The 67,678-nt window shown below is 47.9% G+C and overlaps 4 protein-coding genes and 1 long non-coding RNA gene across 10 annotated transcripts in view; 3 read left to right on the forward strand and 2 right to left on the reverse strand.

The window, feature by feature from the left end:
- Nucleotides 1-34: 34 nt before the first annotated feature.
- LOC310647938 (F-box only protein 44-like) lies at nt 35-4,522 on the reverse strand. The gene is made up of 5 exons (XM_083375554.1): nt 3,648-4,522; nt 2,198-2,375; nt 1,600-1,695; nt 562-694; nt 35-410 (listed from the first exon to the last, which is right to left on the reverse strand). Exons 1-5 carry the CDS (start codon nt 3,886-3,888, stop codon nt 114-116), a joined length of 945 nt encoding a protein of 314 aa, XP_083231680.1. The 5' UTR covers nt 3,889-4,522; the 3' UTR covers nt 35-113.
- UBIAD1 (UbiA prenyltransferase domain containing 1) lies at nt 2,334-19,303 on the forward strand. 6 transcript variants are annotated; one of them, XM_083375547.1, is made up of 5 exons: nt 2,334-2,402; nt 13,449-13,538; nt 14,608-14,660; nt 16,542-17,081; nt 18,553-19,303. In XM_083375547.1, the coding sequence occupies exons 4-5, from the start codon at nt 16,583-16,585 to the stop codon at nt 19,038-19,040; spliced, it is 987 nt and encodes a 328-aa protein (XP_083231673.1). In that variant the 5' UTR covers nt 2,334-2,402; nt 13,449-13,538; nt 14,608-14,660; nt 16,542-16,582; the 3' UTR covers nt 19,041-19,303. The 6 variants fall into 6 exon arrangements, with proteins under 6 accessions (XP_083231673.1, XP_083231672.1, XP_083231671.1 ...); XM_083375546.1 differs by lacking the exon at nt 2,334-2,402 and adding an exon at nt 10,584-11,082; XM_083375545.1 differs by lacking the exon at nt 2,334-2,402 and adding an exon at nt 11,389-12,346 and having other exon boundaries at nt 14,452-14,660.
- LOC310647935 (F-box only protein 44-like) lies at nt 6,194-11,287 on the reverse strand. Its single transcript, XM_083375551.1, has 7 exons — nt 11,032-11,287; nt 10,499-10,721; nt 9,853-10,124; nt 9,353-9,533; nt 9,168-9,266; nt 7,637-7,769; nt 6,194-7,187 (listed from the first exon to the last, which is right to left on the reverse strand). The coding sequence occupies exons 2-7, from the start codon at nt 10,564-10,566 to the stop codon at nt 7,068-7,070; spliced, it is 873 nt and encodes a 290-aa protein (XP_083231677.1). The 5' UTR covers nt 10,567-10,721; nt 11,032-11,287; the 3' UTR covers nt 6,194-7,067.
- Nucleotides 19,304-28,873: 9,570 nt separating the features above from the next.
- LOC310647941 lies at nt 28,874-55,190 on the forward strand. The gene is made up of 5 exons (XR_014493990.1): nt 28,874-28,914; nt 33,940-34,014; nt 45,885-45,960; nt 49,898-50,002; nt 55,177-55,190. It is a non-coding gene; the product is annotated as an uncharacterized lncRNA (long non-coding RNA).
- Nucleotides 55,191-67,038: 11,848 nt separating this feature from the next.
- The window catches only part of DISP3 (dispatched RND transporter family member 3), a 27,709-nt gene continuing 27,069 nt past the window's right edge, over nt 67,039-67,678 (forward strand). The window contains exon 1 of the mRNA XM_083375553.1: nt 67,039-67,066. The gene's annotated coding sequence lies outside the window, so the exon portion shown is untranslated. The remainder of the gene's footprint in view (nt 67,067-67,678) is intronic.

Here is a 67,678-nt window from a genome sequence, read left to right on the forward strand (position 1 = left end):
GGGGAAGAAAAAGGTCGCAAGGACACACCTCTGCTTTTTTGTCTGCCCTCTTGTGTGCAACCTAAGAAGAGCAGAGAACATTTGAACCTGGCTCAGCAGCAGGCACCCGAGCTTCACTTGGGTATAGACCAATGGACGTAATTTCCCCGGCAGGGACACACGCTGAAGTGACAGTGTCTAATGTCTCGGCCGTGTCTGCGGTGCATGGCCTTGTCTAGGGAAAACGGCCCGACGGTGACGCTCGTTTTGGTAATCCTCATCCTTTTGGATTGGCCCCTCTCTTTGGCCATCCTCAGGCACTTCATGAGCTTGGCGCCACAACTCGACTGCTGCCAGTTGAAGTGCTGGCCTTGGTGCTGAAAGAAAATGTGACGGATTCCAGGAGGGACGTTGTGAAAAGTGTGCGAGACCTGCCAGAGAGAGAGAGAGAGAGAGAGAGAGAGAGAGAGAGAGAGAGAGAGAGAGAGAGAGAGAGATTGCCAACATGAGTTGGCTTTGAGACCAACCTCAGCTCTGGGTGGAGAAAGAGGGCAGCCATCCCTGGAGGTCCCCTTGTCTTACCTGACGCCATTCACCGTCGTACTCCGAGTCGTATCTGTATTTGTTCTTGGAGTAATACTCTCGAATGACCTTGAAATCCTCGGACAACAGCTTCACACAAAACTCGTAGTGGCTGTTGTAGCTGCTGTAAAACCTGTCGGGAAGGCAGAGAGAAAAGCTTTGAACCCAGCACCTCCTTGCCCCAGGGTGGCCAGGGAAGGCTTGGCCAAGAGCTTTCGTAAGGAGAAGCAGCTCGGAGTCGGAACAATACAACGGACAGGAGCTCCAGCCCCAATTCTGACTAGCACTCCCGGTCTCCAACCTCTGCCGTTTGACTTGGTTCTGGAATAGCAATAGCCCTGAGATTTATATGCCGCTTTGCAGCGCTTCAAAGGCCTCTCTAAGCGGTTTAACAGAGTCGGCCTGTTGCCCCCAAACAATCTGGGTGTCCTCCTTTTACTGACCTCGGAAGGATGGAAGGCTGAGTTGACCATGAGCCGGTCAGGATCGAACTCCAGACTATGGGGTGAGAATCAAACTGCTGGCAGTCGGCAGAATTAGCCTGCAATACTGCATTCTAACCACTGGGCCACCAGGGCTCTTAGACTGCCTCAAAGAGACGAATTCCTACAGGAGGAACTATGAACCCTGTCAAAGTGGTTTTCCACCTCCTGACAGCCAGCAAAGGGGCTTTCGTCGTCTAGCGCAGCCTCAGCTGAACGTCCAAAGTCTTCCCGTCTTCTTCTTCCCATGGCTCTCTTGTGATGGAAGGGCATTAGGCTGCATCTAGCTGGGAATCCCATCTTTGGACAGATCCCAGCGACCTGATTCCCAGGGTACACAAGCCATCAACCGAGCCCGACCCACTACAGCGGTCAGATTCATAGCGGTTGTGGCTGGCTTCAATATACGGATCTTTAAAAGCTGCCAGATCCCTTAGCGGTTCAAGGAAGCCTGCCCCTTAAGCCCATCTTTTTTTTTACATCTTTCAAGACTTAGCGTCGAGTCGCACGTGTTCCCTGCTTCCTTTGCACCAGGAGTCGATGTTCTGGCCCTTACCAGTCCTTCACCACAATGGTGGGTCTCCCGTTATCCATCAGCTGATCCCAGTAACCTTCATCCTTCAGAGTGATGAGCTGAGACTTTCTGCAGAGCCTGCCACAGAAATTAACAGCAATTAAAGAAATGTACTCCTGAGCTTCCGGAAGCTGGGGAGTGTCGTCAGTCAATAGGTTGGGTCTTAACGAGACATCGGATATTGGAGCAAAGGGAAGCGGGGGTCTAATCGAGCGAGACCGGTCTTTTTTTTAAGTTCCTAGGCCCTGAACAGGAGTAAAAGACAGGAATTTTTTTTTTCCAGCCGTGGCGTTTAATGAACCAGAAAAAAAAATCCAAAGAAAGTAGACAAGCCATTTGGGAATTCACCCTGCCTGATTTAAATCTTAATGCGAGCATTGTTCTGTTGAGTAATCCTAAAATCAAAAGTCTGGTTAGATGGAGTAAACTCCTACAAAGCGACACTCCCCTTTGCATCCCTTGGAGAGAAGGGTGTCTAGCTCGCCTGCCAAGTGTCACAACACCACAAATTCCCACAGGAAGAACTCAGAGGCCTTCCCCGTCAATTACAGGTCAGGATGGACGTAACTGTAGACCTCACCCGTTGTAGACAGCAAAACATTTTTCGACTTCTTGGTAGGGTATGTATTCGTCTTTTATATAAATATTCCTCTGAAGGAAGTCCCAGGCCTGGATCTTTGCCAAATCTTTCTCGAAGACATCTTTAACTTTCCACTGGCCACTCGAAGGGGTGGTCGTATCCCAGGAGTCCAGTCCTTCTGTGAAAAAGCCACAGGAAGCCCAAGGTGAATCATTGCGGGGGGGGCCCCACCTCCATTTGCACATTGATTTCTCTTTTAAGTCTTTGACGACGACGCTCTGTGGAATGAGCTGCAGGTTGTTTGAATTTCAGCTCAAGGCGTTGAGCTTGAGCTTACAAAGCACACCATCTGTGTTCGCCCCTTCCGCTAAATCGGACCCGAATGGGGGAAGCGTGAGGGTGTGAACAGTCGAAAGGGTAAAGCAAGGGGTCTGGGATTACAGGACAGAATGAATATTGTCTTTATTTACATCATTCATATCAGTCCCCAGAGAGGTAGAAGGATCCGGTCAAAATGCCAGAGGGCTATCCCTAATGGTTAAAAATAATCTTCTCTAATTATTATTAGCACTGCCGCTGCTTTTGTTCAAAACTGATTTTTCCCCCCCAACCCTGCGTTGACCCTAGAGCCTTCGTACCCACTCTACCGGCAAGCTGTAGAAAGAGATAGATAGAAAGAAAGAAAAAAGAAGAAGGAAAGAGAGTCTCTATGGAGTTTCTCAGTCAACCAGATGATGGTTGTGCCCCAAAAGTGCTTTTTTCAAGAGGCACCTGGACTTTCTTGTTTTTCTTTGGAAGACGTTTCGCTTCTTCAGCTCGGACTGGATAGTCAGGAATGGAAGGATTTATACTCCTTGCAGAGAGCTGGTCCTTTGCATTCTTTTAGAGAGTCGTTGAGGCCACTTGGGAGTCTTGTCTGTGTCCTCGGGGTCACCTGAGCGGTGCAAATGGGTGCGGAGCCTTCTTGGAACCGCTGAAAGGACTGGGTTGTAGACTGGAGAGAGACGATCTCGTATCCCTCCCCCTCTGTTGAGAGAGGGCTGTCCCATTGGTTCCAAGAAGGCTCCACGCCCATTTGCACTACACCGGACACAGATAAGGCTCCAAGTGGCTTCAACGACTCTCCGAAGCAATGCAAACGACCAGCCGTCCGCAAAGGAATATCAACCCTTCCATTTCCCCACCATCCGGTCAGAGCCGACAAAGCTGCTTGGGCGAGAAGCGAAACGTCTTCAAAGAAGAACAAGGATAGTCCAGTTGCCTCTCGGGGGTGGGGTGGGGTGGGGAAAAGCACCGTTGGGAGAAGTGAAAGAGAGTTCCTTGGGCTTTTGGCCTTTGGCCTTCCGCTCGACCAGCTTTTGTCTCGGCCCTCGGTCTTGGGAAGCCATCTCAGACCCCAGCCTGACCTTCGCGTACCCCCACCCCACCCCCCAGCTGAAGTGGGACTCACCGTCGCCACAAGGGTTCTTGATCAAGTTCTTCTCCATGTGGCAGAAAATGTAGAACGTCTTTGGCATCCTCAGGGTGTCGTCGTCCTGCCGATACTTGCGCTTCCAGAGGACAGGGCTGTCCACCACGTTTCTCCACTGGGAGCAAACCGGCCGGCAGTTCTTGATCAGCTCGTTTATCGGGATCAGGGAGAAAATGGCCAGCAGGATGTCGTTGGGCAGCTCTGGAGCCCCCGCTGCCATGTTTTGGCCAAGGGGGACTAGGAGAGGGATGGACACAGGAGGGGAGGACACGCCGAGCGGGCCACGGGCCACACCTAGATGTGGTAAACAATCCCAAGCAGGCAGATGTTCTCGCAGCTCCTCTTGAGGTGTCCCTCCATCCTCTCCCCCCCACACACACTTTCCTTCAGCCTTCCAAAGCCCGCTCTGGGGCGAAAGGGAGGGGGGGTGTCTTTTGCTTGGGCTCTTTGCTCGAGAAGATCCAAGTTCTGGGTTGAGAAGGCCCTCCCTTCTCGCTTGCCTGGCTCTCAGCTGAGCTTTTACCTGGCTTGGCAGGAAGAGGCAGGTCCCACTCGGCAACAATTGAGTTGCAACTGAAGTGAAACTTTGCAAAGATGTGGCTAGGGGAGCAGAAGGCTTCTCTCCCTCGCTTTGCTGTTCAGGAGGCTGGATGGGTGGGATGGAGTTTGGGGGGGTAGGGGTGGGGGGAAGAGAGCGGCGGCGTGGGCGTGGGCATGTCTGCAAGGAATGCTGCTCGCTCGGTGACGCATGCCCGTCTTCCCATCCTGCGCCCCCCCCCAAAGCTTCCCGGATGCTGTGGAAATTTACCAGGCCTCTCGCTGCCGATGGGGGCACCGTTCCAGACTTTTTAACGGTTTTAACGGAGGTCTCAGCTTGTGAGCGGAGTCAACTGTTACGACTGGAAAGCCGACGTTAGTGAGATGGGTGGAGGATGGATGGATGACGCTTCCTTCTGCCCCTGCCTCTTGACCCCCTCTTATAGCCCTGGCAGGGAGGAGGCTGAAGAATAGTTCAACACTAAACAAACACACACACACACACACAAGCTTTGTCCTAACCAGGGAAAAAAACCACAGCTTTGCTCTGTGGAGCGTGCACGGAGGGGGGTGGGATTCAGCAGTTGGACCAGGGCTCTTCAAACTTGGCCCCTTTGATGACTTGTGGACTACAACTCCCAGCATTCCTCAGCCAGGCACGCTCTTCCAAAACTCAACCCTTCCCACCCCACCCTGTTCCTGACCCTTCCCTCCACAAAGGTAGAAAGATGCAAAAAGAGAGAGAGGGGAGAGAGAGAGAGAGAGAGAGAGAGAAAGCAAGCAAGCATGGGAGATAGTGGTACCCTGAAGCCAGTTCCTCAATGTCTTGGGAGGAGGAAGAGGAGAAATCCCCGACTCATTTGCATAGAATGACGCAAGTTGCTTGACCTTTGTGAGGCAGCAGTGGGAGCTGTTTGTTTGGTTCCTGGAGGTTGACGCACACTGGAGAGGAAGCCGTGATGGACTTTGGCTTTATTGTGTGTTTGCAAACCCGACAGGGACCGCCTGGGTTTTGCAACGAAGTTAGGAAAGGGTTCTCTGCACAGCGGCCATGTGGAAACCAGCCTCTAAGCAGCCGCTCCCAAGGTTTTAAGGTTTTTAAGACGCTTTCGCCAACTTGCCCTGGGCGTTAAAACTTGGGTTGGCACAACCGGCGCTCTTTCAAACGTAGGCAGAGCGCTACCTTCCCTCGAAAATAAAAGGCTGGGCTTGCTTGCCAGGAATTCAAATTTAGATCCTATCCGTTGCCCAGCTTTCAGCCCTTTCAGAGAGGACGCACCAGCAGTACGGGCAGTCCTCAACTTACGACCACGGAGTCCAACATTGCTGCTGCTAAGTGAGTTTCGCCCCGTTTTGCCACCTTTCTTGCCATGCGTCTGAATCACCGCAGCTAATAAGTTAATCTGGATTCCCCCGTTGATTTTGCTCGTCAGAAGGTTTGCCAAAGGGGAAACAGGTGACTTGGGGACACAGCAACGGTCGCAAGTAGGAATCAGTTGCCAAGCATTCAGAATTTTGATCAGGCAATCACAGGGATGCTACGAAGGTCGCAAGTCGGAAAAAACGGTCCTAAGCTCACTTTTTCAGTGCTTGTTGTGACTTTTGACGGTGACTAAATGAAGTGTTAGTGCTGTACCAGTACTACAGTCTACCTCTGAAGATTACACAGTAGGCTAAAGTTTATGAGGTCTAGCACAGAAGTCCGTAGAGAAAGGCATCTAAAATTACTTCCTTTTGCGGCCAACGGTTGAGTCAACTTGTAACCGTTTCCTCTTTTGATAAAGTTTCAAAGTGCAACTTGGGTGTCGGGGAGCCAACGCACAGAAATAAACAGTGGCTCTTACAGAGTTCCTGATTTATCCAAACATTGTCATTTTTTTTTGTCACCTAGACATCCATTCTAAGGAGGTTTTTTTAAATTTAATTTTATACCCACTGTCGCAGAATTCAAAGAAGGCATTCAAAAGCAGACCAGACCGGGTTTGTTTTTTTTTAAAACAAAAAAAATCCCAAGTGACTTTTAATTGTACAAAATAATTCAAAAGCATCAGATGACAGTAAAAGACAGGAGACATTTCCAAAGTGTTTCCAAGTGCGGAATACAGAGAATTGGCAGACATTCATGGCGAGTGGGATTCCAAAGAAAAGATGGCTTTATTCCAACGTTTTTTTAAACATCACATTTAACTACCTCCTTTACTCCACAAAAAATAAAATCAGCCTTCCTTAGGCTGTTCAGACAACTGCCTAAAATAACAGCTTTAGGCCTTTGACAATTTGGCCTGGAACTTCAGAGGGCTTACCTTGAATAGATTTCAAACCAAAACCGCCTCTGAATTTGTCCAAAAGAAGAGAGCATGGGAAGAAAGCAAATTATAAATAGTGAATATTGATCATTAGCAAGTCGCAATCGAGGTGTTTCACACACACTCACACACAGACAAAAAAATCAAACTTCCCTTGTTGCCTGCGTGTATTCTAGCTTCGTATTAGTTCTCGCTTGTCCCGTCGTTGCTCGCGTCACAGAACGAGTGCATGCAAAAGAGCATCTTGTAAAGTTCTCCCTTCAATTTTACGGGAAACCCACGTGGGAATTGCTTCCGTAATCTGTTCCGCTTGCTCTTTTTCCCCCTTTCCCCCGTGATCTGAAAATATCGCCACTGTCCCGTAGAATAATCAGCGGCGTTCACGGTTGTGCGTGCAAGGGGTAAACCTGCAGCGTCAGAGAATACTTAAAAAGCAGAGAACATTCCCTCCCTTTGAAACGGATGCCGAAGCGTAAACGTGCCAAATCAAGAGCCTTGGGCTAGCTAGCCTTTGCGCACACACACACACACACACACACACACACACCGCATCCCATTATACTAAATCAATTGCAATGCTGCTGTTGGTGACTTTCACCTCGGACCGCCAGCCCACTCTGTGTTCAAAATCGACATAGCGCACTCCTCGCGGATAGTTTTCAAAGATGTACGAAACCTACGGAGGAGAGAAAAAAAGGATGAGCCGTTAGGTATGGAGAAGAGGGGAACAGGAGGAGGGATGGGGGAGAAAGTTGCTGTAAAATGCAAATCTACGTTTTGTTTCCAGGGATTAATTTCATAGCTAAAACAGGGGTCTTCCAACGTGGCCCTTGGATGGCTTGTGGACTTCGACTCCCAGAATTCTGGGAGTCGAAGTGCACAAGTCATCCAAGGGCCACGTTTGAAGACCCCTGAGCTAGAACATAAAGAGTTGGAAGGCACACCTTGGAGGTCATCTAGCCCAACCCCCCTGCTCAAGCAGGAGAGTCTATACCAGGGGTCAGGCTGAGGAATTCTGGGAGTCGAAGTCCACAAGTCATCCAAGGGCCACGTTTGAAGACACACACACACACACCCCGGCCTATACCATTTCAGGCAAAGGGATGTCCGTATTTTCATTTTTACCTCACACCATTCTTCCACAATGGGCACTAGTTCTCGGACTTCAAACATCTTGCAGTAATCCCGGAGGACTTGGTCATCAGAAGAGAGCAGCTTCACCGTCAACTGATAGTGGGAATTGTCAACATTAAAATACCTTTTTTTTTTAAACAGAGGAGAAAAAAAACAGGACAGAAGACAAGCATCAGCCGAGCTGCACTCAAAGGCCATTTTGTGCCTGACATAATGTAGAGGGTATTGAATGAGGCAAAAAAACAAAAAAACCCAACTCTTTCGACAGCCTAATGTTGGAAGGGTGAAAAAAAAAAATCTCCCGCCAACCTCAACTTACATCCTCTAGTCTAAAACAGGACTCTCCAATCTTGGCTACTTTTAAGACTTGTGGACTTCAACTCCCAGAATTCTCCAGTCAGCCATTTCCCACAGGTCTTTAAAGCGGCCCATGTTGGAGAGGCCGGTTCTAGAACGAGAACACGGAAATTCTCATTTAACTAGCTATTCTCTGCTCTCTGAGCTTTGGGCAAGAAGAAGCCAGCCTAGCCCCCAAGCCTATTTGGCACGCAGTAAGGACTAGAAATAGGGACGCGGTGGCTCAGTGGGTTAGGACGCTGAACTTGTCGATCGGAAGGTCGGCAGTTTGGCGGGTCGAATCCCGAGTGCCGCGTAGCAGAGTGAGCTCCTGTTACTCGTCCCAGCTTCTGCCCACCTAGCAGTTCGAAAGCACGTAAAAATGCAAGTAGAAAAATAGGGACCACTACGGTGGGAAGGTAACAGCGTTCCATGCGCCTTTGGCGTCTAGTCATGCCGGCCACATGACCACGGAGACGTCCTCGGACAAGCGCTGGCTCTTCGGCTTTGAAACGGAGATGAGCACCGGCCCCTAGAGTCGGAAACGACTAGCACGCATGTGCGGGGGAACCTTTACCTTTAAGGACTAGAAACTTTAATTTCTTCTTCTCCTCCTCCAGCGAAATGAAACATTTGGGGAAGCAGAGTTGTCAAGAGAATATCTGGAACCCATTCATCATCTTGCGCCCACTATTGTTGTTGTTATTATATTATTAAACATGAAACTCAGTCAACTGAACACTCAAATTGACTGGCACTAATGGTTGACACGGGTTGCTGCCAGAATCCTAAGTGGTATTATTATTATTATTATTATTATTATTATTATTAATTATTATTATTATTATTATTATTATTATTATTATTATTATTAATTATTCATAAAACTGGAAACTCAGTCAACTGAACACTCAAATTGACTGGCACTAATGGTTGACACGGGTTGCTGCCAGCATCCTAAGTGGTGGTATTATTATTATTAGTATTAGTATTAGTATTAGTATTCATAAAACATGAAACTCAGTCAACTGAACACTCAAATTGACTGGCCTTCTTCTTCTTCTTCTTCTTCTTCTTCTTCTTCTTATTATTATTATTATTATTATTATTATTATTATTATTATTATTATTATTATTATTATTATTATTACTATTATTACTATTATTATTATTGCAATCAACTCACCAATCCCTCACTGTGATTTTGGGCTTCATTTCATCCATCACCCAGTTTGGGATTCCTTTGTCCTTCAAAGTGACACGTTGCCTCTTCTTGACAAAAAACCTGCAGAGAGGCAGAAATGCAGAAAGGCCATCCTTGCCTGCGGAGGGCCCTGCAGCCCCTGACTCTTGCGACCCACTTTAAAATACCTCAGGCCATGATCCTGGTGCCACATCGGTACGAAGCAAGTCCTGACCGTGTCTGGGAGAGGAGATTTCCTTTTCCTTTGAAATATCTTGTGAAAATGCCTCTTCAACCCTCTGGGGACATCCTCAGGCATCCAGTCTGCCATCCAGTCGGCGGGACACAGTTCCCAATATCTCAGCCCCGCTGCAGGGAGGGAGAAAAAGAAAGAAAGAAAGAAAGAAAAAAGGAAACTCAACAAGAGATCACCAAGTGTTGAAACTGGCCCACCCGGTTCTGGCCTGTGTCTCTCCTTTTCCCTCTGATGGATGGCTTTGTAGACGGCATCCTCGAAGCGCTCCCCGCCTGCTGAAAGCTAGCTTCTCAGGGGAAGCCTTCCACCCTCACCCATCTTTCTCGAAACAAAAGCAGTGCGGGCTCCCTGTTCCCAAAGGGCGTGTGTGTCCGTTTTAACGCTGCAGGAATCGTCGTCCGGCTCCCAAGAGCCCCTTCATCGGGGACCAACCTCTTCCGCAAACGTTCCTCAGGAGATTCCTCTTGCTCAAGCTGAAGTAAAAAGCCCGCCAGTCCAGACGGCCGCCCTCCAGCTGCTCCAGGTGCAAGTTGAGTCGCTCGCATTTCTGCTTCCAGACCACGGGAAGATCCACCAGGTCACGCCACCGTTTGCAGACCAGCCGGCAGTGGTGGATCAGGTCCCTCTTGGGAACCCAGGACAACACTTCCAGCAAGACGTCGTCCGGCAGGTCCAGCAGGGCCAATTCCTTCCCTTCTGGAGAACTGAGGGTTCAACCAGACATCATGAGGACTAGCGCCCCCTCGCCTCCCAAGGACAACCGAACCAACGTCGTTAACAGGGAGAGCGGGCCAAAAGGGCCTCTCTGGCTCCTAAAGCTCCTAAAGGTACAGGAAAGCGGGCCACTCTGAACACGCTCAGAGACACCGCGGGGATTTCGGGGAAGAGGGGCATTTGGCCCGGCTGCCTCCCACCCACCCCTCCTGCAGGCATTGAAGGAGCCCTGATTGCTTGTGTTGGAAAAGTTTGTGGGGGGTGGGGGAGGCAAGAGCAAACAGACCCCAGGGCTACTCCGCTTGGCCTCCTTTCCTTTCCTGCTGGGCTGCTCCCTCCCTCCCTCCCTAACTTCGGGGTTCACCTGGGCCGGGAAGGCGGTGAGCGATGTCGGCGGCAGTAGCAGCAGGCGGGGGTGACCAGGGGGGACATGGGTCGGTCCTGGCCGCGGCGGTTGGTCGGTAAACGGGTGGCTCCGCCGTAATGTCAGGCAGCCCAGCTGATCTCAGGGTGGGCGTGGCCACTGGGAGGCGTGGCCAGCGAAGGGGCGGGGCATCGCCTTGGGGGCAGGAGGGCGGGTCCGATTGCTGCGCAGAGAAGAATGGGGAGGGGGAAGGAGGGCTTGCAGGCCCCTCCCTTCTCCCCAAACCCTGGAGGGGTCCAGCTCCCATCATCCCCAGCCGGCCCAGTCTTTCCGCAGAGGAAGCAAGCGGGACTGGGCGGAGGGTGCGCGTTTGGGGCGGTGGGGAGGATAGCTTCCCACCCCACCCACCGATCTTCTTTTTTTTTTTTTTGCAAAAGCTGCTAAGCGCCGGGAGGGGCTTGGTTGGCCGAGCCCTCTGAGCATGTGCAGAGTGTGCCCGGAAACTGCCCCCCTCCCCACAAACTCGGATTTACCTCTTTCGGGGGCCGGCAAGGGACGTTTTTCTGGGTTCCCGCTCAGGCAATGTAAGTTTTTTTTGGGGGGGGGACTTTTGGCAAGGGCGGAGAGTGGAGGCGATATAGTTTTAAAAGTTCGGCTGGCTGGGGAATTCTGGGAGTTGAAGTCCACGGGTCTTAAAAAGTTGCCCAGGTTGGGGACCCCTTAGACTACACCAGGGGTAGGCAACCTCGGCTCTTTTATGTCTCATGGACTTCAACTCCCAGAATTCCTGAGTCAGCTATGCTGACTCAGGAATTCTGGGAGTTGAAGTCCATGAGTCATAAAAGAGCCGAGGTTGCCTGCCCCTGGACTAGACCAAGTGCTGTTTTTAATCGCTTTTTGTTTCGCTTTCCCTTCTCGCCCGCCTTCCTGGCAAACCGGCCAATCCGCTTCCTCGGCCCAGCAGATAAGCACGGCGTTAAGCCAATAGCAACGGCAAGCGCATGATCCTCGGCCCCGCCTTTGCGAGTCTCTCTCTCTCTCCTCGCCGTTCCGCCCACAAAAAGGCGGGGCTGGGGATTAAACAATAGAGCCAAGTAAGAGGGAGCCCCGCCCACCTGCCTCTTTAAAGGCAAACGTTAGATCGCGCATGTGCGATCTATGGTTGAGGAAAAGTTCCTTTCCCCCCCCCCACCTCCACGTTGAGAAGCCAACGTCTCGCGCGTGCGCGCCTGAAGGCCAAACGGAGGCTCCCTCTTTTACCGTAATATCCAGTATAGGTGCGCGCTTTCCCCCCCCCCCTCAACGTCAGTGTAAACCCGGCTAAATCTTCAAACTCGGCCCTTTTATGACTTCTGGGAGTTGAAGTCCACAAGTCCATAAAAGGGGCCAAGTTTGAAGAAACACCGTCCCCCGGTGTAAAAGAAATAAAGATTATCGGCCGTTTGTACTTTGACAATAAAGGTTTATTTAGTCCCGGTAGTCGAATTCACCTCGACCGACGCTTAGGCCTCACTACCGTATTTCATAGAATAGAGGCCGGCCGTGCTTTATGTCTCCCCCTCCTCCTCCTCCTCCTCCTCCTGTAAATGCATTTTATTTTTCCTCATTCGGCACGAGGTCGAAATAACAGGGGGTTTTTTGGGGTGGGGTCCCCCTTTTTTTTCATTCCCGGGGGGCTGGGGGAGAAAGAAGCGCGTCGCCCCTGAGGAGAGGCGGAACGACGGGCCGCGGGCTCCGGGTTCCCGCCAGGAGCCTTTGGCAGGCCCAACGGCCCTCCCTCCCCGGCCAGGGCCCGGAGGCGGCGGTAGGGAGACGCTTCCCGGGGAAACAGCCGCGCCGTCCCGCCTGGTGAGTCCCGGCGCGCCCGGCCTCGGAGCCCCAGGCCCATCGTCCCCAGCCGGAGGAGGAGGAGGGGGGTGCTGTCGGCACCCCCGCCCCCCCAAAAATCAGAAAACAGAATAAAATAGGAAACAGAATAGAATAGAGAATAAAATAGGGAGTAGAATAAAGTAGGGAATAGAATAGAAAATAAAATAAAATAGGAAATAGAATAGAGAATAAAATAGGAAATAGAATAGAATAGAGAATCAAATAGGGAATAGAATAGAATAGAATAGAATAGGGAATAGAATAGGGAATAGAATAGGGAATAGAATAGAAAATAAAATAGGAAATAGAATAGAGAATAAAATAGGAAATAGAATAGAATAGAGAATCAAATAGGGAATAGAATAGAGAATAGAATAGGGAATAGAATAAAGTAGGGAATAGAATAGAAAATAAAATAAAATAGGAAATAGAATAGAGAATGAAATAGGAAATAGAATAGAAAATAGAATCAAATAGGGAATAGAATAGAGAATAAAATAGGAAATAGAATCAAATAGGGAATACAATAGAATAGAAAATAGAATCAAATAGGGAATAGAATCAAATAGGGAATAGAATAGGAAATAGAATAAAATAGGGTTTAGAATACAATAGAAAATAGAATAAAATAGGAAATAGAATCAAATAGGGAATAGAATAGGAAATAGAATAAAATAGGGAATAGAATAGAAAATAGAATAAAATAGGGAATAGAATAGAATAGAAAATAGAATAAAAATAGGAAATAGAATAAAATAGGGAATAGAATAGAATAGGGAATAGAATAAAATAAGAAATAGAATAAGATAGGAAATAGAATAGAATAGAATAACAGAGTTGGAAGGGACCTTGGAGGTCTTCTAGTCCAACCCCCTGCTCAGGCAGGAAACCCTACAGCATTTCAGACCAACGGTTGTCCAGTCTCTTCTTAAAAAACTTCCAGTGTTGGAGCATCCACCACGTGTGGTGGCAAGTCGTTCGACTGGATAATTGTTCTCACTGTCAGGAAGTTTCTCCTTAATTCCAGGTTGCTTGCTTCCTTTTATTAATTCCCATCCATTCTTTCTCGTCCTGCCTTCAGGTGCTTTGGAGAATAGGAATAGGAAACTTTCATTTGGCCAAGTGTGATTAGACCCACAAGGAATTTGTCTCCGGTGCAGAACCTCTCAAGGTAAATGCAAAGCAAACAGAGTAATAAACGAAGAGAAGGGCGGTATACAAATTTAATAAATAAATAAATAAATAAATTATGATTAATTATAATAGGACTAATAGGGACGCGGTGGCTCAGTGGGTTAGGACGCTGAGCTTGTCGATCAGATGGTCAGCAGTTTGGCGGGTCGAATCCCGAGCGCCGCGTAACAGAGTGGAGCCCCTGTGACTCGTCCCAGCTTCTGCCAACCTAGCAGTTCGAAAGCACATAAAAAATGCAAGTAGAAAAATAGGGACCGCTCCGGTGGGAAGGGAACAGCGTTCCGTGCGCCTTTGGCGTCTAGTCATGCCGGCCACATGACCACGGAGACGTCCTGGGACAAGCGCTGGCTCTTCGGCTTTGAAACGGAGATGAGCACCGGCCCCTAGAGTCGGAAACGACTAGCACGCGTATGCGGGGGAACCTTTACCTTATAATAGGACTAAACGTTAATTACAAATAATATTGTGCCAATAAGAGTGGGGAGTAGAGAAGATGCAAAGGATAATAATACGTGTGATCTTCGACTTTTTTAAAAAAAGTGTCAGCTGAGCTGTTGTTATGTCGGGAGGTGGCCCTTCCACGCAGAAACACACGCTTTGGTATGGAGGGTTTTGTTCATTTTTTTTAACGGCTGGGTTGTTGATTTTACACCACTTTTTGAGAAATGCCGCCTTTGCAGGGGGTTTAATTGATATTTAAATATTACCAAGCCATTGAACCAGCAGCACGCCAGCAGAGGTGAGGAAAAAGCAACCTGCCTTCTCGTTGGCATGGTGTCTTAGCTGCAACTCAGCCGGCCTCAGATGACATGGGGAATTAGTTCATCCAGTTGGATCCTTCAGGTCTGGCGACTAATCTATCCGGTTCTCCTTCACCGCGTTTCTCCCAGATTTGCAGTTAAGAACTCTCCTGATTACGTGATCCAGCTGTGCGATTAGACAGCGTCTGGCTTCCGATACAGAGCCGGTTGATCTGCATAATCCAGGGCCGCTAATTTCAACTTGCCGAGCCCTTTTTTTTTTTTTTTTTTTGAACGCCTCTGCAGCTCCCTGGGTGAAAAACGTCCGATTTGCGCAGAACAGATTTCAACCCTTCCAGGTAAGGCTCTAGTTTGGGATTTGGGAGCGCTGCTTCTGGTCCAGAAGACTGCAGTGGCCTTTGAAGGTTTTGATCTTCCAACTCCCATCTTCCTAGCCGCCAGCGTGGCTAGTAGTAGTCGAAGAGTGTTGGAAGTTGCCCCCGGCCTTTTAAGAGAGGATCTCTGTGCTAAATGATATGGTAGAAGGCTGTACCTTATACGAGTTTTTGGTGTGTGTGTGTTGTTTTTTTAAAAAAAGGGAAATTTGTACTTTTTTAATATATCTTTGATTTTTTGGCTCAGAAAATCCTTTGTGCTGAAACAAGTTGGTCAAGTTCAAAGTCGGTTGAGTTTCCACGGGGTGGAGGAAGATTGATAGCCTTCTTGTTCCTGCTGAATTACCTCGTTCCTCTCCATTAGCTGCGCTGAGTGGCTGCTGGGAATCGTAGTCCCACCGCTTTTGGAAAGCCCTTACTATTTTGAAAAAAGACATTATCTCGCTTTTCTCTGAAATTCCCCGCTGGGAAAGGAGGGCTGGGACCCCTCTCTGTTTTCCTTCCTTCCTTCCTTCCTTCCTTCCTTCCTTCCTTCCTTCTTTTCTTTTCTTTTCTTTTCTTTTCTTTTTCTCCATCCACTTGGAATTCTTGAAGCATGCGGGAGCCGTGCAAACATCCTTGCATCACCCATATTTGAGAGCAGCGTTCAGGGTGAATGAGACCACTGCAAGCCTTGAGTTGACTTTCTTGGCCTTGAACAAAGTAAAGGCTTTATGAGCGTGAGTGAGACTTCAGGGGGAGGCCATTTTTTTGGGGGGGCACCTCTTAAAAGGGGGTGAAATCAGACTTCTGAATGAGCCAGGCAGCTATTTCACTCCCCTAAGGGTCAATGAAGGAACACAAGTCTACACAAGGGCAGTTTTTTTCTCCCTGTGCCATCACTCTGCTAAACAACTAATTCCCACAAGACTTGTCAAGGTACCTACCGGTAGTAGGGCTGGAGTACTGTTATCCTTCTCATTTTTCCTATTACCTAACTCCTTGTCTTCTTGCGACTATAACTTTGCGGGCTTGTGTCTGATGATTTATATTGTTTTATTTAGTACCTTATCATGATTTATGTCGTTGGCTTATTTAGCATCCAATAACTATCAGTGAGCGGTGTTGTATCTTACGATTTATGAGGAATGTTTTTTTTTATGATTATAATTGCGATTTATCATTTGTTGCCTGTATATGTACACGGGAGGCAAATTCCTTGGGCGTCCAGTCATACTTGGCCAATAAAGAATTCAAAATTCTCTCTCTCTCTCTCTCTCTCTCTCTCTCTCTCTCTCTCTCTCTCTCTCTCTCTCTCTCTCTTTCTCTCTTTCTCTCTTTCTCTCTTTCTCTTTCTCTCTTTCTCTTCCTTTGCCAAACGTACTTAACAAACTCATTTAACTAAATCACTTGCAATTAGCAACCAATGGCTTACTATCAGTTGCATGGTGGATTCACAGTTTCACACACATTACAGCAATTAGTTAAATTAGGTATTTATTAAGCTATCTCTGTTTCTCAGTCATTGACTGAAGAGGGGCAGACGTAGACACTGACCTGAACATAGAACACATTTTTTATAATTTAATTGTCTTGATTTTGTCCACTTGCTTCCTTGGCTTGGCTTTCCCCCCCCCCACCCCCCCATAGCTCTTTCAGTTCAGTTCCTGGAGACTTTGAAAAGCATGTCTTCACCCGGGAAAGTCTCATTCCTCTTTCCCTCCTTGCCGGATTTGCCCACCTTTTCCTGACCCAAATGTACAGGAGTCCATATAGTGTCTCCTTTCTTCCCTGAAGCCGTTAATAATAATAATAATAATAATAATAATTGGCAATTGCACACAATTTCTTTCCTTCCTTCCTCAGCTCAGCTCTCGGCACCTGTCCTCAGAGGAGCGTGTCCAGCCATGGAAATGGAAGAGGAGATGGAGAAGATCAACATAGGGGCGGAAAGCCTACAGAACAGCGAGGCCAACGAAGAAGGAGGCCCATCCCGCAGCTGGCCTCATAAATGTGCCTCCTATGTCCTGGCTCTCCGACCCTGGAGCTTCAGCGCCTCCCTCACCCCTGTGGCTCTGGGGAGCGCTCTGGCTTACCGTTCCCAGGGCACCCTCGACCTGGGGCTCCTAGTGGGCAGCGCCGTCACCGTCTTGGCAGTCCACGGAGCCGGCAACCTCGTGAACACCTACTATGACTTTTCCAAGGGCATCGATCACAAGAAGAGCGACGACCGGACTCTGGTGGATCAGATCTTGGAGCCTCAGGATGTGGTGCGGTTTGGGGTCTTCCTATACACTTTGGGTTGCATCTCGGCCGCGTTCCTCTATTGCTTCTCCACTCTCAAGTTGGAACACCTGGCCCTGATTTACTTCGGAGGACTCTCCAGCTCTTTTCTATACACGGGAGGTAAGCCGTGCTTCTCCGGGTGGTCTCCCTTCCAGACTGTGGGACACAGGAGGGGGTGGTGGAAATCTGCGTCCCATCAGGACTCCAGTCGTGGGCAGCTGCAATCCTTGACTTACGGCCCCAGTTGACTCCCCAACCTTTTGGTGGCTAAGGGAAGCGTTGGTTCAAATGGGCTTTGCTCCGTTTTGCAACCGTTCTCGCCACCGTTGATAAGCGAATCGCTTCAGTTGTCAAGTTAGCCAGGCGGTTGTGAAGTGAGTCTGGTCGCACAAGGGGATCCCCATGACCCATAGGGCACTGCAACCCTCATAAATACATGCCAGTTGCCCAGCGTCTGAATTTTGATCCCGCGACAGGGGGGCGGGGGGGGCATGCTGCAATGGTTGCGAGTGTGGAAAAAACGGTCGTAAGTCCCTTTTTCCCGTGCCGTTGTAACTTTGAACGGTCCCCAAACGAACTGCCGCAAGTCAAAGGCAACCTGTATTAGGAGATGCTCCCTAATAGCGAGAGGGCTGTTGGTCAGGGGAACCTTCTGCCTCATGAGAAGCAAAGATCGGTGAAGGAGAATATTTGTAGCTAGAGGATTGAACTGTTGACCCGAACTAGGTAAAGTTACCAGTGCTAGTAAGGAGTGCTGTTTGCTGTCAGTTTATATTCTGCTGTCTTGCCTGTCTGGGTGGGTGGGGAATCCCTAAGACTACACCCATCCACCCACCCACCCACGCAGGCAAGACAGCAGAATATAAACTGACAGCAAACAGCACTCCTTACTAGCACTGGTAACGTTACCTAGTTCGGGTCATGAAATGTCTGCAAGAAAACCACCCAGCTCAGAGAGCACCAAGGACCCCACAATTTTCTTCCTCCTCCTCCTCCTCCTCCTCCTCCTCCTCCTCCTCCTCCTCCTCCTCCTCCTCCTCCTCTGTAGCACTGATGACGTTACCCAGTTGGGTCATGAAACGTCTGCAAGAAAACCACCCAGCTCAGAGAGCACCAAGGACCCCACAATTTTCTTCCTCCTCCTCCTCCTCCTCCTCCTCCACCACCTCCTCCTCTGTAGCACTGATGACGTTACCCAGTTGGGTCATGAAACGTCTGCAAGAAAACCACCCAGCTCAGAGAGAACCAAGGACCCCACAATTTTCTTCCTCCTCCTCCTCCTCCTCCTCTGTAGCATTGATGACGTTATCCAGTTGGGTCATGAAACGTCTGCAAGAAAACCACCCAGCTCAGAGAGTACCAAGGGCCCCACTGTCCTCCTCCTCCTCCTCCTCCTCCTCCTCCTCCTCCTCCTCCTCCTCCTCCTCCTCCTCCTCTGTAGCACTGATGACGTTACCCAGCTGAGTCATGATACGTCTGCAAGAAAACCACCCAGCTCAGAGAGCACCAAGCCCACCCCCCCACCCCCCAGAAGCAGAGGTCCCTTCTCTGCCGCAGGCCTTTAACTTCCCCTCCTTGTCGTTGCTTACAGGCATCGGATTTAAGTACGTCGCCCTCGGCGACCTGGTCATCCTGATCACCTTTGGGCCCCTGGCCGTGATGTTCGCCTATGCCCTCCAGGTGGGCTACCTGTCCATCTCGCCCTTGCTCTACGCCGTGCCCTTGGCCCTCAGCACCGAGGCCATCCTACACAGCAACAACACCCGGGATGTGGAGTCCGACCGGCAGGCCGGCATAGTCACCCTGGCCATTCTCATCGGCCCCACCCTGTCTTACGTCCTCTACACCAGCTTGCTGTTCCTGCCGTACCTCATCTTCTGCGTCCTGGCCACGCGCTACACCGTCAGCATGGCTCTGCCCCTCCTCACCCTCCCCATGGCCTTTTCCTTGGAAAGGCAGTTCCGGAGCCAAAGCTTTCTCAAGATCCCGCAAAGGACAGCCAAGCTCAACCTCCTGTTGGGACTTTTTTACGTCTTCGGCATCCTTCTGGCTCCCCCTGGCTCCCTCCCCAAGCTCTAGAGAGACGTGAGGGGAGCGTAAGGTTCCCTGGAAATAATTCTTTCCCCCACCCCCCCAAAAAAGGCTTCCCAAAACACACACACAGGCAAACGTATATACATACAGGCACAGGTATCTCTACGTATGCATCTACACACGCCTGAGTTTATAATCTTCACCAAACTGCACAAGGGTTTGTTGTTCCCCCCCCCCCCCTGATCTGCGAACGTCAGATTTCTTTTTCCCCCGGGGAGAAATTGTCTTTATAAAGTTCTGGGTTTTTTTGAATTTGGCTTTCAACTGGTTGCCCTTGTTTCCTTCCTTTGTCTGCATTTCCTAAATCCAAAGGTTTTCGCCTCCCAGGGTAGAACTCCGCAAGGCCACGTGATAGAAATCCCTTTTAAAATAAGATTTATTTATTTTTATTTTGGGGGTGGGGGTTGGGGGGAACGCCACACCGGCCAGACTAAAAAAAAACAAAAAAAACGCTAAAGCAAGTTAATCATCCCATCTAATGCATTTCTCCCACCCACCCCTCCCCCAAGTGTCTACTTTCCAGTCGTAAAGTTGGGCTTTCCTATTGCAAGGAGCACTAGAGATTTCTTGTGGTGCTTTAGGGAAAAAAATGACCGGGTCGCTTCCCTGCTCTTCTCAACGTTGGGAGGCTGGATCCAGTACCAGATCTCCCTCCTTTAGAGTTCAGGTGTTGCCACTGTCTTCTTTGACTGACGAATGCCACACCTCACCAACAGAAGACGTGGTGACACACACACACACACACACACCCCCGCTGGAAATGTTGCAATTGTTCACGTTTGCTGTGAACATGGCAGTCCAGGTTGGCTGTCAACCTGGGCCCGCATGTTCCCTCCCATCGCTCCCCATCCATCAAGTTGCTGGCCAGAAGAGTCCTTGAGAAGAGTCAAGATAAGGGTCCACCGGGCGTCATTTCCAAAGAGGGTCCCTTGCTCAAACACCGGTAGAGAAGGGAGAAGCTGAAGAGCGTTCCGACGTTCCCACTCGGTGAGATTTTGGAGCGGAACATCTTCCGTGGAAGGAGACGCTTCCCCAGATGGAGACAGAACCAAACTGGATCCTTTGCCCTCTTCTCTCTCTCTCTCTCTCTCTCTCTCTCTCTCTCTCACAAGAACAACGCTGCTTCTATGGAGGAAGCTTTGAAACGTGACCATTCTTGAAGCCAACCAACAGAGTGTGGACAGAGTTGACTCCGTATGGTTCGCTTGGGGGTCTCGGGCGATGAACGGTGGCTTTCCAAGGGGTTCAGAGCATTGCACACACACCCCGATGGATATCGAGATACTTAGTAGGCTGAAGCACACCAGGGTTTGAAGGAGACTCTCCTGATGCTTCCAGAAACGGCACCAGAAACCCGAGCCTTGTTTGCCGCCACGGTTTTCAAACTACCACCGGTTTCCTGGCTTGCCTCTTTGTCCTGGGCTGGTTCATCCGCCCTCACGCCTGCGATTTCACGCAAGCATCTCCTCCCAGTTTGGGGCTTCTGAGTCAAGACTTCCATCCCACCAGAGCCAAGGGTAGGCAACCTCGGCTCTTTTATGCCTCATGGACTTCCAACTCCCAGAATTCTCACTCAGGAATTCCGGGAGTTGAAGTCCACGAGTCATAAAAAGAGCCGAGGTTGCCTAACCCTCTGCCAGACCCTCTAAGCTTCCTTTCCAAGCCCGGGGTGGGTGGGTGGGCAGGCAAGGCAGGTTTACGAGAATTGAATTTGCATTCTGAAGATTTCCCCCCCGGGGAAGCCAACGTTTGTTGGGCTCTCACCGTCCTGCACCGGCCTCAAGACTTATCAGCTGTCCGTTGGCCACCGGACCAACGTATTTTACAGACAATGTCCCGTTGCAGGATGGGAGGAAGAAGGAAAAAAAGAAAGAAAAACAGACTAGTTCTCCAGGCTAGCCCCTACCTTTGGCTCAATTTGCTCTGATTCATTTCGTGCCCGGCTTTTTTTTTCTCTCTCTCGACGTTGCCTGCCCTGGAGTTCTTCTGAGGCTCCGCTCACCGCAGCCGGTTTGAGATGTCAAAATCGGAAGTCTTTTTTTTTTGGGTTTCTGCCCAGCCACTTCGGGGAGGACTGGCCAAAGAATAAAAGCCGGCTTGGCCATTGCTAAAGCCTCCCCCCGGATCCTCAAGGCCGGCCTGATCTGGCCCGAGGACTTTGCGCCGTGCCAAGATTTCAAAAGAACATCTGGGACTCTTGCGTTCTCTCGGGCGCTGTTTTTGTTTTTATGGACACCTCCCTCCTTTTTGATTAAAAAGAAAAAAAATGGGGGGGATTGGAAGGCAAATCCTTCTTAACTTGTCTTTTCCTTTTTTTTTCCCCCGTCGCTGGGCTAGGTTTGGGAGCCCGCTTTTGCGCATCTTTGGCTTAGGCACACCGTGACCATGACCTGCAAGGGCGCCCCAGTAACATCTGAAAGATCAGCGCTCGCTTCCAGTCTCGGGATACGGAAAAACAAGCCAGCTTCCTCCCCCCCCCTCCCCGCCAAAAAAAAACCCCAGCTCCGATTTTGTGCATCCGGAAGAGGGCGGCATTTTGCCACTCCCGCTAAGCAAGGACAAGACAGGTTGAAACTAAAATATCCAATCTTTTATAGAGACAGACCGTTTCCCCCTAAACCGGGACAGCCCGGATTTTGCATGGAGCAGCGTCTCCCAAGTAACGATTTTTTTTTTAAAAAAACCAGCTGTAAAGAATCATAGCTGTTACCTGATCCGCAACCTTTCCTTGGAAAGACGCATCTTTTTGTGTTTCTTTTGCCGTAACGCCGGAGCTGTTCTTTCTCTCCTTGTTGAACCCGCCTTGTCATAGGAGAGAGCCTCGTCCACAGGCCTTGTGACAGCGCGCTGTGTGTAGTAATTACCGCTGGCGTGTCCCGTGCGTTGTTCCAGATGTGGGGGGGAAAAAAGAGGCAGGCAGTTTCTTTCCCCACCAACACCACCCCTCCTCGGTCACAATCATTGGCCCTGTCAGTTTTTCTGGGACGGAGAGCATCCTAGATCAGTAGCCACAGCAGACCTCGGCAAGGAAGCCATTGTTGGCTAGTCCCAAGGGGGCTTTTTTTCAGCATCCAACTGGACTTGCTTGTTTTTCATCGAAGAGGTTTCTCATCCAAGAAGCTTCTTCCGCTCTGACCGGACGGCAGGGAATGGGTTTAGGGTTTATATTCTTGGTCATTTGCATCCTTTTAGAGGGTCATTGATGCCAACTGAGCGGTGCAAATAGGGGTGGGGCCTTCTTGGCTGCTGGATGCGTTTTGGGCCCTGGGTTCCATCCGCCGTTGAAGACGGGCGCGAGGCCGTTGGGGACGAGTCCGCGCTGTCTGCGTCTCCGATCGAAGGGCAAAACGGTTCCCGGAGTCTCTGCCACGTTTTTCTGGAAATCCGTTCGTACCATCCGCTCCCAAAAGGATGCAAGGGACCAGCGGTTCTGCAAGGAATTATCAATCCTTCCAGTCCCCACCGTCCACTCAGCTTCTTGGATGAGAAGAGAAACATCTTAAAAAAAAAAAAAAGTCCAGTTGCCTCCTGAAAAAAAACATCTTTGGGATAAAGTGTGACCCGGATAACTGAGAAACTCCAGAGACGCTGCTGAGCAGGTTACTAGAGAGGTAGCTTCCAGCTTAATTTTTGTATTAATGTTTTAAAAATTATACCCTGTAAACCGCCCTGAGTCCTTCAGGGAAAGGGCGGTATATAAATTCAATAAATTAAATTAAATTAAATTAATTTTGCAAGGCAGGGCCTTGTTTTCAGGTCTGGGTTCAAGTGAATAGAAATAGAAATAAAAATGGAAGGAATGGAATTAGAATAGGGCAGGACAGGGTAGGATAGGATAGGAGAATAGAATAGAAATAGAACAGGATAGAATAGAATTTAGAATAGAATATAGGATGGGAGAAAATATGATAGACTAGGATAGGGTAGAACAGAATAGGAATAGAATAGAACAGGATAGAATAGAATTTAGAATAGAATAGAATAGAATAGAATAGAATAGAATAGAATAGAATAGAATAGAATAGAATAGAATAGAATATAGGATGGGAGAAAATATGATAGACTAGGATAGGGTAGAACAGAATAGGAATAGAATAGAACAGGATAGAATAGAATAGAATAGAAGAATAGAATAGAATATAGGATGGGAGAAAATATGATAGACTAGGATAGGGTAGAATGTAGAATAGAATAGGAATAGAACAGGATAGGATGGGAGAAAATAGGATAGGATGGAATAGAATAGAATGCAGAGCAGAGCTGGAAGGGACCTTGGAGGTCTTCTAGTCCAGCCCCCTGCTCAAGCAGGAGAACCTCTACCATCTCAAGACAGGTGAATGTCCAGTCTCCTCCAGTTCCTGATCTCTGTCTAGCTTGACCAATTAAAGAAAGGATTTGCCCACTTAAATATGTCGCCCCGTCCTTATACAGAGCATTCTGGTTTAATTTGGCTTTAAAAGCGACACACAGGTGGCCCTCGACTTAACGACCGCAACTGAGCCCCAAAATTTCTGTTGCTAAGCAGGGCAGTTGTTAAGCGAGCTTTGTTCCCTTTTACGACCTTTCTGGCCACCGTTGTTAAGGGAATCACTGCCGTTGTGACCCCCCGCCGGGATAGTACAACCGTCATAAGCAACGAGTCCGTTGCCAAGCATCCAGATTTTGATCCGTTGACCCTGGGGACGCCGCGAGGACGGTCGTAAGTGTGGAGCACGAGTCCCTTTTTTCACCGCCATTGCAACTTTGAACGGTCGCTAAATGAACTGTCGTAAATTGAGGACTACTGAAAAGATTTCTAAATCCCCATTTGGGGCAGCCCGGTTAAGGCTGTCTAGGATGCTAAAGAGAAAGCGTAATAACATCAAGCCATGCATTTGTCTTTTTTTTTTTAAAGAAAACCAACAACAACACACCCGCAGCAGCCTGGAGCCAGAATAGTCTAAAGGTTAATTTAAAGCACAGCAATTAATAAAACGCAATGAAATAAATAAAAAAAAGAGCCTTAAGGCAGTTTGAAAACCCCAGGGGTAATTACGAGTCCGTGTGCCATCTCGAAGAAGGCATGCCGCCTTCCAAAGCGGTTCCATGGACTTTTGCTGTCTCCTTTTTTTAATTTGATTTTATTTTATATTAAGTTTTTTGATTCATTTTTTCCATGCATACAATGATCATTTTTCAACCAGCCTGCTGTCGTGAGTTTACACGCTAACACCTATTTCATTCCCAATCCTTCCTCCCTTTCCTCCCGCCAACGGTAAAATAAATCCCAAATTCGATAATCGTCCGTTTCTTCTTCTTCTCTTTCAGACTCGTAGTCGATCTGTCCATCTCTGCGCATTCTAGGTTTTTTTTTTGCTTTTTTAAATTATTTCTTCATCTGATGGTATTCCTTCGTTTCCCCAGCGTTGCGCAAATACAATTCTCGCCGCTGCCGTGACATGCAAAAGCCAAGTATAAACTTTGGTTTATTAAGTCTTTTTCTGGCATTAGACCTAATTCAAAAAAAAAAAAAGCTCAGCTTTAAAATCAACATGTTCTCCCAATGTGCTTATTGCTAAGCACATTGATTTGTGCTTTAAATTGTAAGCCGCCCTGAGTCTTCGGAGAAGGGCGGGATATAAATGGGATTTTTAAAAAAAACAACAAACATCTTTTCTAGCAGTCTCTTGCCGTCTTCATCCTGGTTTATTCCCCACCCCACCCCCGCCTGGCATTTCATTCTCTCAATCTTGCCCTCATTAAAAAGCTAATTGGGCGGGGCCCAGCGGGAGACTTGTCTATCCGGGCATCCGGGCGTGGAAAAACCTCCAAGGGCCTTGGAGGAACAAGGAGGACAGGCAGCTCCAGAAGATAACCCAGGTTGGTTTTCTGGTTATCTTCACTGCTATAATAATAATAACAATATAATAATAATAATAATAATAATAATAATAATAATAATAATAATAATAATAATAATAATAATAATGAAGAAGAAGAAGAAGAAGTTGGAAGGGACCTTGGAGGTCATCTAGTCCAACCCCCTGCTCAGGCAAGAAACCCTATACCATTTCAGACAAAGGGCTGTCCAGTCTCTTCTTAAAAACTTCCAGTGTTGGAGCATTCACCGCTTCTGGAGGCAGGTGGTTCCACTGGTTAATTGTTTTGACTGTCAGGAAGTGTCTCTTTCGTTCTAGGTTGCTTCTCTCCTTGATGAGTTTCCATCCGTTGCCTCTCGTCCTGCCTTCTGGCGCTTTGGAGAACAGCTTGACTCCCTCTTCTGTGGGCCAGCCCCTGAGATACTGGAACGCTGCTATCATGTCCCCCCACACTCGTCCTTCTCTTCGTTAAACTGGACACCCCAATTCCAGCAGCCGTTCCTTATACGTTTTTAGCCTCCAGTCCCCCTGGATCATCTTTGTCGCTCTTCTCTGCACTCTTTCCGGAGTCTCTACGTTTTCATCCTGGTTTATTTCCCGCCACCCCACCTTCGGCATTTTCATTTCATTTTCATTCTCTCGATCTTCCCCTGATTAACAAGCTAACTGGGCGGGTCCCATAAACAGGAAGCTGCCGTTGCTGTCCGTGGTGCGTGGGAGACTTGGGAAAAGCTCCAAGGGCCTTGGAGGAACAAGGAAGACAGGCAGCTCCAGAAGATAACCCAGGCCGGTTATCTGGTTATCTTCACTGCCGTGACACTCCCGTTGGAAGGATGCACACAATTGCGAGGCCGTGAGTGGGAAAGGTGATGGGGAGAGGAACATCCAGAGGTTAACAAATTTCCATACTTGCAGGATCTCTGGAGAAGGGGAAGGAGGTCCCTAGTGGTGTCTATTTTAATTATCTTACTTGGGTTTTCTTTTTTAAAAAAATTTTGTATAGATTTTATTTGTTTTTATGAGGTTAGGAATAAGGTGGGGTCAGGGTTGGGGTTGGGATTTAGGTTAGGGTTAGGATTAAGATTGGGGTTGGGGTTTTCCCAAGTAGCATTCTCAATATTTAGCAAACAGCACAATGTCCGAGTTCATGTATTTAACAAACAATAATGGAAAATGGTTAATTATAGTAACAAATTAATCACTCAGTCTTGAATATATATATTTCTTGGTTTTTCTTGTTTCACCGTCCCCGGGGTAGCCAGTTTCACAGCCTTGGGTTGTTGTTTTTTTTAATTCAGAAGAGTTTATACAGGTAGTCCTCGATTAATGGCGGTTCGTTTAGCGACCTCTCAAAGTTGCAGCAGCGCTGTAAGTCCCCAACTTACGACCATTTTTCACCTGACCGCTGCAGCATCCCCGGGGTCACGCGATCAAAATTCAGGCCCTTGACACAACTGACTCGTATTTATGACGGTCGCAGTGTCCCTGGTGTGTGTGTGTGTGTGTGTGTGTGTGTGTGTGTGTGATGTGATCCCCTTTTGTGACCTGACCGGCAAAGTCGATGGGCAAGCCGGATTCGCTTCACAGCCCGGTTACTAGCTTATCAGCTGCAGTGATTCACTTAACAGCCGAGGCAAGAAATGTCGTAAAACGGGGCGGAACTCACAATCCTCCTCTCGTTTAGCCGCAGAAATTTTTGGGGCTTCCTTGCAGTGGGAAGTCAAGGATTAACCTGTAGGTTTGCGGACAAAACCTCCGTCTGGACGATGCTGTGGGAAAAACCCAGTGAAAAAGACAAAGAGACAGCAACACAAAACAATAATTTGTAATTTTTAAGAGAAACAGAGAAGAACAATCCCATCCCACCCCGCCCCACCCAAAATCTCCATCTACTGAATTAAAAAAACAAAGCTGGGGAAAAAATTGGAAAGTTGAATGAATAAATACGGCATTTCTGGACCATCCCAGACGTTTAGTCCATAAATTGCTGGGAAACGGAGAGTCAAGATCCTGAGAACAGAATGAAAGCGTGACTACGCAAACAAAACACGAGCAATCTTTTCCTCTGCCTCACCTGCTTCTTTCGAGAAGCACCCCCAACACATTTTTTAAAAAATCATTTTTTCTGTGCCAGACTTGCCCGCTTCAGAGATTAATTGCTTTTCCGGCTTCCTCTGAAAGTTGCTTTTTCCTCCTTGAAGGTGGAACGAAACACCCGCCTGATTTTTTTTTTTTGCCCCTCTCTCTCCCCTCTTTTTTTTTTTAAAAAAATCTATAGCTCCTAGCCGTGCTAAAAAAAAATTCACGAGTCTCGATCCAACTCTGGGTTGTTACAGCAGAGATGCGAGCAGCAATCCAGTGGCCGCTTGGAGTTAGGCCCATCTGTCGCCGCTTCGAAAAGCAGGCGCTAAAAAGCAAAAAATTAAGAGGGGTGGGGTTTTTTTGGGGGGCGCGGGGTGCTGGGTGGGGCCCATCCAGACTTTTCTTTCCGTTCTGATCCTGTCTGTTGTGCCCTCACGTACCTGGCCGGTCCGTGGCCCCGAGTCTCCCGGGAACCCAGCGTGTCCAACGTTGTCGGAGCAAGGAAAGCATCCCAAGTAACAAGCCGGCTGCATCTGTTTCCATGGCAACCACCGCCAATACGGTTCCCCGTTGCAGGTCCCCGGACGGCAGAGGATGAAATAAAACAGCTGTTGGTGTGGTGGCTGGCATAAAAGGGGATCTGGCATCTGTTAAAAAAAAATAAGCCTATTCCTCCCCCCCCAGTTTTGTGGGGACTGTGCTAGTTTTTGAAACAGGGATGCCTTTGAAGCATCTTTCAAATGTTGGTTCTTTTTAGCTGTGTTAGGTTACCGCTGACACCAGCTGTTGTTGCAGAGTTTCAGGCTGCGGCTTTTCCACCGACCCCTTTTTCGTCCTTCTGTCCTGTGATGAATTGTGGTCTGGCCCTTATCTTAAAATATGTATGTGCAAGTGTACAGCTCGGGACACCCAGCACGATACACCCGAGGCTTGCTCCTTTGTGGCTTAGCTGTGTGCCGTGGTCAGCCTGGCCTAGCCCATGCCATTGGGAAAGTAAGAGAATCAGCGAGCGGGAAGGGACTCCTAAGAGCTCATCTAGTCCAACCCCTGCGCAGTGCAGGTTCCCCCTGGACTAGAGCATCCAGTCTGTCTTTGAAAAGGAAAAAGGGGAGGGGTGGTGGTGGAGAATTCACAACTTTAAAATTTTTAAGTTAAGCCCTTCGCTATCAGGCTTGGTCTAATGTAGGAACCTGGTCAATACTGTAATTTATTCCATGAAAAAAAAGCAATAAGCACATAAAACACCAGAGATGGAGCAAAGCAATTGCTTTCCCCCCCCCCACACACACACTGTTTTCGATGAACCCAGGCCTTGTGGGTGAGCTTTAGCCGCTTCCGAACAAAAGGCAACCTGTCCATTGGAATTTTAGTAATATATATATATATATATAAAAATCCATTGATCAATGGCCCGGTCCATTGATGAAAAGCCAGGCAATTCATCAAAAATGATGGCCTTTTCAGGCCTAAGTAGGTTTACGTACTTTCCCACCCCGGCCTGGAGGCGATTTTTCTCCCACTTAATCAGCTGGCTTTGTCACTATTGTGCAGCGCTGAAAGAGATGACAAGATGGGGCGACTGAGTTAGCAGTTTTGCCCAGAAATGAGCTGGAACGCCAGAAAAAGAAAAGTGTGTGTGTGTATGGTGGTGGGGGGGGGGGGGGGAGAAAGGGCAAAAACATCATTTCAACTTTTACAGATATTTCTTTTTCTTTTTTTTTTCTTTTCCATCCGGGGTTACCCTCAGGCTGTCTGCCTGTCCGTCTCTCTTGGACCCACTGTTTTAGGCTGATCACGCCATCAGAAAATCCAAGCGTTTCCCCCCCATTGGATGGGGGGAAGGAAGGAAGGATGGATCCATATCTCCCCCCAGCAGATATACTGGAGAGGGGAAGGAGATGGAAATGGGAAGGAAAGAAGTAAGTATGGGAATGGGAAGGAAAGAAGGAAGGAAGGAAATGGGAATGGGAAGGAAGGAAAGAGATGGGAAGGAAGGAAGGAAGGAAGGAAGGAAGGAAGGAAGGAAGGAAGGAAGGAAATGGGAATGGGAAGGAAGGAAAGAGATGGGAGGGAAGGAAGGAAGGAAGGAAGGAAATGGGAATGGGAAGGAAGGAAAGAGATGGGAAGGAAGGAGGGAGGGAGGGAGGAAGGAAGGAAGGAAAGAAGGAAGGAAGGAGGGAGGGAGGAAGGAAGGAAGGAAAGGAAGGAAGGAAGGAAGGAAGGAAGCTAGCTTAGTGGACAGAGGCGGTGACGTTTTTTGGTGCATCCTGGAACTGCCATTGATCCGCCTGTTTCCTGCAGACCTCTGAAGCTGCCCAGCCCCTGTTTCCTGGAAAGGTAATCACGATTTCTAACATCTGGCCGGAGGCAGGAAACAGGGAAGAACAATAAATCGTCCTGCCATTTCTTATTAAGCAAAAGGGAGCTGGCATCTGTTTGGAACAATTTTGTAATTGGCGTAATTGAGGATGGAGCCGGTTTGCCACGCCCCGGCCTGTTTAAATATATGCAGACGAGCAGGGAAGAACATGGAACCCAGGCTTGACGTTTGAATGTCGCAGGGTCCAAAAATAAAAGTGGGGGGGGGGGGGGTAAGGTAGGTTTTGCAACGTGTATGTAAAGAGTTTTGCCACTGATGGTTGGCAATGTAGTTGTCTCAAGCCTTCCTCTTTTCATAATCTGTCATTTAGAGTCTCGTTCTACGGACTCCGATCCCGAATTTTGGCTTTTTTGTAGGTGAAAAAGCACTTCTTCCGGGTCTACATAAAACAAAACGGCCAGAATGAAGCCGTTTTGCCCTTGGCCCAAAATAAGCCATTATTGGTACATACGTCTGGTAGCAGCCAACATACCAGCAGATGGGCCGGGCTCCGTGTCACTCCACATTCACACAGCCCTTAAAAAGATACGCTGCCGGTGTCTTTGTCAGTAATAATAATAATAATAAAGTAAAGGTAAAGGTTCCCCCGCACATGCGTGCTAGTCGTTTCCGACTCTAGGGGCCGGTGCTCATCTCCGTTTCAAAGCCGAAGAGCCAGCGCTTGTCCGAGGACGTCTCCGTGGTCATGTGGCCGGCATGACTGGACGCCAAAGGCGCACGGAACGCTGTTACCTTCCCACCGGAGCGGTCCCTATTTTTCTACTTGCATTTTTTACGTGCTTTCGAACTGCTAGGTTGGCAGAAGCTGGGATGAGTAACAGGCGCTCACTCTGCTATGCGGCACTCGGGATTCGACCCGCCAAACTGCCGACCTTCAGATCGACAAGCTCAGCGTCCTAACCCACTGAGCCACCGCGTCCCAATAATAATAATAATAATAGCCATAGCCAATTCCTGCTAATTATTTACTAAAACCGATGCCTTTTCTGTAAATCAACCGCTTGACGTTAACCCCATGGTTTTAGTCCTAACATGCCACTGGACTTAGGAACAAAGTCCAGAATGCACAGTTGCCCAGCACCATGCGCCCCTATCCTATTAACTAGCCTGTTATACCGAGTCCCACGGTTTTGTTCCGGAGGTTTTAAGCCTTCCGCTGGTGTCGGAGAACACATCCCCGCGCCTTGCCTGAATCCAGCGCCCTGGACTTGTTTTAACGCACATCACCGGCACCCGAGAGTGGATCAGGTGGAACAGACAATGTATGAATAAGCCCTGCTGGCATGATTGATAATGAGCAGGAGCCGAGAAATCAATGGTGTTAATTCCTAGTCTGTCAGAGGGAGAGAAAATTAATGAGAAAATCTGTCTGGCTTAATGGTGTTTGCACTCCCCCCCTCCCACCCCCAAGGGGGATAAAATTCTTTCCAGGTGTGGGCGTTGCATACTTGACTTAGTTTGAAGGCTGCAAAAAAGTGAAGAGAGGATGGGGGGGGATAGTCGGGGGTGGGGGTGGGTTGGCAGGCTGCTTGTGGGCGTAAAGGCCGTCCCGTATCCTTCCATGAAGACAGGTCCTGGAGGCAGGCTTTGGAGTTAGACTAAGTCAGGAGGAGCACTGCCGTTCCCCAGCCGCAAAGTTGGCTAGAGGATCTTGTGGGCTTGTCATCCTGGTCTACTTCACAGGAGTGTTGTGAGTATAATGCAGGAAGAGTAAAGGCAAAGGAATCCCTGCAGATTTTACTCCGCACGTCGTTGCCTAGAGTAGAGTAGAGTAGAATAGAATAGAATAGAATAGAATAGAATAGAATAGAATAGAATAGAATAATAGAAGCAGAATAGAAGCAGAATAGAAGCAGAATAAATATGGAATGGAATGGAATGGAATAGAATAGAAAATGTGGCATGGAATAGAATAGAATAGAATAGAATAGAATAGAATAGAATAGAATAGGAATATAGAGTAGAGTAAGTGGAATGGAATGGAATAGAATAGAATATAGAATAGAATAGAATAGAATAGAATAGAATAGAATAGAATAGAATAGGAATATAGAGTAGAGTAAGTGGAATGGAATGGAATAGAATAGAATATAGAATAGAATAGAATAGAATAGAATAGAATAGAATAGAATAGAATAGAATAGAATAGAATAGAATAGGAATATAGAGTAGAGTAAGTGGAATGGAATGGAATAGAATAGAATATAGAATAGAATAGAATAGAATAGAATAGAATAGAATAGAATAGAATAGAATAGAACAGAATAGAAAATGTGGCATGGAATAGAATAGAATAAGAATATAGAGTAGAGTAAGTGGAATAGAATAGAATAGAATAGAATAGAATAGAATAGAATAGAATAGAATAGAATAGAATAGAATAACAGACTTGGAAGGGACCTTGGAGGTCTTCTAGTCCAACCCCCTGCTCAGGCAGGGAACCCTTAACCATTTCAAACAAATGGTTGTCCGCTCTCTTCTTAATGGTGAGGATTTTCCCACTAGGACAGCAGCCAGCCAGCCAGCCAGCCAGCCAGCCAGCCAGCCAGCCAGCCAGAGGCATTTAAGAACTTGAAATAGGCACCTGCGATCTTGGGTGGACTTGCCAGCCAACTCAGAAGGAGCGACCTCATGGCTTAAAACCACAAGTCTGGGGGCGAAGACAAGGGATGAGGGGGCTTGTTATTTCTCTGTGCGATGCCCTGGTCACCCTGGGCGACTGAGAGCAGGGATTAGTTTTTCATTTCTGCCCAATAATCAGAAAATCCTGAACCTTCCAAGGTAATTATTAAGAACCGTCACCCAGGGCTTCTGGCCGAGACTTAAATTGCCAACTTTCTGAGTTCCCCCCCTTGGGAGAGAGAGAGAGAAGAAAAATCAACTCCTTCGTACTTTATCCTCTCTTTTCTTCTTCTTTTTTTTAAAATAATAATAATAATAATAACAATGGCAACTTCTCCTTTTCAAGGAAGAATGTTGTTCTATTCTTAGCCAAGGGGGGAGATTTGCTTTGCTTTTCTGTAGGATTATCTCCTAGAACTCAATGCTGAGTTTGATAAGACTTTGAGAGGGAGGAAAAAAAGACACCCCCATGTGGCTCTAAGACCCTTAAAGAATAAAAAAAAAGGATCAAAATCGAAAAAGCTCCTGTGTCTGGCTTTCCTGAGCCGGCAGAATCCGGATCTTGGCGGAAACCGGGGCGAAGACCTCTTTATTAGCTTCAAGGAGAGGCCCGGTCTTTTATTAGCAAGCTTGGAGGATCCTCGTCTTCTAGCCCTGCAAATCTTTCCTTTTTATAAACTTGCATTTCACCCGTCTCCCGTGGCCCAGAATTGCCCAAGAGTCAAGCAACAGAGGCTCGGGAAGGCCTGGGAATTCCTGCTCTTTGGAGAAAGGAAATTGGGGATTCTCCAGTATATATGCGGCGGGCGGGGGGGGGGGAGGAATACGGATTCTCCTTCCCTCCCTCCCTCTCATCCACCTTCATTTCTTCCTCCCTCCCTCCCCCTCCCATCTCCTTCCTTCTTCCCTCCCTCCTTCTTTCCTTCCTTCTACCTTCCTTTCTTCCTTCCCTCTCCCATCACCTTCCTTCCTTCCCTCCCATCTCCTTCCTTCTTTCCTTCTTCCTTCCTCCCTCCCTCCCTTCCTCCCTCCCTCTCCCATTCCTTTCTTTCTTCCCTCACTCCCTCTCCCATCACCAACCTTCCTCTCTTCCTTCCTCCCTCTCCCATTCCTTTCTTTCTTCCCTCCCTCCCTCTCCCATCACCTACCTTCCTTCCTTCCTCTCTTCCTCCCTCCCTCTCCCATTCCTTTCTTCCCTCACTCCCTCTCCCATCACCAACCTTCCTTCCTCTCTTCCTCCTTCCCTCTCCCATTCCTTTCTTTCTTCCCTCCCTCCCTCTCCCATCACCAACCTTCCTTCCTCTCTTCCTCCTTCCCTCTCCCATTCCTTTCTTTCTTCCCTCACTCCCTCTCCCATCACCTTCCTCCCTCCCTCCCTCCCTCCCTCCCTCCCTCCCTCCCTCTGCTTTGTCTTTATAGCCACTTCTCTCCCCCCCCCTTCCGCTTTCTCAGCTATTTATTACATCTGTCACCCTGACAGTCAGCAATGATGGATCATCAGGCAGCGAAAGTTCCTCTAGTAATTGTTTTCCGCTGCCGTTCTGACGACCGGGGAGCTGCTCAGTTTTGTGACCTGGGCTGGACTGAGGCCGCGCAAAAGCTAACCTCTGAAGCCCCATGCCTAGGCACAGGAAGAGACGGACTGGGGGGGCCCACCGGAAACCTGGACTACATAGTCCATCTCGGTTAGAATTGTTTGCTAGCTTTGTCTGGGGCACCAGCCAGCCGCCATACGCTAGCTTGCCCTGTTCAGTGAATTGAACCTGCCACACGGTCGGTGAATCCCACCATACCCAATAAAATAGATTTATTTCCTTATCCAGTCAGTGGAACAGGTCCCCACTCAAGAGTATCTGACGGGCACCAATTTCCCGTCCTAACTTTTAAAGGCCAGCGTAATAATAATAACATGCTTTAATAAAGCTTTAATTCTCCATTGCAGATCTGAACACCACGTGGGGCAAAGGAGGAGAAAATTGGCCCGTGAACAACTCCAAGGAGCTTTTCCCACCGCTTAGTAAGTGTTCACCTTCTCGCTAACTTGGCCAGATCCACGGGAGGGATTCCTTGGATCCGGCTAGCAGCTAAATCTGCCCAGCGTTTTATCTCTTCCCCACCTTCCTCTCCCACCATCTTGGTATTTTTTAATTGTGTTTTCCTTGGGAATAACCCTATAAAACCGTTCCTAGTTAGAGAAGCTGGCCAAATATGGTTTATGTTTGTCCTTGATGACCGCAGGACTGTTCCCTTTCTCTGCCCTCCGGGCCGGGGCACAACGACCTGTGAGTTGAATTGACAATGAAAGAAATTTACGATTGGGGTGGGAAGGCGGTGTCTCTGTGTGTGTGTGTGTGTGTGTGTGGCTTTCCTGGATGACCGGGTAGAGAAGGTAAGCGAGAGCACCATTGGGTTCGTTGGAGGGAAACTCTGCCATTGTACAGACGGCCGTAAATACTCCCAATTAGTGCCAGCTCCTGGCTGGCAGATGGTCTAACGAAAGCGGAAGCCCCCTCGTGAAACGATAACGGCTTTGTTTTGCTCACAGTGTCCACTCTCCTGTGAAGGCAGTTGGGACACCAGCTCAATGGAAGCTCGGTGAGGGCAGTTGGAGACACACACACACACACCGGTTGCTTTCCTCGTTCCTACAACCCGGGTGGGTGGGTGGGTGGGTGGTCAGCAGGTGGGTGCCCGGTGGGCAATCCCAGTCTCTTCCTTGGCCTGCTCGGCGAACTCAACCTTTCATCCCAGGAAGCCATAATTCAGATTACGTGAGAGGGAACAGTAGCTCTTTTTTTATAAAAAACCAAAAACCCAAAAAAAAACCCTGGTCGGGGTTTTGCGTGTACCGTTTGAACCCGGCCTCTGGACCGTGAACTCTGCCAATTCCACGAACCGGTTTGAGGAGTGGCGCCAGGTTTTCCAGGACGGATTGGGGTGGGTGGGTGGGTTGGAGTAGATGACCTCCGAGGTCCCTTCCGGTTTCTGTTCTTCCGCCGCCTTCTACTTGAGCCCGAGAAAGGAGCTTAAGATGGGAGTCGGAGAAGTTGAGGACGGGGGTGGGTGGGTGGGGATTTCCTTTCCCACGAGGTCTTTCCCTTGGAGACTAACACAGCTCACCTGTTGTGTTGGACCCAGGATCAGAGACGACCCAGGTTCAGGAGCTAAGTCCGCACACACTACATCACCTGCAAGGTGGATTTTAAAAAGATTTGCAGTTTGCAGGGTGGGACAGAAATTGTGCTGGACAGAAAATCTCGTTTTTCTGCGCCCCTTTCCTCCCCCCTCGGGCTTTTGTTCCACTTTTGTTCCAAAGGGTTCACGTCTTCCCTCCTGACCGGGAATCAAACTATCCCGTTAGCCTGGAGCATTGCAAGCCTCACAGCCTGTGCAGCTGCCCAGCTGTTCCTTCCTTTTTTTCCAATCCGGAGCCCGACGGCTGTTCTCCTGCGCGGGGCGACACATCGCCTTACCGATTATGATGACAAATGAGTTTAATTTACTCGGGAACCCGAGCGCGCCAGCGATCCAGGCCCGAGAAACCCATCAGAAAGGTTTGTGTTAGGGCCAAAGGAAATCTGTCACCCAGCGCTTTTGATTTCCTGAGCGTTAGCTGAAGGCTGCTCTCCTCCTCGGCAACCCATTAGCGGGATCAGACCCATTCCTGTCTCCGGGAGGGAAATCCCGCTGGCCTCTCTTTCTCTGTCTTCCTTCGCCTTTCCTTGAACAGCTGGCCGTAGGCCTCCTTTGCACATCGGGACACACTCTGGGCCTTGTCGGAGCAAGGAGGTGTCGCTGTTCCCAAAACGGGTCCTAGCCTGGCACCACAGCCAATAAAGACCACCGCACACGTGGCTGGACTGCCATCTGTCAGAAATGGTGTAGGGTCTCCTGCTTGAGTGGGGGTTGGACTAGGTGACGTACAAGGCCCCTTCCTACTCTGTTATTCTATTCTATTCTATTCTATTCTATTCTATTCTATTCTATTCTATTCTATTCCATCCCATCCCATCCCATCCCATCCCATCCCATCCCATCCCAGTCTATTCTATTCCATTCCATTCCATTCCATTCCATTCCATTCCATTGGATATTGGAAGACTTCTATCATGTCCCCCCTCATCCTTCTCTTCATTAAACCAGACAGACCCAATTCTAGCCACCGTTCCTTGTGTGTTTTAGCCTCCAGTCCCCTGATCATCTTTGTTGCTCTTCTCCGCACTCTTTCTAGAGTCTCAACACCTTTTTTACATCGTGGGGACCAAAACCGGATGCAGCGTTCCGAGTGTGGCCTTACCAGGGCCTTGTAAAGTGGTAATTAACACTTCACATTCAGTGCCCAAAGGTGAAATTACTGTGCTCAAGGGGAAGCTCTGCACTCTTTCCGGAGTCTCAACATCTTTTTTTTTTACACTGTGGTGACCAAAGCTGGATGGAATATTCCAAGTGTGGCGTTACCAAGGCCTTGTAAAGTGGTATTAATACTTCGCGTGATCTTGATTCCGTAAAGCCTGCAAAGGCTTCAGAAGCCGTACCTACACGTTGGCCTTTCACAGACCCCCTCCGGGTTGGGTTTTCATCTTTCCCTTCTTTGAAATCCTCCCGCTTTTAACTCTCGCGTCATCCCGGCGAGAGACCGGCTGGATTGTTCCTTTTCGGTGGCGTTCTTTGGCCAAAAGAGTGGCACAGAATAACCACAGCTGCAGGAAACCCAAAGTCTAAGCCCTCCGTGACCAAAGGCTCTTGGGGGCAGCGTTGCAGAAATGGAACCCAGGTCACTCGGCTGTTCCCCTTTGTGGGAATGAATTCACAGCCCGGGGATGAGCACGGTTGCGTGTCCGGCTGTCCAGTTTCCGACGTTTCAGAGTAGCCGCTTGGCAATCGGCGTGATCCTCAGAGGCTTAATAGAACGAGGAGAGCCACCAAAGATAAACCAAGAGATCATCTACTAAGCCCCCCTCTTATTAATTTCCTCCCTCCCCAGAGTCAGACTCTTAAGGATCATCATAGCTTGATCAGAATTATCATCGAGAAGGTTTCCCCCTTTGGAGGAAAAAAAATGGTTTTTTAACTCTCGAGAGCGTTCGGCAGGGGAAGATTGCATTAAGATAAAGTCGATTATAATACCAGCAGACATTAAAGCTTGTCGTGGTGTGGTAAATCACACACCCAGAACTCCCAAAGTGCCTTTTTAAGCACAGGCAAGGCCGGGTTGAATTAGCAATTGCCGGCTTCAGCACTGCTCAGAGAAATGAGCCTGGAGGACCAAACCAGGACAGACTTTTTTTAAAAAAAAAAAATTTAGAAAACCCAGTGGGATTAGGTAAAGGTAAAGGTTCCCCCGCACATGCGTGCTAGTCGTTTCCGACTCTAGGGGCCGGTGCTCATCTCCGTTTCAAAGCCGAAGAGCCAGCGCTTGTCTGAGGACGTCTTGGTCATGTGGCCGGCATGACTAGACGCCAAAGGCGCACGGAATGCTGTTACCTTCCCACCGTAGCGGTCCCTATTTTTCTACTTGCATTTTTTTAACATGCTTTCGAACTGCTAGGTTGGCAGAAGCTGGGACGAGTAACAGGCGCTCACTCTGTTACGCGGCACTCGGGATTCGACCCGCCAAACTGCCGACCTTCTGATCGACAAGCTCAGCGTCCTAACCCACTGAGCCACCGCGTCCCTTAGTGGCATTAGAAGCTGGGCTAAATAACGTAAAAATAAAACCGCGAGCGGCAGGATTTTAGCGTCTCCTGCTGGATCTAAGACCAACCCGGAGAGCCTTTGATCATCCTAGTGGGGAGAGAGACACAAGGTAGAAGGCCCATTAAAAAAGCAGGAGGCCACATTGGGCCGTGCAACATGGGTAGGAGACTCAGGGAGAGGAGGAACAGATTTGATTTATGCCCTCGAGGCATAAATGCCTGGCTTGTAAAGGTTAAAATTAGGCAGCCAAAAGGATCGTTTTCAGCGGGGTTTGGCTTCTCTCTTTTTTTTTTCTCCATAACCGAAGCTCTCGGCAATTAGCCCTTTTCTTTTTCGTTTTTTTTTTTAAAAAGGGCATTCCCAGAGGCAAATATTAAGTAATTTCAGGCACGGTTTATTCCCAGTCCTGTGGAGTGTAACTGCCGTGTGCTGAGTGACCTCTGGACCATGAAAATTTATTTATTTATTTATTTATTTATTTATTTATTTATTTATTTATTTATTTATTTATTTATTATTTATTTATTTATTTATTTATTAATTAAATTTTTATACCGCCCTTCTCCCGAAGGACTCAGGGCGGTGTACAGGGCAATAAATATCAAAATATAAATACAAAAAGTTAAAAAAGAGTTAAAAAGAATTAAATAATTATGCCCAATACAATACAATAATAAAACTGTGTTAAAACTAAATCCAACCCCAAACCCATCAGACCAGGCCAGATTGTTCAAATAAATAAGTTTTTAAATTGCCCCCCCCCGCCCCCCCCGTCGTCGCCCCCACCAACTCCAGCACCATTTCCACCAAGTTTTCCACTTCTTTCGGGAAACATGAAAGCCACTTTGGGGTTTTTCCTTTCTCTTCCGTGCTGCCCGCCCCCCCCCTCCCACACCCCTTCCATCTTCCAGATTTTACGATTCCGGGCGAGGGAGTGTTGCAAGGCGCCACCGCTTGTCTCCAATCTCAACTTGTGCTTCTGCTGAGATTGATAGCAGCGGTGTGCAGTTGGGGAAGGTGGGCCCAGCTGTTGAGATGGCTGGCTGTTCTGGGCACCTCTGGCAAACGGAAGTGCCAGGGACGGGAGGACCCCGTGCAAATCTCAATGGGCCATAGGGGAGAAATACGGTGGGGTAGCATCTGTGGGCTGTAGGAATCCTGATATTTTACATTGCAGGCGGCGGGTCTGGCCAGGAGGGATTGCCTTCCCACCCCCCACCGCTAGGCAGTTTGACAAGATCTGGGAACTCACAAAAGCTGGGGGGGGGGGCGGGGGGTTGCTGAAGGAAGAACATCTGAACGGTGTAATAAAAAGGGAACGTAACAAATCATAACTGTGCTTGCAGATCCTGGTGGGAAAAAGGGGTGTCTTTGCAAGCAGCGAGGTTCACAATCGGAGCCGTGCAATAACTGCACGAACTGAGCTGGATGCTGCTGCTATTATTATTATTATTGTTGTTGTTGTTGTTGTTGTTGTTGTTATTATTATTATTATTATTATTATTATTATTATTATTATTATTATTGATCATCGCACCGTCAGCCAGATGTTCAGACTGGATTTGGCATTTTTGTCTACCTGTTGAGTCCTTACCAAGGACCTGGGATAGGCAGATCTGGATGTTTGATGGTGTTGCAGATATCAATGCAGGATGGAAGCTGTTCCCAGTAAGGCTGCCTTTCGCAATTGGCTGATGGCGAATTTGTCAATGCCGATGATGGTGTTCAAGTGGTGCTCCAGGCCTTGAAAGAGTGATAATTAGCCAATACTCCAATCTATTTAAATGAAGAGAAGGACTAGGGGGGACATCATAGCAGTCTTCCAATATCTCAGGGGCTGCCCCAAAGAAGAGGGAGTCAAGCTCTTCTCCAAAGCACCCGAAGGCAGGACAAGAAGCAACGGATGGAAACTCACCAAGGAGAGAAGCAACCTGGAACTAAGGAGAAATTTTCCTGACAGTGAGAACAATTAGCCAGTGGAACAACCTGCCTCCAGAAGCTGTGGATGCTCCAACACTGGAAGTTTTTAAGAAGAGACTGGACAGCCCTTTGTCTGAAATGGTATAGGGTCTCCTGCCTGAGCAGGGGGTTGGACTAGATGACCTCCAAGGGGGCAGGGGAGGCTGCGATTTCAGAATAATCCCGGGGATTCAAGGCCAGGCTCCCACTTTTCATCTCAGGAAGAACAAGAGATTCATTTTGGGGTGGGGTGTGTGTGTGTGTGTGTGTGTGTGTGTCTTTGGAGACGTTCTTGGGTTGACAGACCCGTGCGGGGGTCCCAGGAGGAGATGGTCTTGCCCGTCACACGGCGGCCCCGGGGGGCTCGTTTCGTTCTCGCGATTGTGTTATTTATTTATTTTTCCCCCTCCTCCTCCTCCTCCTCCTCCCCCCCACCGTCTGGAATTTTCTAGGTCCCGGGGAAGGAATGAGCTATATATGCAAAGAACGTCCATGAATATTCAATGCGCAAACCCCACTTTGCAGTTCATGGATTATTTATATACGGAAGAACGAAAAGTGCCATAAATAATAGAGCAGAAGTGATCACGGCGGAGGCGGGTTTTTTTGGGGGGGGTTGATGCTCCCCCTTCTCGGAGAGAGTTGCCTTGATCTAAGGTCTGCAAAAGGGCTAGTCTGTCACATCCGCGCAAAATCAGGAGGGGTGGGATGAAGGCGGGCTTGGTTAGGCTGGCTAACTGGGCCGTAACTTTTGGCAAAAGGGGACAGCCTTCCCCTCTGCATCTCTGGGGCCGGTAACCACCTCGTAAAGGGTTAGGGTTTCAGGATGGCGAGGTTTTCCCCACCACCCCCTCGTCGTCGACATCTCTGTGCATCCAAAGAGAGTCAAGAGATTTTTATTTCAGGGAGAAAGGTGAACAACAACAACGAAAAACCCCTCTATGCTTTGTCTTTCAAAAATATTCAGAGATGAAAAACCAGGATGAAAAGAAGACAGGTTTTATTTTGTTTGGGGGGGGGTGTTTCTTCTTCTTGTTTTTTTTTTTTAATATACCGGCAGAAAGAAAACAGCCTATCCTAGAAGCCTTTTTTATAAGCCATCGGGGGAAAATAAAACGGCAACGCTTCCGCCATCAACAACGCCACTTTTTTTTTTTAAACACACTTACAACACTTTGGGAACTGGGACCCAGAAGCTGCTGGCAAGCTCTTTGGGACTTGTCTCCAACACCCTTGGCTGCTTCCGGGGATATGTAAAAGCATCTGGGGAGCGTTATGCCGTGTCTTTTTTTTTAAAAAAAGCACTGCAATCCTTCCTTTTCTGAACACAGCCAACCAGCTGTGAAAGCAAAGGCGCTACGATCACCCAGATGTGGAAAGGAAGACGGCACCTCAGGGGTACAGTAGATCCCGGCTCTCTTTTCCCAGCCCCCCCCTCTCTCTCTCTCTTTTTTTTTTTGCAAGATTTCAGAAACCAAGATGGAGCTCCTTGGAGAGAACGTGGGAGGGAGGGGGTGAAAAAAATTTGCCAGAGAGAGTCAACAGATGAACGCTAAGCCTTTGCGTCCGCCGGGACCCTCGGTATAAATGGGCCGTAGTATCCTCCGCGGGGTCCCACGTCAAAATGTAGATCACGTTGGGACCGGCTGTACGCTTAAGAACATATACTGGTCCTGTATTAGATTTTTTTCTTTTTTTTTTTAATATAAACGATGCTGCACTTCAGTGGTTACATGGCCTAGACATTGATATTTGAACATAGATCTTTTTTTTTAACATTTAGGTTTTATTGGGTTCTAGTAATCTGATTGAAACGTTAATATATATTGCTAGTCCATGAATGATATGCCATATGCTAAATAAATAAATAAGGCCCATGTGTGCTTAAATTCGAGTTACTGACTAGGAATGGAATTAGAATAGAATAGAATAGAATAGAATAGAATAGAATCAGAATCAGAATAAATGGAATGGAATGGAATAGAATAGAATAGAATAGAATAGAATAGAATAGAGAATAGAATAGAATAGAATAGAATAGAATAGAATAGAATAGAATAGAATAGAATAGAATAGAATAGAATAGAATAGAATAGAATAGAATAGAATAGAATCAGAATAAATGGAATGGAATAGAATAGAATAGAATAGAATAGAATAGAATAGAATAGAATAGAATAGAATAGAATAGAATAGAATAGAGAATAGAATAGAATAGAAAATAGAGAATAGAATAGAATAGAATAGAATAGAATAGAGAATAGAATAGAATAGAAAATAGAGAATAGAATAGAATAGAATAGAAAATAGAGAATAGAGAATAGAATAGAATAGAAAACAGAGAATAGAATAGAATAGAATAGAAAATATAGAATAGAATAGAATAGAATAGAAAATAGAGAATAGAGAATAGAATAGAATAGAATAGAATAGAAAATAGAGAATAGAATAGAATAAAATAGAGAATAGAATAGAATAGAATATAGAATAGAATAGAATATAGAATAGAATAGAATAACAGAGTTGGAAGGGACCTTGGAGGTCATCTAGTCCAACCCCCCGCTCAAGCAAGAGACCCTATTCCATTTCAGACAAGGGGCTGTCCCGTCTCTTCTTAAAAGCCTCCAGTGATGGAGCACCCATGACTTCTGAAAGGAAGATGAATTTGTACTGTTAGGGATTTTTTCCTTACTCCTTAGGTCCTCTCCTTGATTCTCCAGAGAAGCGAGCCATCCAAAGCCACCCAAGTCCTGCTTCTCCGGGGACCAAAACGTTGGACCGAGTCTAGATCTGGGATTGTGGTTTGATGTCCCCTTCCCCCCCCCCCAAGCCACACTGGACTCTTTTTCCATCCTGCGCTCAGTTGGATCCCGATGCCCTTGGCCAGGATTATTTTTCTTCTTTCTTTCTCTCCTCGTGGTGGGAACTGGTTTTCTTCCTGCCAGCCGCCGCAAAGATGCCGGGGAGGAGGAGCTTGGGTCTCCATGGCAATGGGTCACATTCTGCTGACTTTGGCTTCCTCTCCAAGTATCTGTCACCCACTGAGTTTGGGTTGCAGGGCCAAGAGATGGCAAGCCACTGCCTCGAAAAGAGAGGCAGCCCAGGGTTGGTTTAGCCACTAGACCTTTGGGGGCGAAACAGGGAAGAGTTTCTCTCCAATGCCAATGATCTTCTCAAAAGTCCTCTCTCTAAATCAGGGCTCTTCAAACTTGGCCCTTTCTGTGACTTGTGGACTTCAACTCCCAGAATTCTTTTTTTTTTTCCCCCTCGAACTCCGGGAGTTGAAGTCCACAAGTCACAAAAAGGGCCAGGTTTGAAGAGCCCTGCTCTAAATGGGCCTTTATTGCAGACCTAACAGCTGCACAGACTAAGCTAAGGATGGTCCCTTTTTTACTTGGGTTATTTTTTTATTTGTGGCTTAGCCTGATGGACGAACCCGGTTCGTTTGATTTATCTAAAATTCCGAATATTGGGCAGACCCAGAAAATAGGTGTAGGTGTATAAAAGGTAAAAAGGTAAAGGCTCCCCCCGTACACGCCTGCTAGTCGTTTCCGACTCTAGGGGCCGGTGCTCATCTCCGTTTCAAAGCCGAAGAGCCAGCGCTTGTCCGAGGACGTCTCCGTGGTCATGTGGCTGGCATGACTAGACACCAAAGGCGCACGGAACACTGTTACCTTCCCACCGCAGTGGTCCCTATTTTTCTACTTGCATTTTTACGTGCTTTCGAACTGCTAGGTTGGCAGAAGCTGGGACGCGTCACAGGCGCTCACTCTGCTACGCGGCACTCGTTTTCAAGAAGAGACTGGGCAGTCACTTGTCAGAAACGGTATAGGTTCTCCTGCTTGAGCTGGGGGTTGGACTAGAACAGGGGGTCTTCAAACCTGGCCCGTTTATGACTTGTGGACTTCAACTCCCAGAATTCCTCAGTCAGGCACGAATACTGGGAGTTGAAGTCCTCAAGTCATAAACGGGCCAAATTTGAAGACCCCCGGACTAGAAGACCTTCAAGGTCCCTTCCGATTCTGTTCTTTTGAATCTGAATCGCCTCTCTTTTAGCTCACTCTGATTGGCCGGTTTACTTGCTAGATCGAGGATTTGATTGGTGGCGTCTCCGCATGGAATCCCCAGAGCTCCTTGGGAAAACCCCACCACCAGGAGAGCTTTTCAGGCGGAAGTCAGCGGAACCTTTGCGCCCTGTTTTAGCTTTACGTTGGAAAGATTTCACCCTCATCCCGGAGTTGGCTAGCAGGCACCCCCTGGGTCTTCTGTTGACCCACAGAAGATGTCAGCATGTGATGGAGGAGATGGAGAGAAAGAAAAGGTGGACGGTGGCGCTTGTCCACTTTGGTCCCTAGTGGGAAAGGAGTTTAAGAGGCCCTGCTGTTTCGGCATCAAACCCGTGCCGTTCAAGCACCACACATTCACAGCCACACCTTTGGTCTCTCGGACCAACCATTTGGGCAGAGAAGACATGCGCCAGCTGAGGACTCTGGCTTGAGACCAGCTCTGCTTCCTCGTGAGAAGCTTGCCAAGGACGGCTGAGAGGTTTTAATCGTCAGCTGGGATTTTATCTCCAAAGCAACTCGGTCAACTTTGCTTGGTCCTTCCAGCAATCAGGACTTCAATGGAGCGCTTGAGAAAGATGGGAGACATCTAATGCAGCGGCCTCCAACCTTTTGGACACCAGGGACCGGTTCCGCGGAGATATATATATATATATATATATATATATATATATATATATATATATATATATATATATATATATATATATATATATATATTTCCCCGCGGACTGGATTTTGCGTGTGATTTTGCGTGCTGCCTGCCATCCGGCGGATGGGATTTTTGGCGCTGGTCCACGGACCGGGGGGGTTGGGGAGCCCTGATCTAGAGGAATAACAGGGCGGCGGTGTGGGGGGCAGGGACGGGCAGCCATTGGCTTCCCAGCAAGACACACACCTTGGAAGATTGTATTATTTCTGCTTTATACATTCTAGGCAGCAACGGTCCTTTTTCCACCTTCTCTGAACCAGAAACGGCCATCTCGATTTCTTCGTTTAAAATTCGCGCAGGGTCTTCGTTTGCAAAAAAAAAACAAAAAACGACAATAGACGGTCGCCCGGGTCACCTTATTTCTCCAATGCCTGCCACCCCTACCTCCAAACGCCCCACCACCACCACACACACACACACAAACACACACTCCCTTTGGCAGCGTTTCAGACTGCTGCAGTTTGCTCAGCCATGTTTGTGGAACAAGTCTCGCTTGGCTGGCTCGGCGCTGGGCTGTATTTGGCCGCGGTTTAATTTCAGCCGATTGTCCTTTCTTTCTTTCTTTCTTTCTTTCTTTCTTTCTTTCTTTCTTTCTTTCTTTCTTTCTTTCTTTCTTCTTCTTCTTCTTCTTCTTCTTCTTCTTCTTCTTCTTCTTCTTCTTCTTCTTCTTCTTCTTCTTCTTCTTCTTCTTCTTCTCTCTCCTCTCTCCTCTCTCCTCTCTCCTCTCTCTTTTTTTTAAGAAAAAACTACAGTTTTATATATCCACACTGAGCGATTTGATTTAACAGATTGATTAAAGGCAATCTCTAAACCCAGATCTTTCTCTCTCTTGGATCTGCCGTAAAATAGGCTTGCATCATTCCGAAAACCTTTCGCTTAGCTTCTCCCCATTCTTAGGGTGTTGTGTGTTTTCTTTTGTTTTTCCTTTCCCCCCACGCAGTTGCCTCCTCTTAACATTCATTCTCCCAGCCGTTCTTTCTCTCCCCCCCCCTCTCCAACCTGACACATTTCTTCCACGAGATGTTCCCTGCCTTAATAAAAATGCAGTGTGCAAAAACGACATCCCAGTTTTTTGTTGTTGCTGTTGTTGCTAATAAAGCCCATGGAGGGATATTAACCCAACAGAAATTAGGCTGGGCTGGGCTGGGCGGATGGGGGACACTTGTGGGGTACCCATGGGGAGAAGGCTTTTGTGTTACTCTTACTTAAAACATCTGCGGCCAGCCAGATGTTTAGGCTTTTATGATTGCTGTTACGGCTTTGCGGTGCCAACACGCAAAATCATATTTTTGCCCCTGTTTTGCTCCCAAGTTGAAAGTCACATCTGGGAACGAAAGAGCAGCTTGCGTTCTTTTTAGTCTGCTAAAGCTTGGCGGTGTCTTTTATTATTATTATTATTATTATTATTATTATTATTATTATTATTATTATTATTCGTTTACTTGTTTTTTCAAGGGAACCCTGATGATTCCTTTAATTCCAGGAAGGCTTGCAGACCAGCTGACGATCACGGTTAAGGGAGGCAGCCAAGGTAAATGCACCCAGCCCCAAGCTTTGCATTTCCCCATCTCTGGTAAGCTAAGCTGTGAGGCTGAGGATAAACCAGAGGTTGGTGCTCATGCACCAGTTTCTCTCCAGATGTTCCTGGGTCCCCAGCAGAAGGCTGGCTGGAGCCGCTGCTTGTCACCAATTGAGGTCCCGCACTATGCTAAGTCGTGCTTTGCTTGAGGACGCCACAAAGGCTGGTTTGCATAAAATGCTAATCCAAGAGTCTTCAAACGTGGCCCTTTGATGACTCGTGGACTTCAACTCCCAGAATTCATGAGGAATTCTGGGAGTTGAAGTCCACGAGTCATCAAAGGGCCAGGTTTGAAGACCCCCTGTGCTCATCCATACACCTTAGTTTGCAGACCATGGTCACCAAGCCAAAAGCACATAAGTGACCTTTAGAAATTAGATCGCCTCCACCCGATTCACGTGTGCACAGGTAGTCCTCAACTTATGGCCACGGTCGAGCCGTTAAGTGAGGTTTGCCCCCAGTTTACGACTTTTCTGGCCCCGGTTCTTTAGCTGAATCACTGCAGTTGATAACTTACTAACCCGGTTGTCAAACAAACCTGGCTTCCCCGCTTGACTTTGTTTGTGAGAAGGTCTGAGCATCCGTCTTCTCCATCTCGATTAGATGGAGATTAGATAGACTGAATCCTTTTGAACATTCCTAGTAGGTCTGCAGAAGACCATAGACTTAGGATAGAAATGGAGGATTTGTTGTTGTTGTTTAAATTCGTGCTGTTTTCACGAAATATCGATCCCTTTTGGCTTGGTAGCCAGGAGGAAGGAACTTGAGAAATTCCGCATGCAAAACCTGCAGTTGTTTGTCAAATTGTGGCTTTGCCTCCACTCCAGATATGTCTGTGTGTGTGTGTGTGTGTGTGTGTGTGTAAGAGAGAGAGAGAGAGAGAGAGAGAGAGAGAGAGAGAGGGAGAGAGAGAGAGAGAGAGAGAGAGAGGGAGAGAGAGAGAGAGACTGTGGCCTAGGGGTTAAAACAACTGCTTAAGATGTAGTCGGCCCAGGTTCGAATCTCAGAAGGGTATGGCTGACTGATGAGAACAAATAAGTTTGAAATGATCATATCGCTCTCCCTTTATTCTTTATTCTTTGTTAGCAAGCCACACACACACACACACACACACACACACATATACATATTTCAAAGACAGGGTGGAAGTCATGGGCTTGGCACGAAAACATCGCCTATGTTGTTGGCGTTGGTGTAATTTATCTCTTCCTGTTACAACTCCTGCCTTTTAAAAACATTTTTCCCCCTCTGCTCTGCTGTCTAATATTCGGAGGAATTGAACCAGGATATAAAAATGTTTAATTTGCAGTTCACTCCCCAGCTTTATCTCTGCGGTTGTGCATTTCTTGGGCCGAAAGACCTGGCCTCCATCTCCTCTTGCCTTCCTTTTGCTGTCGTCTTCTGCAGAGTTTTTAATGTTTATTCCGTTTGCCAAAAGTGCTTTCTTATTCAGCGGGAGACCGAAAGGAAAGTAAAAAAAAAAGACATTTTTCTTTTTTAAAAAAACACAACAACCCATAAACAACAAGCGCAGCTTGCTTGCGGCTCTCCCGGTTTTGTGCAGTTTGATAAAAAAAAAATCTTTGTGCAAGAACAATGGCGTACGCGCGCGCGTGTGTGTGTGTTTGTGCGAGCGAGGTTGGAAAATAGTCATTGACTATGGGGACAAAATGAATTCAGCCATCAGAATCAGCCCTTTTCGCCTTCCCTTCACCTGAGCAGATAGGAAACGATGGCCTAAAATTAATAAAGGCTGTTTGATCGCTAATTAATGCAACTTCACCCATCGTTATCGTGGGGGTTTTTTAATTACATTTTTAGAGAATCTGGGGGGTTGGGGGGAGTTGCTTGCTTTTCAGTAAAAAAAAATTGAAAACTTGGATAAGCTGGATTTATTAACAGCTCGGCCATTATTCCTCAGACCGTATCTAGGAGATGTGATTAAATGTTAGATTCCGCTGCATCTATTTATCCCACATTATCTGGCTTTTCTCTTTAAAAGGAAAGCGATGAGGTGGGAGAGAGGGAAGGAGGCCCCCTCCCCTTTTGCTGAAACCACAAGACAGAGAGGATACATTCATTTTTGCTGAATAATTGGTTACTTAAACCCTGGGAAATCCATTAATCAGGAATCTTGGGTTAGACAATGGTCTATTGCAAGACCCTTCTGTTGGCTTCTCTTTATTAATTTAAACAGGGACACCAATATTCTCTGCGCTGCCCACTCCAGAGGCCCTTCTTGAAATGGCGTTGCGTTTTAATGTTCCCCCAGACTATTAAAACCCCGAGTCCATATCAATTCCGCCGTTCCATTTACTCCGGCGCTCCGCGTTCTTCCCGGAGGCTGATGGAGACCAATTTACAGCTGACATGTTTGCCTCCGATGAGAGCCGGTTGAAGGACGGATGCGCGCGTTGTCATCCATCGGTTCCGAGGGCGGCGGGGGGGGGACTCCTGATTAAAGTGAACTAAGACCCGCGCTCTGTCAAAAGGGTATTAATTTTGCATTTCATTCCCCCCTGTCTTGCAAATTTACGTCGGCCCTGGGGGAAAAAAAACAAACAGGTCTCTGCGTTTCCCCCCCACCCCCACCCGCCCTGATTTTAGCAGACTTGCAGACCCCGGGAACGTCTTTCATCTTAAAATGCCATGTCGGAGGAGATGGGAATAGATGTTCTTCCCTTGCACATACCTATGGTCTGAAATGGTAAATCCCACTTCACCGGCTCCTTATATATCAATCAGGCCAGGCCTTTCATCGGTTTAATGCCTCATTTGCAGAATTCAGGGGTTGAGAGAGAAGCAGCCAATTTTTCCACGTTTTTTTTTCCCCAGCACCACGGACAGCGCCAGGGCGAGTTGGTTCCTGGTGGGCATCCGTGGTTTTTTTTTGGGGGGGGGGAAGTTATTTTCACCCACCCTCCCAATAGAAAATCCGAAAGACCAGCTCTGTGCTGGGACGGGGCTGGGTGAGGGGATGCAAACCAAGCCAGAGCGGTGGAGAAAGGCTTGAGTTCAAATCTAAATCCCGGAGAGAGGCAAGCTAGAACTGAAGGGACACATTTCCTAATTAGCCAGGGGAACTGCTTGCCTCCAGAAGTTGTGGAGTGCTCCATCCCTGGAGGCTTTTAAGAAGAGACCGGACAGCCGTTTGTCTGGAATGGTGTAGGGCCTCTTGCTGGATTAGGGGGCTGGACTAGAAGACCTCCAAGGTCCCTTCCGGCTCCATCCCGATTATATATTTGTCTGAAACTGTACGGGGGTCTCCTGCTGGAGCAGGGGGCTGGACTAGAAGACCTCCAAGGTCCCTTCCGGCTCTATTCTGATTACATTACATATTTGTCTGAAATGGGTATAGCAGGGGTAGGCAACCTTGGCTCTTTTATGACTCGTGGACTTCAACTCCCAGAATTCCTGAGCCAGCGTGAGGGAAACTATAGCCCCCCCTCATGACTCGTGGACTTCAACTCCCAGAATTCCTGAGCCAGCATGGGGGAACTATGGCCCCCTCATGACTCGTGGACTTCAACTCCCAGAATTCCTGAGCCACCATGGGGGAACTATGACTGCCTCATGACTCGTGGACTTCAACTCCCAGAATTCCTGAGCCACCATGGGGGAACTATGGCCCCCTCATGACTCATGGACTTCAACTCCCAGAATTCCTGAGCCAGCATGGCTCAGCATGGAAACCTCTCCCTTTCCCCTCAGCGTGGCTGGCTCAGGAATTCTGGGAGTTGGAGTCCACGAGTCATAAAAGATCCGAGGTTGCCTACCCCTGGGGTGAGCTTGAGCAGGGGGTCGGACTAGAAGACCTCCAAGGTCCCTCCCAACTCTGCCATTTGGTTAAAAACAGCCCTTGATGCCGGACTGTGTTTTCATTCCTCAGGTCTGGCACTGGGGCGACACTCAACCTTGGCACGTCGGGAACCGTCTCAAAAAAGCCCAGCAGAATAAGGCGGTCTCTGCCGTTCAGCCCAGCAGGATAACGCCGGTACGTTTTTCAGCGTTTTGACAACCGCAGCATCCCACGCTCGTCTCTGATCTTCCCACACACACACACCCCCTTTTTGCTGAGTTCACACATTGCCAGAAGCCGAGAAAGTGACAGTTGGGCAGGGGCTCCTCTCTCCCCTCCTCCTTCCTCATCACAGCTTTCCTTGCTCTTCATTTCGTTGCAGAAATGGAAGAGGTAGAGGGGGGGGGAAACCCACAAAGCCCCCGGTGCTTTGAATTCCCTCTGTGCCTTCTGCAGAAGCAGAGTTAATTTTTTGTAGCTCCAACAGCAATTTGCTCTCTCCTGGCCTTCTTTTATAGTTAGGAGCCTGGCTGTAATTCATTCCCCCCCCCCCGCCCCCGAGAAACTGTAGCCATCGATCAAAAGGTTGACAGCTAATATGTCAGTGGTAGAAGGGTGGATGGGACACCATGAGCCAGCCTGAACGGTTTTCTCCCCACCCGTCTGTAATTCCGAGGGAGATGATGAAAAACAAAGACACATTCATCCAGGAAAGAGGGGAGAGCGGAAAAAAAAAACAACTCTTTCCCTTCCTCGGAGCCCGGCGAGCATTTTGTGCTGTCAAGGTGTAGCTGACAAAGAGAGATTCTTTTGATCATTGAAATCCAGGCCCGGCTTGCTTGGGGAAAAAAAATCCCTTCCAGCTCCCTGGGATGTTTCACGGATTCAAAAACGAAGATTTTTATTTTATTTTATTATTTTCTCCCCCTTAACTCCCTTCTGGATTTTGCTCGTCTTGGCGTGGGCAAGCTGGATGCTTTTAAGCTCACCTGCCTACGAGATTGAGCAGCTTGCCATTGTGGGGATGTGGCCGTTGCAGCCACGATGCGAACGGAATATTGAACCGCTAAGAGTAAAAAAAAATAATAAATGGTCGTCCCGGCACCGAAACGCCCTCGAAGCCCAACGGTTTGGCACTGCAACCAAACCAGGCAGAGAACGGACTTCAAAGGATGGTTAGGACTGCAGAAAAAACGGTTGCTACCAACCTGGCTTCCACTGAGGATCCGTACGCTTCATGAGCCAGAAAGAAGGCTGGGAAAATAGCCACAGATTCCTCCTCACATAGTGGCCATAAACGGCTTCAACCTCTTCCCTCAAGACGACGCTACAGGGCGTTGCACGCCAAAACAATTAGACACAAGGACAGTTTGTTCCCCCCAATTATTTCCCACAACTACCTAATAGGACTCTATTGCTATTATCCTTTTCATCCTTCCTATCGCCTATTCCTTATCTTCTCACGACTATGACTTTGTTGCTTGTCTCTTACGGCTTATAAGAATTGTTTTATTTGGTATCCTAGTATGATACTAGGACGCGGTGGCTCAATGGGTTAGGACGCTGAGCTTGTCGATCAGAAGGTTGGCAGTTTGGCGGGTTGAATCCCGAGTGCCGCGTAGCAGAGTGAGCGCCTGTGACTCGTCCCAGCTTCTGCCAACCTAGCAGTTCGAAAGCACGTAAAAATGCAAGTAGAAAAATAGGGACCACTCTGGTGGGAATGTAACAGCGTTCCGTGCGCCTCTGGCGTCTAGTCATGCCGGGCACATGACCACGGAGACGTCCTCGGACAAGCGCTGGCTCTTCGGCTTTGAAACGGAGATGAGCACCGGCCCCTAGAGTCGGAAACGACTAGCACGCATGTGCGGAGGAAACTTTACCTTTATGCCGATTGCTTACTTCATATCCTATGACCATCACTGAGCACTGTTGTATCTTATGAGTTATGATGAATGTGTTTCATGATTATAATCATGATTTATCGCTAGTTGCTTGTGTGCACACTGAGAGTTTATGCACCGGAGACAAAGTCCAGTCACACTTGGCCACTAAAGAACTATTCTATTCTATTCTATTCTGTTCTATATTCTATTCTGTTCTGTTCTGTTCTGTTCTATTCTATTCTATTCTATTCTATTCTATTCTATTCTATTCTATTCTATTCTATTCTATTCTATTCTATTCTATTTCTTCATTCCTCCTATTATTCTATTCTATTCTATTCTATTCTATTCTATTTTGTTCTGTTCTATATTCTATTCTATTCTACTCTACTCTACTCTACTCTACTCTACTCTACTCTACTCTAATAAAGAATTCTAATTCTAACTCTAACTTTAACATTCATTCTGTTGGGTTGCCAGAAGCTGGCTATGTAGCTTAAGTTCCAGGAAGCAGTCCAGGCAGTCAGCCAAGATCCTTGATTCAGTTTGTGATTTATAAGTCATGGGCAACTAGGAAATTTCCCTGCCTGCCCCGAAGGACTTTACAGGTTAGAAGGAGACGTTCACGTTTAGCTTTTTTCCTTTTTCCGAAGTGATAACAAACACCCGAAGCTCTGGTAGTTTTGCTACAGAAACAGACCTCGCCTTTGCAATTCTGCCCAGTTAAACCTTGGCCTAGTTCGACCCCAGCTAAAGCTTTGGCAGTTTGCATTAGGGTGGTTCTGAAATCCAAAGAAGTAGTTGCATTTGTGTCTTTAACGGCACACGGGGATCTGGAGCAGGCTGTTTTTAAATGGCGCCGCCTTAATTTTAAAGTTCTTCACCCTTTCATAGGGTTAAATACATCTCTTTCTGACTTGCTTACAAGTAAGTGGTTGTGCTGGGGTGCCGTCGTGAGGAATCTCTGTTGCCATGACATTCAACTCAGCTTTCTCCTCTCACACAGCAAACTAGCCTTCCCCCACCGAGGGTCCTCAGGACACGTTGAAAAACACACCCCAACGTTTTTAACCGGTGCGGTTAAGAATCAGGAGGGATGTGAATCAGTTGGGAGGGTAGCCCAAAACGATTTGCAGTTCACCAGCAGGAACTGACGAAGCTCCTTGGACGAGAAGCGAAACGTCTTCAAAAGGAAAAGAAAGAAAGTCTAGCTGCTTTTTGGAAAAGCACCTTTGGGATATCTAAGTATTATCATCTATTTGAATTATCATCGATTCTATTATTCTATTCTATTCTATTCTACTCTACTCTACTCTGCATTCTATTCTTTTCTAATTCTATTCTATTCTATTCTTTCTATTCTATTCTATTCTATTCTATTCTATTCTATTCCATTCTATTCTTCATTCCTCCTATTATTCTGTTCTGTTCTGTTCTATTCTATTCTAATTCTATTCTATTCTATTCCTATTCCTATTCCTATTCCTATTCCTATTCCTATATTCCATTCAATTCCACTCCGATTCTAATTCTAATCTATTCTATTCTATTCTATTCTATTCTATTCTATTCTATTCTATTCTATTCTATTCTATTCCCATTCCTATTCCTATTCTACTCTACTCTACTCTATTCTATATTCCTATTCTATTCTATTCTATTTATTCTATTCCATTCCATTCCATTCCTATTCTAATTCTATTCTATTCTATTCTATTCTATTCTATTCTATTCTATTCTATTCTATTCTATTCTATTCTTCATTCCTTCTATTATTCTGTTCTATTCTATTCTACTCTACTCTACTCTACTCTATTCTATTCTATTCCTATTCCTATTCCTATTCCTATTCCTATTCCTATTCCTATTCCTATATTCCATTCCATTCCGATTCCAATTCTAATTCTAATTCTAATTCTAATTCTACTCTACTCTACTCTACTCTACTCTACTCTACTCTATTCTATTCTATTCTATTCTATTCTATTCTATTCTATTCTATTCTATTCTATTCTATTCTATTCTTCTATTCTACTCTACTCTACTCTATTCTATTCTATTCTATTCTGCATTCTATTCTGTTCTGTTCTATTCTATTCTATTCTTATTTTTAAAAAATCTAGTGTTCCTCTCTCCACATTCTGCCTAGCCAGGTGTGTTTGGGGGAGAGACCAGTGGAGGCAACAGCAGCCCAAAATGACAACTTTTGAAAGCGGGAGCATCTCTCCTTACTGCCTGTTTCTTCCTCGGCCGGCCGCTGGTTTCACTAGCCAACGTCAGAGATTTAATTATTGCCAGCAAAGGAGTCACTGGAGCAGAAGAGAGAGATTTACAAAGCAGCCTCTTGGCTTCCGTGAACACGCTCCATTCTTCTTTCATCCACCACCACCCCCTCGCCCCCCAGAGTTTCTTTTTCAGTGTGAAGGGTGGGCCAAGGAACTAAACCGTGGGTGCCGCCGGTGAACTCTCTTTCAACTGATCCGGAAAGATAATCACGCTTCGCCAGCCTTCTCACGGCAGGTTTGCTAAAGAATTGTTCCTCTGTTTCAGCCGATGATTGAAGGCTTCCTGAAGTTTGCGGCACCGGTGTGTGTGTGTGTGTGTGCGCTGTGCGCGGTGCCTGTGGGGGGGAAAAAATCAACATTTTGCGTTTTGAACTTTTTTGCTTGAGAACAAGGGCAGAGGAGGCTCCAGTTTTGAGAAGCACTCTAGCAGTTGAATTATCCTTCTATCTTTCGAGGGATTCATGCCTTAAAACGCTACGTCACTTTGTCTGTTGGAATACATGTCCAAATATAGAAACGCTATCACACCGGGGAAGCATATATGCTGAGATTAGATTTTTTTTTTTAAAGGAAGTGTCACCTGGATATTTATATTTCTCCACCGGGCTGGTGTTTCTCTAAACAGAGATGTCTTTTTTGCAATATTTAGCTCTGCATCTCACCTTGAGTCTTTCTAATTGGAGGGCGTTATATACCATTCTTATTAAATTATCTAGAATCCTAGGGTCTCTCATACGTCTTCTGAAATGTATTCAGGAGCAAAAGCTCAGAATTATATAGATATATAATGAGATGTATAACGATGCTGGAAAAAAGAGACCTAGGATGGCTTTTCACACCCCCATTGCAGCATCCCCCGTGGTCACAAGATCAAAATTCAGAGGCTTGGCAGCTGACTCATACTTACGACGGTTGCAGTGCCCCGGGGTCCGGCGGTCCCCTTTTGCGACCTTCTGACAAGCAAAGGGCTGATTTTAGCAAGTGGCTCACATTGACGATGCTTGCCGTGCCATCACCGCGGAAGCTTCTCCCACTTACGTATTTCTTTATTTTATTTTCTCCCATCGGCATCCTGGTCCCTTAGTTCCCGATGCCCCTGGCCAATTAGCAAAAACGCAGTGCGGGAATGAAGCCCCCCAACTCAGGGCACTGAGCTGGATTCCACCACTGTAATTTGATTGTCTTTTTCCTTTGAAAGCAGGCGTAAAATACACGGATTGAAAGACAAGATCTGGAGCAACGTCAACCGAAACTCCATTAAGAAGAATGTCTACGGAGTTTCGGGTCATGCTCGTCCCAAAGGTGCTTGCTTTTTTTTTCCCAGGAGGCCACTGGACTTTCTTGTTGTTCTTTGAAGGTGTTTCGCTTCTCATCCAAGAAGCTTCTTCAGCTCTGACCGGATGATGGGGAAGATTTGTCTTCCTTGCCTTGCCAGCAGCCTGCGCTTGCCTTCAACAGGGAAGGGACCCAGGGCGGAAAACCTCCTGCAGCCAAGAAGGCTTCACACCCATTTGCACCGCTCAGGTGACCCCGAGGACACAGACAAACCTCCCAAGTGGCCTCGACGACTCTCTCAAAGGATGCAAATGACCAGCTCTCTGCAAGGAGTATAAGTCTTTCCATTCCCCCACCAGAACTGAAGAAGCTTCTTGGGTGAGAAGCGAAACCGCTTCAAAGAAGAACAAGAAAGGCCAGCTGCCTCCTGAAAAAGCGCCATTAAGAGCACCCGTTTTAATTCTTCTTGATCGGTATCCGGCCTCGGTAGAAAGGGCCGGAGAAGCCTGGCCAGTCCCTTCCCTTTAGCCTGAATAACGTTGAACTTGACATCCTTTCCCGCGTGTCCCGTTTTTCACTGACGGAAAAAGCCGAAGCCGGCTCAGAGGGAAGGCCGAAGCGACGTCTTGTAATCTTCCCCTGAGCTTTTAAGATAGGACTTAAAATCTAAATGGCAAATAATGTAATAACACCCCCGTCTAATCTCACCCGTTCTCATTTAAATCCTCCCAGCTGCTCATCTCTCTCTCTCTCTCCCTGTTTCCTTTGAAACTGGCCACGAGCTGCCGTTTTAATTTAATATTTTTATCTGTTTGTATGGGGGTTTCCCCACAGCCACTTGTCTGAAATGGTACAGTGTTTCCTGCCTGAGCAGGGGGTTGGACTAGATGACCTCCAAGGTCCCTTCCAACTTTACTATTATGATTATGATTGGTTTTGTAGTCTACCCGCTCCCCCCCCTCCAAGTCTCAAGTTAGTCTCAAGATATGACCGCAGTTGAGCCCCAAATGTATGTTGCTAAGCGAAACATTCGTTCACTGCAACGGTCACAAGCGGGGAAAACGGTCACACAAGTACCTTTTTTTTCCCCAGTGCCAGGGTAACTTTGAACGGACAGAAAACGAATCGCCGTAAGTTGAGGACTGCATATGTACAACGAGAACAAAGGTTGGAGAAGTCAGGATAGGAGCGACGATCTTGTAAGTAGCAGCCTCCCCTCATTTCCCCTTCCCAATTTTGCCCCCGTTGCTCTTTGGCACGGCCAAAAAATCATCCTCCTCCTCCTCCTCCTCTTCTTCTTCTTCTTCTTCTTCTTCTTCTTCTTCTTCTTCTTCTTCTTCTTCTTCTTCTTCTTCTTCTTCTTCTTCTTCTCCTTCTCCTCCTCCTCCTCCTCCTCCTCCTCCTCCTCCTCCTCCTCCTCATACTGGGAGACTCCTAATCAGCCATCAAACATTCCTTCCATGAAACTGTCCTTCTCCAATTACTCAGCCTGGAAAGCTAGAATTGAGTCCACCCATTGACCACCGGAGCCGAGCAAAGGTTAATCTCAGTAACAAAAAAGTAGCTACCGGTTCTGCCGAACTGGCGCGAACCGGCTGAATCCCACCACTGCATCCACCCTTGAAAGTTCTTTTACCTGGTTACATCCGTCGGAACCATGACCCTGGGGACGTCCATGACTTTTTCCCCCCACGGCCTCCTTCTGCCCCACCTGAAGCTTCGAGAGAGATATACTCTCCAAGGGTAGCCCCATGGAGAGCGAATTTACAGGCATCCGTTCTAGAGGTGACCCAATATCCAGGACAGGAGAACCCCTGTCTCTCTCTGATTACGTTGGCCAGATTGTGGTTTGTTTGCCAGCTTCCTTTGGCGCTCTGACCCAACTCAGGAGTTTATACCGCTTCTGCCTCTGTTTGGAGACCGGACGGGAGGTATTCGGCATTTATTCCGTGCCGCCAGCCTTGCTTACTCCTCTTTCCCAATCCCCCTTCCTTCAACCCTTCCTTTGATAAATCAAGGGCTGTGCTTAAATCAGGGGCCTGGCTCCCGGCCACCCATATCTTGCAGGATAATTAATGAATTGATCGGCATAGAAGGCAAGCCATGAATCACGCAACACTGTCAGATCAATGGCATGGGCTTCCTCCGTCCTCTCCCAACCAGGACCGTGATTATCCCTGAGGTGTCTCAGTCCCTGACGGACGGCCAGCCAGCTGGACCCAACTCTGCCGGAGCAGAGGTGACGGTCAAGCTTCCACCCCAGACCAAATTGTCCTAAATTGTCCCCCAAGTGAAGGACATCGCCACCGAGGGTCTTCTACCATCCTTCCTGCCCCCTACCCACCCTGTTTGCAGGTCAGCTGTGGCCCCTCTCGGCTAACAGATAGGCCGGCGGTCCTTCCAAAGGGGGCAAAAGTCGCCAGGTCGCCCTTGGACTCTGTGTGTGTGTGTGTGTGTGTCCCCCTCCCCTATAGCAGCTAAGGACTCTTCTAACGAGTTGGGTGGTAGATGACATCCAATTATCCAAACAGAATACAATGTAATTTCACCCTTGGGCAAGCCCGCGTTTCCTCTCTCTCCCACCCACCCCCACCACCCCCAGGGTGATGTACGATGCTGGGCCCGCTATCTCTGTTTGTTGAGGCTGTGGCATTATCCCTGCTTCCCTGGCAAATCTCCGGCGCTGGGGAGACAGGCGTAAGGCGAGTTTTGCGGCTGAGGATTCCTGATAAAACCCGCAACAAGAGCAGGCGGTTGTTTTTTTTTAAAAAAAAATTAAAAATCCCAGAGCAAACACAAACGAAAATTAATGGCTCTGATCCTTTTCTGTTTGATTTCCACGTTTCTGGATGTTTTCCCCCCCCCACTCTCTCCTTCCCTCTTGTTCTTGCTTTACGGTTTGTTACTTGATATAAGAAAGCCAGCTTGCAGGGCAGTGACACACGGCGGGGGGGGGGAAACAACACAAAGGGTTTGAACTGGGGAGGGAGAGATACTAGTAAGCACAGTGCCATTTGAAGAGAAACAGTTGTGATTTTGTTTGCCTCTGGGTTTTTGACAGGCAGGGGAAATTGTCTCCCGATTGGGATTTCGGCATAAATTCTGCGCCTTGGCTTCATTCCTTCCTTTTGGAATCTGATCCCTCCCTAGGGCGAGACGAATGAATTAACGCTTCTCCTACCCCCAGGATCCTAAAAGAACGGGTCAGTGTGCCCAATCCACGCACAGCACGCAACAATTACGTTGTGTCGTGTTTCAGCAATACGCGTGTTTTTATCCCTCAGTGAGACACTGGAGATTTAAAAAAAGGCAACCACAAACCCCAGTCTTAATACGATTGTCTATATCGGCGTTTCTCGACCTTGGCCGTTTGAAGAGGTGTGTGGATTTCAACTCTCAGAATTCCTCTCTGGGAGTTTCCTACGCTGGCTAGGGGATTCTGGGAAGCCCAGACCTCTTCAAACGGCCAGGATGGAGAAACGTTGGTCTACTGTCTGGCGTGCTTTTCTATTGATTGTCTGCTTTCTATTCCATTCCGTTCCATTCTCTCCCATATTCCATATTCCATTCCATGTTCTGTTCCATTCCATTCCATTTTATTCCATATTCCATTCCATTGCATTTTATTTCCATTGCATATTCCCTTCCATTGCATATCCCATTTTATATTCCATTCAATTCCATACCCTTCCCTTCCCTTCCATTTCATTCCATTCCCTTCCCTTCCATTCCATTCCATTCCATTCCATTCTATTCTATTATATTCTGTCCTGTAATTCTATTCTATTCTATTCCATCCCATTCCATATTCCATTCTATTCTATTCTATCCTGTAATTCTATTCCATTCCCTTCCCTTCCCTTCCCTTCCCTTCCATATTCCATTCTATTCTATTCTGTCCTGTAATTCTATTCCATTCCATTCCATTCCCTTCCCTTCCCTTCCCTTCCATTCCATATTCCATTCTATTCTATTCTGTCCTGTAATTCTATTCCATTCCATTCCCTTCCCTTCCCTTCCCTTAACTTCCCTTCCATTCCATATTCCATTCTATTCTATTCTATCCTGTAATTCTATTCCATTCCATTCCCTTCCCTTCCCTTCCCTTCCCTTCCATTCCATATTCCATTCTATTCTATTCTGTCCTGTAATTCTATTCCATTCCATTCCATTCCATTCCATTCCATTCCATTCCATTCCATTCTATTCTATTCTATTCTATTCTATTCTATTCTATTCCATATTCCATATTCCATATTCCATATTCCATTCCGTTCCATATTCTATTCCGTTCCAGCAAGAATATTTGAATGGAAACCATGTTAAATATGGGAAGCCAAGATGAGGCTCTGTCGCCATGGTGCAGGCCTTCCACGAAACACACCACAATGTAGGGAAAGGCAGCGTTGCCCAATATTTGGGCCTTTGGCCAACATCTGGGGGGGGGCGGCCAGAAGCTTTGCAGCCTCCCTCTCTTCTCATTCTCTGTTTTGCTGCTGCTTCCCCCCCCCCCCCGGGGAAAGCCAATTTTGACATGTTGATTTGAAAACACACCAAGGTATCCACGCATGCATTGTTCCCCAACTGGATTTTTTTTTATTATTGATACGCTCAGAATCACCGTTCCCAAGGCAACTGTAGTTCACCTCTTTTTAAAAATAATAATAATAATAAAAACACCATATAAAAGCAGTTGAGGAATGATTATGGAATGAGAGACCTCAGACATCCAAGAAAGGAAGAAAAAGGAAGAATGAGAGGGGGGGGAAGAGAGGAAATAAAGTTTAGAATCTGAAGCAGTATATAATCTTCAAACATCCCCCCCCCCCGTGACCTTATACAGGAGGAGCCTGAGCTTTCATCTTTAGGTGATAATGCAAGGAAAATAAAATTTCCAGGGACTTGTCAGCCTGTGTCATTTGAAGGCCAACAGCATCCTCGGAAAAGCACCGAGATGCTTTACGAAACATTGCAAATTCCCCGCCGCGACTTAGCTTTTTTCCTCTAAATGTTGCGTATTCTTGCAAGGCCGAGTTTTTGTGGTTCCACGCCTCCCCCCCCCACACACACACACACCCAGGGTGATGGATAACACCCTCTCGTGCCCAGATGAAGCTGTATTAGCCACACACACACACACACACACACACACACACACAAAAGCGGTCCAGCTTCCAGCTTGGCTGTGTGAAATTGTGGGAATCAACCCAGCGCCGGCTTTGCAGAATGCCCATCGAAAGCAATCCGTCAAGGGCAGGGAGGGGAATTGAAACAACTTGGGAGAAATCACGTTCTGGCAATTGGAACAGATTTTTGCTCATCAGGAAACCCGAACGGCTACGAGACAATCTCCTCATTTTAGCTCTTGATTAGCGCCTCTCCCCATCACCGCCGTGCACGTTCCCCTTTTCCGTTTTAATTGCAAAACCTTGGCATAGGGGTTAGGAGCCGTGATGAGCAAATATATATATACATGCACGCGTGCATCCATACATAATTCTACCTGAGTCTCAGAGAAAGCAGACCTTCGGGTAGAAAAGCAGATGGACCTGTCGGGGGGGGCGTGCGGGGGGGGGGGGGAAAGGTCTCATCGTTTGAACCTGACTGGGAAAAATTAGAATGGGGTTCTTTCCATCTTTCGTTCAGCCTTAGAGGATTTTCCCAGGATCCTTTGCAGATGACGGACAGGAGCAAAATTCCAGCACTCTGTCTGGGGCAGGGGTGGAAAGAAGTTCATTTATTCAGTCGCAGAAGATCAAATATAATTCTCTCCCCTCCAAGATGTAGAATATTCCTTTCTTGGGGGAGGGGTATTATAAGGGTCTGCACATTTATTCAGTCGCAGAAGATCAAATATACTTCCCCCTCCCCCCGATGTAGAATATTCCTTTCTGGGGGGAGGGGGATATTATAAGGGTCTGCATCTCAGTGGCAAATTGTGTGTGTGTGTGTGTGTGTGTTTCCCCTTACTATTTCAAAGAACAAGCTATCAATCTCCCACCAGAAACGCAGTACTTAGGTGAGTTAGCCATCTTTTTTTTTCCCCCTTAAGCTTAAAAAGCTGTAATTATTGTCGTGAGACGGCCGCGGCACGGCTCCACACCTTCGCACGGTTTTGTGCATTCTTCCTCGCCCTTCCTTGACTAAAGGGTCCCTCACACGCGGCATCCGACTCGAAGAACATCAAGATGAGCACAAGAGGTTTGCAGACCACGGGCGTTGGAAGAGGTCAAATATTACAGCACCAAGGAAGCAGATGCAGCCGGGAGCCAGCTTGATCTGCACTAATCGAGACTGCATCAAATATTTGCTTTTATGTTCACCTAAGCCAACATATGCAAAAAAAAAAAAAAAGGGAGGTCGGGTTCCACCTCCCCAAGCTGCCGAACGAAGTGGGAAGGGCGGAGAGAGCCAAAAGGAAAGCTGGCAGCCGATGGATTAAGACCCATGAATATGGATGAGGCTCTAATTGGCTTCTGTATGTAGTCCGAAGGGGCCCGGGGGCCTAGGCTTCAAGACTTAATTGTTGTAGACAATTAATAACTTGGATCGTCTTAATTCCATATTGCACTCCACAGCTCATTAGAAAAGCAAGGAGTGGAAACCCTCCCGGTGAGTCGGGCACCGTCTGCTGCCGAGAGTTAGGGGCCTCCGAAGTCTTCCCGTCGGAAAATCCAGAGGGGAGTATAACATCGCGGCCGGACAAAGCTCTGGAGCCTTTGTAGCTGCCGGAAGCAGCAGTCCAAAATGGCAAAGTTGTCTCAAGGGGGAGCTTTGCTGTTGTGGGGAGTCACCTCCCCCCCCACCCACCCACACCCAGAGAGAGAAAGAAATATTTTTGGAAATATTTAAAAAACAAAATATATTTCCCTAAAGGATTTAAAACCAGAAACCAACCAAATCCCCCCCCCCCCACACACACACTCCAAAGTCTCTCTGTCCCAAACAGAAACCGAGCCCGCAGAATTGCAGATGTGATCACCTTGTGTCAGAAAGACTGGAGTCGGGAAACTGGGATTTGGAAGAAAGATCTCTAGAATCAACCCCGAAAATCTTAAAAGAGTCCTCAGCCACAACACCAGGGAAGCAGGATTTGACCCTTGGGGCCTAATAGGATGAACCCACCACCCTCAGAATACCAGAAGGGCACACCCAGAGTCAGGTCAGAAGACGTGACGCAGGAAATACAAATCCCCAAACAAAAGGCTCCAGAGGGTATAAAAACCCACCCCCTACATGTGCTCACTCTCTTTTCTTCCAGAGCCATCTTCCCGTCTGGCTCTCCTCTTCAATAAACTGCAACTTTCTTTCTAAAGCAGTCGCCATGTTGTTTGTTCCCGGCTTGGACCGAACCATGATGAAGACTTTTTTCCTTCAACACTGTCTCCGGCGGGAGATTGCGTCTAAAATTCCCTGCTTTTCCCTAATCCGGATTGGGAGGGCGGGGGGGGGGGAAGGAAGAACGCCAATCAATAAACCGGCTGAAGTGGATCTGCCTGCGGGGAAAATATGCCACCGCAGAAACAGCGTGGGAGGACGTGTCAAGAGGAAGATGAGATCAAAGTCTGACTTTTGACTTTGCTCCCTGTCGGGAGCAGACGCCACGAGGCCGGCCTCTCGTTCTCCCTTTACGGAAAAATAACCTGCACCAGCCAAAGTGGGCCGAGAGCGGCGGGTGAGAATTTTAAGCAGTCTGCAAAAAAAAAAAAAAAAAGGAACTTGCAAACGTGGGTGAGCAGGATTTTGAGTCTAACAAATCTACCGGCCGCTTGAGGTCTGTGGAGATGCTCAAGTCCTCTTGGTCATAGTTATCTCCAAAGAAAAACAAGACAGTCTAGTTGCCTCGTGAAAAAGCACCTTTCGGATACCCATCGCTCGCGGATCAGGGCGAAAGATGCTGCGACGTGTAACAATGAAAGCGGAGGATATTCGGCAGCTGTGGAAGGAGGGTGCCGCTTGTGAACCTCGAGAGAAATCGGAAATTGAGGGGAAGAGAACTTTTTCCCCCCACGTTCCTTGACCGTTCCTCACTCCTTGCAGCGGGCTGGACTAGAGGACCTCCAAGGTCCCTTCCAACTTGTTATTCTGTATTTCCTTCCTTCCTTCCTTCCTTTTAAAAAAAAATCAGAATTCCACTTTTTAAAAGATTCGCAGTATTAATTAAAATGACTTCAAAGACATGATAGGAGTGTGCCAACGATAGCAAAGATCGCAGTGACAGGTTAGCAGCCTTCCAGTATCTCAGGGGCTGCCCCAAAGAAGAGGGAGTCAAGCTATTCTCCAAAGCGCCCGAAGGCAGGACGAGAAGCAACGGATGGAAACTCATCAAGGAGAGAAGCAACCTGGAACTAAGGAGGAATTTCCTGACGGCGAGAAGAATTAACCAGTGGAACAGCTTGCCACCGGAAGCCGTGGGTGCTCCATTACTGGAGGTTTTTAAGAAGAGACTGGACAGCCACGTGTCCGAAATGGCATAGGGTCTCTTCCTTGAGCAGAGGGCTGGACTAGAGGACCTCCAAGGTCCCTTTCGGCTCCATCCCGATTGCGTAAACGGGAGCAGCATTTTCCAGGCCCAAATCGGTGCAGGGCTGAGGTTGCCTTCCAAGCCAACCTAGCAAGACGGTTCATTTATTCTGGTTTGTTAGTCTGGTTCTTAGATTGATTGCTGTTCCTCTTCCCATCTATCTTGGCTGAAATTATCCCACTCAATGCTGTGATTGTCCTGGTTTATTTATTTATTTTTTTTCCGCTCAGCCCGGCATTGGTTTGGCTGCTGATCCTTCTCCCAAGAAACTTTGGTCACCAGGGACGAGAATGCCTGTGGTGTATGTGTGTGTGTGTGTGTGTGTGTAAATGTCTAATTTCCCCAAGGGGGAATCATTAAGAGAAGGCAATCTGAGGTTTGGTGGGGGGGGGGTTTCCCCTTTCTTTCTCCATGGTGCAGAAAAACCCTGGAGAAGGAATATAGGATAATAGCACTATCCCTTTGCAGTAAGGCTTGCCTTCCAAGCAACGGAAGGAGAATTAGGGAAAAAAAAGGGAAATATGAGAGCTGGGCTACTTTTGCAGCCAGTTTGAAACTGCCTTTTTGCAGTTCCTGGGAATTCCTGCCAACCAGAGGCTGCCGGGACCCCCCCCCCCTCCCATTGTGTCTCCACCCAACCCACAATCCCCTGGCTGCTGGCTTGCTGAGGCTCCTGCCTTGGCTTTCGGAGCCCGTGGCTGCAGGGAACTTCCAGCTGGAGCCACAGTCTACCTCGGAATGATTAGCATTTACTCCTGGGTGGCCCAAGTGGGCGTAGCTCCAGCGGGGAACATTTCTCTGTAAAGGGAGAGGCTTCTCCCATCGCTGCTACTACTCCCACCTCCTCTTTGTCCCGCAGGGCGTGCCAAGGGCACTCTGGCGTTGCTGGGAGCAGCCCTCGGCGCCTCCTTAGCTGGCCCGTGTCGTCTTCGGCTGTCTGTCCCCTGGGTCAGAAGTGGGTCCCGAGAACTGCTGGGTCGTGGGTGAGTGGGGATAGTTTTATTCCAGCTTATAATAATAATAATAATAATAATAATAATAATAATAATAATAATAATAATAATAATAATAATAATAATAATAATAATAGTAGTAGTAGTAATAATAATAGTAATAATAATAATAATAATAATAATAATAATAATAATAATAATAATAATAATAATAATATAGCTCAGGCTTGAAATGACAGGGCCTTGGCGCTCTCTGAGCTTGCTTGTTTTCTTGCAAACATCCCATGACCCAAACATCGCTGGGCCTCTGGCGCTGATGACGTTGCCTAGTTGGGTTGTGAGACGTCTGCAAGAAAACAACCCAGCTCAGAGAGCATCGAGGACTCCATAGTCCTTCTCCTCTTCTTCTTCCTCCTCCTCCTCCTCCTCTTCCTCCTCCTCCTCCTCTTCCTCCTCCTCTTCCTCTCCACAAATCCCAACTCCCTCCTAGCCCTGATGACGTTACCTAGTTTGGGGTCGTGAAACGTCTGCAAGGAAACAAGCGAGCACGGAGAATGCCCAGGATCCCTCAGCTCTTCTTTGCTTGGTTTTTTTTTTAAATCTCTCTCTCTCTCTCTCTCTATCTATCTATCTATCTTTATATCTCTCTCTTTATCTCTCTCTCTCTCTCTCTCTCTCTCTCTCTCTCTTTATATCTCTCTCTTTATCTCTCTCTCTCTCTCTCTTTATCTCTCTCTCTCTCTCTCTCTCTCTCTCTCTTTATCTCTCTCTCTCTCTCTCTCTTTATCTCTCTCTCTCTCTCTTTATCTCTCTCTCTCTCTCTCTCTCTCTCTATCTATCTATCTATCTTTATCTCTCTCTCTCTCTCTCTCTCTCTCTCTCCCCCCGCTGCCACAGGTGAGAGGCAATGTTAATCTTGGAGAAATGCCTTGTCATGCATGCATGTGATTTAAGGAGCCCCTAATTTTGCTAACAGGCAAAGCTGGATTGGTGGCGGGGGAGGGGGGAAAGGAGGGAAGAGGGAGGGTTAGCGGACACGTCTTCCCTCTCCCCAGATCTGTTTCTATGCAACCTCCTACCCACCCACCCACCCACCAGTTCATCTGAGCATGTGGTTGCTGGCCTGGCATAGCTGCATGGGAAGCTGGGACCATTTCACTCCCACCCACCCCCTGAAAAAAAAAACAGGCTGATCAGATTCCCTAGATTGTGGGGGAGACCAGCTAGATCAGGCAGGCACCGGGAGAAGGTACCCAAAGTGATTTGTGGGGGCAGCTTAAAGTCCCTGCATTCCCCCCCCTTGTTAGGGGAGGAAGCTGGGTGGAGTTCTCCAAGGTGTGTGTGTGTGTGGGGGGGGGTGTTTCGTGGTGATCAGCCCCCATTGCTATCCTTTCCCAGCCCTCCCTTTGATCCCAAGGGAAGGCAGATCCCACTGGAGGAATCTTCTCCTGGGGCATTGGGGCGGAGGGGTGGGGAATCCCACCCCCACCCAAGCAAGGGGGAAATAATCCTCTGGTTTCTCTCCAAACAGATCTGATAGGGAGGGGGGCTCCCCGCACGTTTTTTTACCCACAGCTGGCATTCCCCTGGTATAATAATAATAATAATAATAATAATAATAATAATAATAATAATAATAATAATAGCAGCAGCAGCTCAAACTCCGCCAGGGGGGCAATGCACCTGCCCCCTCCCAGCCTGGCTGGCGCCCTCCGGGACTACGGCTTCGACCCTGTCCAAAATAAGTTGGGGATGATGGGACGTGGGGTTAGGGTCCCGATCTAGTTTGCAAAAGGCGAGCCCATTTCATCTCTCTGCGCTCCTCCGCCTGTCCCTTTCCTTTCCCTCCCCCCCCCACTTCCTCCTTTGCCATCCTTCCCTTTCCCTTCCAGGACGTGGTCTCTGCCCCCCCTCCTCTTTCTCTCTCCCCCCCCCCAATACTGTACAGCACCGGACTGTACCATCGCCCCTCCCTGCCAGGGGGAGAGCAGGGGAGCCAGCCCAGATTGCCAGCCGAAGCATAAGGCAACACAGGCTGACCGACCGGCGCTGTCCAAGGTAGGGAAGAAGCCAGAGGGGCAATAGCCCCAAACCGCGGATGCTTCTCCTTATTCCCTCTCTTTCTTCCTTCTCCCCCACCCCGGAGAGATGGTAGAGGCCCGGCTTTCCGCTGCCCAGGCGGAGTATAAGAGCCGCGGAAGAGCGGATGGGACTCGGCTTGGCAAGCTTGGCGTCTTGGGGCTTGGCGGCCTGTCTGCGGGGAAGATCGGCGGCCACCTGCCCGGGAGAGAAGAGGAGAGGAGCCCGCTTCTTCCTCCGACGGAGCTTCTCCCGGAGAGGTAGCAGCTCCGACCAACCGGGGTCCTCCGCCCGCCGAGCTGCTCTTTGCAGACGTGGGAGAAGGTGGCGGGTCCCCTTGGGTGCCAACCTGCCAGAGCCTGGCGCACGGTGGCAGAGGAGAGCCCTGCCTGCCAGAGGGGGGGGGCGGATGTTGGTTTGGAAAACGTTGGTTTGGAGAACGGTCGGCGTTGTCAGGATTACCACTACTCTACTGGGGAGAGACAGGAGGTTGCCCTGGGTCCCTCAGGAACTTCCCAGTGTGTGTGTGTGTGTGTGTGTGTGTGTGTGTGTGTGTGTGTGAATAGAAGACTCCTTTGTCTAGAGAGAGCGAGCCAGACTGGAGTGTGCGTGTGTGTGTGTGGAGGGGTGTCTCAGTTTTGGAGGTGCGGGGGTGAGACTAGACGTTGCTGCTCCTTGTTGTGGGACTACAGAGAAGGGTGTGCTGTTAAAGAGTTGTGTGAGTTGGGGCGGGGTGGGGGTCCCGAAAGAGTTCGACTTGGCTCGTTTGTGTGGTACGTAGCTCCCCAATTTCTAAAAGTGGGTGGTGTGAGCGCCTGCTCAAGCGTCCGCTTCGGAGAGACGGACCCAGCAGGATCGCTGGGGGGGGGGTC

This window comes from Vipera ursinii (genome assembly GCF_947247035.1).
Source record: "Vipera ursinii genome assembly, chromosome: 17".
Classification (NCBI taxonomy): Eukaryota; Metazoa; Chordata; class Lepidosauria; order Squamata; family Viperidae; genus Vipera; species Vipera ursinii.

What these genes read in the sequence shown, in the direction of transcription:
- LOC310647938 (XM_083375554.1), bottom strand. Translation starts at nt 3,888, where the DNA reads ATGGCAGCGGGGGCTCCAGAGCTGCCCAACGACATCCTGCTGGCCATT. An exon ending in TGTTTTGCTGTCTACAACGG is followed by an intron (nt 1,696 to 2,197) that starts GTGAGGTCTACA and finishes TTTCTGTGGCAG; the next exon opens with GCTCTGCAGAAAGTCTCAGC. An exon ending in ACCATTGTGGTGAAGGACTG is followed by an intron (nt 695 to 1,599) that starts GTAAGGGCCAGA and finishes CCTTCCCGACAG; the next exon opens with GTTTTACAGCAGCTACAACA.
- LOC310647935 (XM_083375551.1), bottom strand. Translation starts at nt 10,566, where the DNA reads ATGTCCCCCCTGGTCACCCCCGCCTGCTGCTACTGCCGCCGACATCGC. An exon ending in GAGGAACGTTTGCGGAAGAG is followed by an intron (nt 9,534 to 9,852) that starts GTTGGTCCCCGA and finishes CCCTCCCTGCAG; the next exon opens with CGGGGCTGAGATATTGGGAA. An exon ending in AAAATCACAGTGAGGGATTG is followed by an intron (nt 7,770 to 9,167) that starts GTGAGTTGATTG and finishes TAAAAAAAAAAG; the next exon opens with GTATTTTAATGTTGACAATT.
- UBIAD1 (XM_083375547.1), top strand. Translation starts at nt 16,583, where the DNA reads ATGGAAATGGAAGAGGAGATGGAGAAGATCAACATAGGGGCGGAAAGC. An exon ending in CTCTTTTCTATACACGGGAG is followed by an intron (nt 17,082 to 18,552) that starts GTAAGCCGTGCT and finishes CGTTGCTTACAG; the next exon opens with GCATCGGATTTAAGTACGTC.